The sequence below is a fragment of the Carettochelys insculpta genome, chromosome 5 (assembly GCF_033958435.1).
Source record: "Carettochelys insculpta isolate YL-2023 chromosome 5, ASM3395843v1, whole genome shotgun sequence".
NCBI lineage: Eukaryota > Metazoa > Chordata > Testudines > Carettochelyidae > Carettochelys > Carettochelys insculpta.
The window spans coordinates 128,466,518-128,533,128 of record NC_134141.1 but is presented as its reverse complement, the minus strand read 5'-3'; the positions used below and the strand labels follow the sequence as shown (position 1 = coordinate 128,533,128).

At 54.5% G+C, this 66,611-nt stretch overlaps 2 protein-coding genes across 2 annotated transcripts; one reads left to right on the top strand and one right to left on the bottom strand.

Annotated features, from left to right (window-relative positions):
* Positions 1-15,331: 15,331 nt before the first annotated feature.
* LOC142013279 (carbonic anhydrase 9-like) lies at positions 15,332-61,187 on the bottom strand. The gene is made up of 9 exons (XM_074994450.1): positions 60,896-61,187; positions 24,889-24,918; positions 24,127-24,297; positions 20,946-21,088; positions 19,714-19,806; positions 18,447-18,513; positions 16,642-16,799; positions 16,221-16,362; positions 15,332-15,690 (listed from the first exon to the last, which is right to left on the bottom strand). The coding sequence occupies exons 1-8, from the start codon at positions 60,996-60,998 to the stop codon at positions 16,237-16,239; spliced, it is 891 nt and encodes a 296-aa protein (XP_074850551.1). The 5' UTR covers positions 60,999-61,187; the 3' UTR covers positions 15,332-15,690; positions 16,221-16,236.
* On the top strand, positions 42,488-42,898 carry LOC142013278 (histone H3-like). The gene has a single exon (XM_074994449.1). The coding sequence runs from the start codon at positions 42,488-42,490 to the stop codon at positions 42,896-42,898; it is 411 nt and encodes a 136-aa protein (XP_074850550.1).
* Positions 61,188-66,611: the final 5,424 nt, after the last annotated feature.

Genomic DNA, 66,611 nt, shown 5'->3' with positions numbered 1-66,611 from the left:
GGCCCTGCAGCGCTGGGCAAGGGGCCCTGCAGTGCTGTGCTAGGGGCCCTGCAGCACCAGGTGAGGGTCCCTGCAGAGTTGTGTGAGGGTCCCTGCAGCGCCGAATGAGGGGCCCTGCAGCGCCGGGTGAGGGCCCTGCAGCGCTGGGTGAAGGTCATTGCAGCGCCGGGTGAGGGGCCCTGCAGCGCTGGGTGAAGGTCATTGCAGCGCCGGGTGAGGGGCCCTGCAGCGTCGGGTGAGGGGCCCTGCAGCGCTGACGCACCTGGCTCACCACGCACACCCGTAGGGAAGTCCCTGCCCTGCTGGGAGGCTGATTTCCCCAGGAGATCTGTTTGTCCCGAGCCAGTGCCACGAGCCGGCCCAGGAGCCCGGAGCAGGCGTGGGGCAGAGCGAACGCAGGCCCGGCTCGTCGGGTGCCTGACTCACAGCAGGGAGAACGCGGGCGTCCAGCTGAGAGCACCAGGCACCGTTCCAGGTGCCGCCCAGACGCAGTGGGAGCAGGGAGGTGGCACAGCAAGCGCACGCTGGCCACCACGACAGTAGGACTCCCTCTGCAAGCACAGCCCCAGCTGCTCTGTGCCGGGCTGGTCTGTTCCCAGCACCCCCCGCAGCTCCCACCTTCCTGGGGCCCCGGGGCTGTGTGAGCCCTGGCCCTTGCCCCATCCCTAGCCTGCCTGAGTGCAGATGGCTCTGGGGAACACAGGCTTCCGAGAGACGGTCTCCCCGCCCCCGGCTGGCTGGTTCTGCGCCAGCCTCGGCTGGCAGGGCTGCCCGGCGCTCGGAGCGGCTGGGAGAAGCCGACGTCACAGCGAGCTGCGCTGGCGCTTAGTGACTCCGAACGAGATCTGCCAGATGGGGAGAAGCAGCAAAAGGCAGGGCCTGTGCTGGCTCTGAGCACCGGCCCAGCCCTGCCCCCAGCCCCCCGCCCCCACTCAGCTCTGCAGCATCCCAGAGGGAGAGACCCCATTGGCTGGCCTCTGTGGTGGCTCCCAGGCTCCCACCTGGACGGAGCAGGCTCGTTGTGGCCATGGGCAACCTCAGCAACCTCCCCAGAAGTGACATGGCCACATACCTCCCCCTGCCCCTCGCGAGGGGCTGAGTCGCTGCTCTGCACCCCCGGGCTGGGTGGTGCTGGGTTAACCCTCTGGGCCTGCCTACGAGGGGTGAGGACACAGCCAGGAGCACTGGGGTGGCTGGTCGCAATCCCCAGCTTGCCCCACATGGTGGCTGGGACCACGGGGGGATGCGAGGTGCAGTCCGGCGAGTGGGCGAGAAGTTAGACCCGCCCGGCTCCCCAGCTCTGTCCCGTCACTGCTGCTGGGAGGCTCTTTGGAGCAGAGGCCTCAGCGTACGCCATGGACAAGCCCAGGGCTGGTCCCAGGGCCATAACACTGCCCACCCGCAACCCTGCGCCCATGTTCCCGCCCGTCACACAGGTGAGAGGTTCTGCAAACCAGTCACACCGAATCCATGTCTCACACCTTCCCGTCCCGAAGGAGCAGCTGCATGCCCGGGTCAACGTGCACTCGGATCCCATCAGCCCAAGGCACGCGCTGGGCCAGGCCTGGAGCAGACCCCCAGTCTCGGCTCTCAGTCGCCCTCTTCTAAGCTGTGCCTAAGAAACCGCCGAAATGACAGCGGCCTGGCTGGGAACTGGCTGGGCGGCTCAGCCCCTAGCGGGGCCCCCAGGGCACCTGGCTCTGCTGCTGGGCTCCTGGTAGGACCGAGAGATCGGCCAAGAGGCTTTTCGAGCGCTGACTTGGAGCTGCTCGGACCACGGTGCAGGCAGTGCCCTGGGTGACTCTGGCCGCTGGGCCCTGGGACAGTGACGCCAGCTTGCCACAGGGCACACAGCACCATGAAGCCCGGAGGGGGGGTTTGGCCTTGCTGGCCTGGGACACAGTGTAATGCGAGTCAGGGTCTCCAGGCCCTGCCCCCGTCTGCAGGCAGGCGTGACTCTCACTCAGGTGGAAAGGGAGTTTTTAGGTGACAGAGGCACTCTTGTACGCCTCCTTCCTTCCACTGGGTTAATTCAGTCGCTCCTAGAAGCCCATCCGTGGGTGCAGTGCATCCCACCACTGCCACCACCTGCAGTGGGGCTCGGGGTCCCCCAGCACTGCACCCCGTCCACAGGCAGGCGTGACTCTCACTCAGGTGGAAAGGGAGTTTTTAGGTGACAGAGGCACTCTTGTACGCCTCCTTCCTTCCACTGGGTTAATTCAGTCGCTCCTAGAAGCCCATCCGTGGGTGCAGTGCATCCCACCACTGCCACCACCTGCAGTGGGGCTCGGGGTCCCCCAGCACTGCACCCCGTGCACAGGCAGGCATGACTCTAACTCAGCAGGTAGAACAGGGGGGTTTATGAGGTGACAGAGACACAGCACAGTGCGAAGTTGTCAGTGCAGCAGCCAGAGACAGTCCTAGGGAGAGGGACCCGAGGGGGGTCCCTTCTAGCGACTAGCCCCCGTCTTTATCCCTCTGTCCTCAGCACAGGTTGGCTGCCTTCCAGCTCTCCCCTGCACTTCTAACTGCCCCCTCTCATTCAAACCCAGCTGAGCTCCTCCCCACTCTGTGCTCAGGGCAGAGGCGTCACCTGCCAGCTCAGGTTCCAGCCCCAGGGGTCATCCCCAGCCGGTGTGAGCTTCTCGGCCTGTCACTCACACACCTCCAACCCACACTACATCACAGGTAGAGCCTGGGTGGCCAGTGCCCAGCGCTGTGCCAGAGCTGCCAGGAGATGCCCTCGGCCAACCACCTCTGCTGCCCACGTGGCCCACGGGCAGGAGGCAGCTGCCGGGGAGGGGACGTGGCCCGTGGATGCGGAGAGGCACCTGCTGGGCGACGAGGAGATACACGCTGTGACCTGCTCTGCCCACCCCACTTTACTGCAGCTGGTCCCTGCAGCGGCCCTGGGACGCCTGGGAAAGATTCACCCTCCAGGGACCGGTGCCACCCGCGGGCAAAGCCGGGGGATACCCGGGCCTGGGGCACTGTGATAGGATGTGGTTTCTGGGCTCAGCTAGAGAAATCAGTCCAGGGCACCTTTGCTTAAAATCCAGGCCCCTCACAGCCCCCGGCTGGGATTTCCTCCTCACTAAGGCAAATCCAACCAGCCACCACAGCACCTCTGCCAGCCCCACTGGCCAGCCAGAGCCACACGAGCAAACCCACAGACTGCCCAGCTGCTGCACCAGCCCAGAGCAACAAACCCCAACTTAGGTGAGAGGTTCTTAAGCTTGTTTCACCCAACACTGCACAAACTCATCTGGGCCCCAAAGGCTCCAGCCCCAGACCCCAGTCAATATATACTTGGATCTTACCCAGATCACCACGGTCACCAACCCTGTAGCTCTAAATGTCTAAATATTTCTTATACGAAAGAAAGACCAGGGTTAGAGAGCAGAAGTGTTAAAGCAACACTTTACATCAGGGCTTCCCACCCTGTGGGTGGAGAGATTTGCTAAGGGTGGCCACCAGCTCAGAGCTGCTTGTGACTCTTAAATGAGCTATTTGTGGCTCCTCAATGCTGCCACATCCAGCAGCTCTCTCTACCAGTAGAGAAGCAATTAACCATTACAAAGACAGCTTCTCCGCCTTTGAAATGCACAGCCATCTCAGGCAAGCCACCTGATAGACTCTTCCAGTGAGTAATTCCCCCGCAACCCCCGGCCCCGGGCCTAGAATCATAGAACAATAGAGCTGGAAGAGACCTAAAAAAGCCATTGAGTCCAGCCCCCTGCTCTAAGCAGGACCAAACCCATCAGATCAGCCCTGCCAGGGCTTTGTCGAGGCGAGACTTAAACACCTCCAGGGATGGAGACTCCACTACTCCCCTGGGTAGCCCATTCCAATGCTTCACCACCCTCCTAGTGAAAAAGTTTTTCCTAATGTTCAACCTGGACCTTCCCAACCGCAACTTGAGACCGTTGTTCCGCGTTCTGCCATCCGTGACCACTGTGAACAGCCTCTCTCCAGCCTCCGTTCAGTAAGTTGAAGGCTGTTATCAAGTTCCCCCTCAGTCTTCTCTTCTGCAGACTAAAGAGTCCCAATTCCTTCAACCTTTCTTCATAGGTCATATGCTCCAGCCCCCTAATTATTTTGGTTGTCCTCCGCTGGACCCTCTCCAGTGTATCCACATCCTTCCTATAACTGGGGGCCCAGAACTGGACACAGTACTCCAGATGCGGCCTCACCAAAGCCGAATAAAGAGGAACAATCACTTCTCTGGCTCTACTGGAAACGCTCCTCTTGATGCAACCTGATATGCCATTAGCCTTCTTGGCTGCAAAGGACACTGTTGACTCACATCCAGCTCCTCCCTTCTCCCCCTTGTGCCCCCTCCTGATCTGTCAGTTTTCATTTTTTTGTTCATGTGACCCTCTCCTGCCCTCAGCTCTGAGAGTGACTCTCTTCAGCCCCTCCAGTTTCTGAGTGTGGGGTTTAAGCTGGGGGAGCCGGGGTGGGGAACAGCTCAGATCAACTACAATAATAAAATAGTATCAAACTATAATAAACAAATTATTGTTATGATTATGATTATTATTATTACTATTAATAACAACAACACGAGGGGGCACAATTGTATATTCTTGCCTCAGGTGCAAAAGCAGTTGTTAGAGCACTGCTCCCACACACCGCATTTTGAATTTTTTGGGTCACCAAGTCTTCCTGAACTGCCAGAATGGGTCCCCGCCTGGAAAAGGTTGGGAACTGCTGCTTTACATGCACCAGTCATAACTACTCACGCAGCCAGCGATGTTATTTGCTGGTTCTTAAAAGTTTCTGAAAGTTCATTTCAGGTTACGCATGACCCCCTAACAATATTTTGGGCCAATAGCCACACTGGGCATTAAAATGGGCACCAGGCCCAATTCAGCAAACCCTTGAGATACATCCAATCAAGCTGTGCGTGTCTTGGGTTAACGTGACTGCCACCCTGCCAGGAGCAGTTTCCCAGTCTCCAGAGTGGTGGGGAGCTGGGAATCAGGTGGCAGCCTGGCTCCCGGCTCGCCTCCACTTGCAGAGCCAGGAAACTGAGCAAGGCAACAGCCCTGGTCAGTTTGCTGGCTCCAAGGAGCAGAGGGGAGCCGGGAAACAGGCTGCTCCTGCTTCCTGGCTCTCCTTCACTGGCTGGAGCCAGGAAACTGAACAAGGCTGCTGCCAGCTTCCCAGCTTCCACCCACTTGTGGGACCTAGGAAACCTGGGAACACCCCAGCTTCTTACTGCCTTGGGTCCCAGTGGGGCTGCCACCCACCAGGGTTATCCTGGAGCCCCCAGGAATTAAACATTCATCATGGGCTGTACCCATCCTATAACAAAAAACCTTCGAAACCAGACTCCAAAGAGAAACTGAAGAGCTGCAGTTCATTTGCAAATTTGACACCATCAACCAAGGACTGAACAGAGGCTGGGAGTGGCCGACCGATTACAACAGCAGTTTCTCCTCTCCTGGTGCTCACATCTCTGCATTAGCTCGTGATACTGGGCCACACCCTCTGTGACTGAACTGACCTGGCCAACTCTGGCCCTCCCCTTTACTGGGATTCCCCACTTTTCATGAGCCCATATATTTAAACCTCCCTCTGGAACCCCCACTCATGTAGCTGATGAAGCGGGTCTTTGCCCACGAAAGCGCATGCTCCAAAATATCTCAGTCTGTAAGAAAACAAAAAAGCAGACAAGTAGCACTTTAAAGATTAACAAAATAATTTATTAGGTGATGAGCTTTCGTGGGACAGACCCACTTCCTCAGCCCATAGCCAGACGAGAACAGACTCAATATTTAAGGCACAGGGAACCAAAAATAGTAACCAAAGTTGACAAATCAGAAAAAAATTATCAAGGTGAGCAAATCAGAGAGCAGAGGGGCGGGGAGAAGTCAGGAATTAGATTAGGCCAAGTATGCCAAAGAGCCCCTATAATGTCCCAGAAAATTTGAATCCTGGTTCAAACCACGTGTTAATGTGTCGAATTTGAATATGAAAGAGCGTGCAACTTAGTCTATAAGGTGCCACAGGACTTCTTGTCATTCCCTGCAGTAGCCGCTAGGTGGTGGTTGTGTATTACAAAAGTGGTGCTGGGTTGAGCTGGGGTTCTGGTGGCAATTGATTTGATCCTGAATGTTTGTTTGCACAAGGCTCCTGGGCCTTGCCTGGAACCACAGAGTCACTCTTCTAGGACTTGCATCCCACCCTGTTTTCACAGCCCTGAGTCACATCAGAGTGGGGTGAGGCTAGAATGGGTCGTCATGATCCTGCACTCTGATCCTTGCCCAGTGTCCCCTGTGTGAACCTCAGAACATCTGTTCCAGGTCTGCCATCTGTAGGGCGGGGCCCTGCTTCCTGGGCGCTGCTGGGCTGGCTCCCTGAGTGGAGGGAGCTGTGAAGCAGGTCAGCTCTACAGCTTCTCCTGTCGTTCTTCCCCTGACTCAAGCAGGTCGGATCCAAGGCTCTCAAAGCATTCACGAGCGCTGTTGAACTCAGCCCTTTGGCCCTTCAGAGCAGGATGGAATAAACGGCCCATGTTAGGAGGTGGGGAAGGAGGCAAGAAGTGTGGTGGACCTCCAGCTGCTACCAAAACCCAGGTCTGACTCCCATTCCTGGGCTGGAGAGCAGCCTGGCTCCTGTGTAATCTGAACATTGCATCGCACAGCCCCTGGGACCTCATTGGCGCTTCCAGTCAGTGCAGCTCTCCTGGAGTTTGTCTGGAGCCCTGAGAGTCCAGGCGACCCATCAGGCAGGTTGACATTGATGCACCAAGGTGTCCCTGCTTCAGAGACAACCCTCCCCCACTCCTGGGGATTAGTGCTCCCTTACACATCTTATCACTTATACATGGAGCTACTCCTCTCATACAGCTGGAAGGGACCTTCGGAGGCCATAGGGTGCAGGCCCCCGCCCTCGCGGCAGGGCCAAGCACCATCCCTGACAGATATTTTTGTTAATCTGTTTGCCCCAGACCCCTAAATGGCTCCTCAAGGATTGAGCTCACAGCGCTGGGCTGAGCAGGCCAGTGCTCAAACCGAGCTATCCCTAACCTCCTCACAGGTGCATGCAGCCTGCTCTGACCCCTGCCCAACCACCAGCATAGCCCTGATCTGGGTGAAGTCTGAGCCCTGCCCTCAGGGCATCATCTATCCCCCATCAACCTTCAGGGCACTGGAGGGCACCAGGGACTGCTGCCCCCTGCTGGGCAAAGGGTGCCTCTGAGATCACAAACCCTCGTGCGTGACACGAATGGGGCCATTGTGCAGTGTGCTGCACAGCTCTATGCAAGAAACAGTCCCTGCCCCCAGGAGGAGATGGTCTGAACAGACAAAGGGCAGCCCATATGTTGGTGCCAGCTGTACCACAGCAGGGAGGGGCTCCAGCCACAGGAGCACTCCCGAAAGTGGACTCCCCTGTGCTCTGGCACAGCAGAGGCCAAAGGGGCCAATAGAAAACCTGAACCATTGGAAAAGGGTAGACTATAATACACACCTAGTGCAGGGCTGCTATTCAGCCCAGGGCACGGCTGTGCCTCGGAACCTGCATGCAGATCTGGGGGCCCAGTTCCGCAGGGGTGCAGTGGAACTGGGTAAGTTCCACAGCAGGGCAACAAAGAGGATCCAGGGTGTGGAACAGCTTTCATACAGGCAAAGATTTAAAATCCTGGTTGTGATCAGCTTAAAAAAGAGGGGAGACCGTGAGAGCACTTGGCCAGAGCACAGCGAGCGTGGAGAACAGGACGAGGGAAGCGCTCTTTACCTCAGAAGTATCATCAGAGCCAGAGTCGCCCAGGGAAGGGGATGGGCAGCAGGTTCTCAGCTGGTGAAAGGCAGTATTTCTTGAAAGAGCGCACAGTCACCCTGTGGAACTCCTCGCTGCAGGATGGTGTGAAGCTGAACATGAATTGGAAAAGCCCCTGGAGGGCAGGTTCACGACTGACTGTTGGCCAAGAGGGTCAGGGATGCCCCCTAGGAGTCGCACTACACCTGTGGCTGCCAGAAGCTGTGAGGGAGAGATGGGGGATGTGTCGCTCCAGAATTTCCCTGTTCTGCACATTCCCTTGCAGTACAAGGGAATGCAGTCTGGTACAGTCAGAGCCAGGACACTGGCCTGGATGGACTTTGGATCTGATCCAGTACTGCGGTGCCTATGGCAGACACCAGCCAATGCCAGTGCTGGGAACAGAGCCCAGGTGCTAGGCTAGACTGGGATTCCAGTCTCAACTCTTCCAGCTCCTTTCCCCCACCCAGCCGCCATGTCCGTCCTGCAGCTGTCCTAGCCGCTACCCCCTCCTCACTGGGGAAGGCTGGAATGGCGGGGGCAGGGCCATGGCACTGGAATGGTTCTGGGGGGTGGGGGTGCTGAGCTGCACCCTCCCCCCCTTCGTCCTGTCTGCTCCTCCCCCTGCTCCTTAGAGCTGGGGCTGGGGGCCAAATGGAATGCTGCGCAGGCAGCTGGTCCCAGGGACCGCAGCCTGGAGCCCTGCATGTGGGGCGGGTGGCTGTGCCCCTGAGGCCAGCTGTGGAGCCCCCAGGCAGATGTGGATCCAGAGGCTTCTAAGAGCCCAGTAAACCATGACGGTGTTGGTAATGCTGCTAGACAATACTGACCGCCTATGGTTCGGCAAATTCTCTCAGCCAGCACCAGGCAGGTTCCAAGGGTGCTGGATGAGAGAGGTTCAACCTGTAGACGAGGCTCAACTTAAATGTACACACCGAATTAAAAACCAGAGAACCAAAAAGTGCCTCCAGAGCTAAGTAACAAAGTGAAAGAAGGAGCGAGAGGCAAAAAGGCATTTATTAGAAAGTAGAAGTTAACTCGTACTGAGGAAAATAGAAAGGGGCATAAACTCTGCAAGAGAAGTGTAAAAATATAATCAGGAAGGGCAAAAAGAGAATTTGAAGAACAGCTAGTCAACGGCTCACAAGTGAACAGCAAAAACTGTAAGCACATCACACTCAGGAAGCCTGCTAAACAACCAGTGGGGCCACTGAGTGACTGAGATACAAAAATCAGAGGGGTAGCCGTGTTAGTCTGGATCTGTAGAGCAATGAAGGGTCCTGTGGCACCTTATAGACTAACAGAAAAGTTTAGAGCATGAGCTTTCGTGAGTTAACTCTGCATCTGAAGAAGTGAGTTAACTCACGAAAGCTCATGCTCTAAACTTTTCTGTTAGTCTATAAGGTGCCACAGGACCCTTCATTGCTCTGAGATACAAAAAGTTTCTCCACATTGTGGAAAAACTGAATAAATTCTTTGCATCCATCTTCACAGCTGAGGATGTGAGAGAGATCCTGAACCTGAGCCATTCTTTTTAGGTGACAAACTGGAGGAACTCTCATGGATTGTGGTGTCATTATAGGAGGTTTTAGGAAACAAATGATAAACTAAATAATAGTAAGTCACCAAGACCAGATGGTATTACCCAACAATTCTGAAGGGACACAAATCTGAAACTGCAGAACTATTAACTGCAATTTTTAGCCTATTCTTTAAATGACCTGCGTACAAATGACTTGAAGAGAGCTAGGACGATGCCTATTTTTAAAAAAGACTCTAGAGGTAATCCTGGTAATTACTGGCTAGTAATAGCTGCCCACTGACCCTACTCAAGCTCATAACATGCTTTTAAGAAAACATGAAAGCAGCAATGCAATGGGCTGGAACTACTTTGGAACTGTTTGCAATGACCAGTGGAGTCAAACAAGGGTGTGTTCTTGCCCCTGCCCTCTTCAGCATATTCTTATCAGTTCTACTAACCTGTGCATTTAAGAACTCACTCAGCGATGTATTTCTCCACACAAGATTAGATGGCTCCCTCTACACACTGGCGAGACTCAAGGTCAAAACTAAGGTAAAAAAAGTCCTCCTCAGGGAACTCCTCTTTGCAGATGATCATAGAATCACAGAACACTAGGACTGGAAGGGACCCGAGAGGCCATTGAGTCCAGCCCCCTCTCCCAATGGCAGGACCAAGTACTGTCTACACCATCCCTGATAGACATCTGTCTAACCTGTTCTTAAATATCTCCAGGGATGGAGATTCCACAACCTTCCCTGGCAATTTATTCCACCATTTGACCACCCTGACAGTTAGGAACTTTTTCCTAATATCCAACTTAAACCTCCCTTGCTGCAATGTACGCACATTGTCTCTTGTCCTGTCCCCAGAGGCCAAAAAGAACAAGTTTTCTCCCTCCTCCTTATGACACCCTTTTAGATACCTAAAAACGACTATCATGTTGCCCCTCAGTCTTCTCTTTTCCAAACTAAACCAGCTCAATTCTTTCAGCCTTTCCTCATAGGTCATGTTCTCTAGACCTTTAATCATTCTTGTTGCTCTTTTCTGGACTCTCTCTAATTTCTCCACATCCTTCCTGAACTGCGGTGCCCAGAACTGGACACAATACTCCAGCTGACCAGCTAACCAGCGCAGAGTAGAGCGGAAGAATGACTCCTCGTGTCTTGTTCACAACACACCTGTTAATGCATCCCAGAATCATGTTTGCGTTTTTTGCAACAGCTTCACACTGTTGACTCATATTTAGCTTGTGGTCCACTATAATCCCTAGATCCCTTTCTGCTGTAATCATTCCTAGACAGTTTCTCCCCATTCTGTATGTGTGACACTGATTGTTCCTTCCTAAGTGGAGCACTTTGCATTTGTCCTTATTAAACTTCATCCTGTTTACCTCAGCCCATTTCTCCAGTTTATCCAGATCCTTTTGAATTATGACCCTATCCTCCAAAGCAGTTGCAACCCCTCCCAGCTTGGTATCATCTGCAAACTTAATAAGCGTACTGTCTATGCCAATATCTAAATAGTTGATGAAGATATTGAACAGAACCGGTCCTAACACAGACCCCTGCGGAACCCCACTTGTTATACTTTTCCAGCAGGATTGAGAACCATTAATAACTACTCTCTGGGTATGGTTATCCAGCCAGTTATGCACCCACCTTATAGTAGCCTCATCTAAATTGTATTTGCCTAGTTTTTTATAAGAATATCATGAGACCGTATCAAATGCTTTACTAAAGTCTAGGTATACCACATCTACCACTTCTCCCCTATCCACAAGGCTCGTTATCCTATCAAAGAAAGCTGTCAGATTAGTTTGACATGATTTCTTCTTTACAAATCCATGCTGGCTGTTCCCTATCCCCTTACCACCTTCCAAGTGCTTGCAGATGATTTCTTTAATTACCTGCTCCATTATCTTTCCTGGCACAGAAGTTAAGCTGACTGGCCTGTAGTTTCCTGGGTTATTCTTATTCCCCTTTTTATAGATGGACACTATATTTGCCCTTTTCCAGTCTTCTGGAATCTCTCCTGTCTCCCATGATTTTCCAAAGATGATAGCTAAAGGCTCAGATATCTCCTCTATCAGCTCCTTGAGTATTCTAGGATGCATTTCATCAGGCCCTGGTGACTTGCAGACATCTAATATTTCTAAGTGATTTTTAACTTGTTCTTTTTTTATTTCAACTTCTAACCCTACCCCTTTCCCACTAGCATTCACTATGTTGGGCATTCCTTCATCAGACTTCTCAGTGAAGACCAAAACAAAGAAGTCATTCAGCATCTCTGCCATTTCCAAGTTCCCTGTTACTGTTTCTCCCTCCTCACTGAGCAATGGCCCTACCCTGTCCCTGGTCTTCCTCTTGTTTGTAATATATTTATAAAAAGCCTTCTTGTTTCCCTTTATGCCTGTAGCTAGTTTGAGCTCATTTTGTGCCTTTGCCTTTCTAATCTTGCTCCTGCATTCTTGATGCAGCTCTCATCGCTCATAATGAAGACACACTACAGTCACTGATGGATTCTCCGTCCAGAGCCTGCAAGTTGTTTTCCCTTGACATAAGCGTGAAGAAAAGTGTTGTATTCACTCAAGATATACCTCAGCAGCCCAATGTCATTCTGGATAACAGCCCATTAGATGCGGTTCAGCAATTCTGTTACCTTGGATTTACTGCCACCACAAACCTGTCCGTGGACCAAGAACTGAACATCAGAATCAGGAAGGCAGCTACAATTTTTGGCAGAGTTATTAAAGGAGCATGGAACAATCCTGAACTGACAGTAAAAATGAAGATACTAATCTACCGGGCACATGTATTGAGTATCCTGCTATATGGATCTGAGGCATAGACCACCTACTCGAACCAGGAGAAATAATTGAATAGCTTCCATCTTCGCTGCCTCCACAGAATCATGAATATTAACTGGCAAGATAAAGATTCAAATACAGATGTCCAGTCAAGATCTGGCATACCCAGCCTCACAGCAATCCTCAACAGCAGAAAACTACGATGACTTTGTCATGTGAGAAGAATGGATGACGAATGTCTTCCCAAAGAAATCCTCTTTGGTGAACTGTCATGTGGGCTGAGAAGAAGAGGCAGACCAAAGCTAAGATAAGGATACATGCAAAAATGCCATGAAAAAATTCAACATCGATCTCAACTCCTGGGAATGTACATCATCAGATTGAAATACCTGGCAATGATAGCTAGGACAGGGCAAGTCGTCCTTTGATAGTAGATGTGCCAGCCACGCAAAAGAGCTTCATCTTACAAGGAAAAACTCTCAGACTCCAGAATTCGGAGACAGACTGACATGCGGTTACTGCAGTCGCCGAGCAAATCCAGTATTGGACGGATAAGCCGTGAGAGAAGCTGCAGGCTCAGACACTGCCCGTAGATCCTCACTGCTGCTAACCACCGTCTCTGGAGACGAGAAGGGGCCATAGATCATGGAACCCTGAACTGAGTATTGGGCGTGTTGCCTGAGCCTGTGTTAATGAACACACTTGTCAGGCAACACAGATGTACGTGATTTGCTGGGGAAGAGACACAACGGTTTTGTGAAGAGAAGCCAGTCTGGGCCCATCTGCTTGGGCTCTCTGAAGGGCTCCAGAGACGGGTGCACAAGGGCTATCCAGTGGGTCCAGTGCCCCATCCCTGCACCCGTCTCACTGCCTTCCCCCTACATCCTCCTCACTGCCGCCTCAGTGCCCATCTCCCCACTGCCCCACCACTCCTGCATCACTGCCCACTGCCTCCCCACTGACCTCCATCACAGACTCACAGATCTCCGCCCAGGCCCCAGAGAAGCAGCAGGCCTAGCAACCAGCCCCGCTCCTTCCCCACTGCACCCCGGCGACCCCTCCCCACAACGGGCAGCTGTCGATCTGCTGCCTGACCTAGAGGGCTGCACCTGAACCATCTCCCCAACCGTCTGCTCCCCCAGCTCCTGCCATGTCTCCCCTGACACTGCTACTCACCCTTTTCTCACCCACTTTGCTCCCCATCACTGCCACCTCCTCAGTGCTCCCACCGCCCCTCCACCCTCGCCACCCTTGGACACCCTGCTCACGCCGCAGCCTGTCCCCTCACAGCACTGCTCCCCAGCTGGCCAGCCAGCCCCACACAGCAGCGCCCTACCCCGCACCTCAGAGACAGCCAGTTCTTCTCACCCTCTGGGTGTCCTGCCCTGACTGCCCAGGGATCTGGCTGGTGGGAAGCCTCGCCATCCTGGCTGTGACTGCCTCTGTGTTCCTCCCCACAGCCTTCATGACCATGGTGGTGATTTTCCTGCACACCTTCTGGGGAATCCTCTTCTTCCACGGCTGTGAGACCCAGCGCTGGTGGGAGATGGTGGCTATTGTCCTTATGCACCTCATTGTGTCAGGAGCAGTGAGTGTGGCCGCAGCTGAGCAGCCTGCTCCCACACCGCCATGTCACTGGGGGAGGGCTGAGCAGGCGGTGTGGGTGGGCCATGAGCTGGGCACTGTCGGGCTGTATGCTGCACACGCAGGGAGACGTAGACCTACACTACCAAGGAACACTTGTTCACCCCCAGAAATCGACACATCAAAACTCACCAGAGGGTGTTCACGCTCATTGCCGCTGTCGAGGGATCACGTCCCCCCCATTCAGAGTGAGCAATGTCCTGATGTGTGGAGTGTCGTGGGAGCCTGACCTGATCCCTGTGTATTGTGGGATTCCCTCGGCGTTCTCCCTCAGCCGCTGGAGCAGCATCATGAGTAGCTGTGAGAGCTTAGGAGGGGGCGGACGGTATCTGCACTTGCCCCTGTTGTGCAGCCACGGCTGGGGGGGGATGGAGCAGCCGCATGAGTGTTCATCAAGACGTGGCGCAGTGGCAGTGTCCCCGTGTTGGGACTGGGCCTGGATGTCTGGGGAAAGCCCTGCTAGTTCTTCACTCACCACAAGGCCTGGGCCCTTCCTGCAGGGAGGACACATCCCCTGCTGACTGGCACAGAGCCCTCGTTGCTAGAGTCCTGCATTTATCAGAACATGCTGCACAAGCTAAAAGGGAGGCAAGCCTGGCTCTGCTGTTTGTTTTTAATATGACCGTGATTTTGACTCCAACTACATCTGACTACTATAACTAAATGCTTCTTATAGACTAACAGGTATTTTGGAGCATAAGCTTTCATGGGCAAAGACCTGCTTCATCAGATGCATGAGTCATACACCTCATGAAGTGGGTCTCTGCCCACAAAAGCTTCTGCTCCAAAATATCTGCTAGTCTATAAGGTGCCACAGGACTTCTTGTTGTTCTCGAAGATACGGACTCACACGGCCGCCTCTCTGATAAATTCTGCTTGTATCATTCAGACATGCACCTCAGTGTGTCTAGAGAACCAGCTCTGGTGGGTAGAATGCCTCTGAAGTTTAGGGCATCTAGGAAAGATTTAAGGTCAGAATATATTTGAAATCAATGACAATGCTGTCTCCGAATATGTTAGAATCCCTCCTGTCTTTCTTTGTCATAAATATTCTGTCACTTCACCTATAGGCAGATCTGCACTGGGGGTACTTTTACACCACTCATTTAGTTACTATAGCTCTACTGTTTATCTCAAATGCATTAACTTGAGCTCAGCTGGCAAAATAGTCTAATAAAACATATATAAAAATCCCTCCCACTCCAGGGGTCCGTGGCTGCTCCAACAGACCCATCTGCTCTGGGCAGCTGGTCCTGCCCAGCTGTGCCTCCTGGCCCTGGCCTGGTGCTGCTGTGTGGGTGAGCCCTGCAATGGAGGCTGTACTGTCACTGCAGAGGCTGAGGGGCTCAGGGGTGGGGTGCCAGGCTGTAGCAGTGCACTGCTGGGCTTACCCAGGCTCAGAAGCAGGAACCCCAGAATAGCAGTGGAGGGTGTGCTCTGGAGTCTCAAAGAGCCTTGTGCTCCAGCAGCACCGGCCTGGCTTTGGCTAGCAGGGCTGGGGAGACGCAGAGAAGCACCCGAACGCCTGGGTCCTGAAGCGGATGGTGGAACAAAGTCTGGGAGCCGTGTGTGAAGCAAGCAGGAAGGTTTATTACACGCAGTGCTGGTGGAGCGTCACGTAGCTTGTTAGGCTCAGTGAGCACTGCCAGAAAGCAGGTTACAGCTGATGATATAGGGCGCTGATGGGCGGGGGGAACAACAACAACAGGGGCGTTTGCCAAGTTCTAGCAGCAAGACAAAATGAGCAGAATAAGCCAATAATCTGAACCGGTTACAGAGTGCCCCTGCCTGAGACACACAGAGCTCCTTATCTCCAGTACGGGTGGGTTTCCTTAACAAGTTACTTAAACAAAACAGACACTTAATGACAACGACGTGTCCAGTTGGATTCAGGATGCGTCTGCAGGAGTCATGATGGTGCCTTCACACGGGCGTAATCCAGGGTGCTTGTCTAGAAGATTAAAGCAAAGGCAGTAATAGCGTAGAGCACTTGCACATTTGGTTTGAGTACCAGCCTGGGATAGCAAAGGGGATGGTGCTGTGTCCTGGTTCTCACCTGCATGGCCCGTCCTTGGAATGTGGTTGCCAGGGCAACTACCCCTCCCTCCAAACTCCACGGCCTTGTCTGAGCTGGGACGACCGTCCCTGGGCTTGTGAGCTGGGGGGGCTGAGCGGGGGCGACCTTCCACTCGTGCTAGCTGGGCTTCTGAACTGTAGGAGTATAGGCCCACTGCAGACTTTAGGATTCGAGTAGGGGGCCTTAGCAGAATGCCATAACCTGCCTCAGCAACTTCCACCCGGCAGGGTCGGGAGACCACTGCATCCTAGCTGTGACTCTCCGTTCAGGCACACTCCTTTCCTGAGTGCCAGCTGCGAGGCCACCACAGAGTGGGCCATGGAGCCTGCCCTGCACTGCCTGGCGTGTTTGTGTCACAGTGGCATGCACGACAGAGCAGCCCAGCCCTATCCCAGGCTCCTTACCGGGTAGGGGAGCCTGTCAGGCACCGATGGCCGGCTGGAAACTTGCCAGGACTTTCCTTCCGTGCAGGCTCTGGGTCTGTCGGAAGTTGTTCTGCAGAGCCTCATCGTCGTCTCCCTGCAGCGCGTTCTGGAGCAGCGAGATCTGGAGAGGGACGGTTGAGACGAGTCACTAAGCCACACTGGAAGCCTCGTGAACACAGCCAGGACTCCACACTTATTGCCCTCGTGCAAGGAGGCTGGATTTGGGGTGGTTCTGGTTGCCAGTGGGCCTCTACCCATTGCTAGTGCTGACACATGGCTCCCAGAGTGACGGGCTGGCAGAGCCACCTGCAGACAGCTCATTCACCCACAAGAGGGGAACAAGGCAGCAGCCCCCGCCCCCAGATTCCACCCCCCCACCCTCTCCCCACCCCCAACAGACCTGCTTCTGGGACAGCAGCACCGTCTGGTTGAAGACAGTCCAGTTCACAGTCTGGGAGCACGGAGGAGTGGTCAGAGAGCCGCTGTAGCGGTAGTAGCGGCTTATGTTGGAGGGCAGCAGCCGTTTAATATTGAATCCAGCCACAGTCGTTTCCTTGCCTGCAAAGAAAAAATACTGCCTGTGCCCCAAGGCAGCATGTCTGCAGGGTACGGAACAGAGCTCCAGCACGCTCGGGAGCAGCTCACCCCCACGGGCTAGAGCTGCTCCAGCATCACGTAGGGCAGGACAGTTCAACAGCCCAAAGCAGAGCGGCACGCTCGGGAGCAGCTCACCCCCCACAGGCTAGAGCTGCTCCAGCATCACGTAGGGCAGGACAGTTCAACAGCCCACAGCAGAGCGGCACGCTCGGGAGCAGCTCACCCCCACGGGCTAGAGCTGCTCCAGCATCACGTAGGGCAGGACAGTTCAACAGCCCAAAGCAGAGCGGCACTCGGGAGCAGCTCACCCCCCACAGGCTAGAGCTGCTCCAGCATCACGTAGGGCAGGACAGTTCAACAGCCCACAGCAGAGCGGCACTCGGGAGCAGCTCACCCCCACGGGCTAGAGCTGCTCCATCATCACGTAGGGCAGGACAGTTCAACAGCCCACAGCAGAGCGGCACGCTCGGGAGCAGCTCACCCCCACGGGCTAGAGCTGCTCCAGCATCACGTAGGGCAGGACAGTTCAACAGCCCACAGCAGAGCGGCACGCTCGGGAGCAGCTCACCCCCACAGGCTAGAGCTGCTCCAGCATCACGTAGGGCAGGACAGTTCAACAGCCCAAAGCAGAGCGGCACGCTCGGGAGCAGCTCACCCCCACGGGCTAGAGCTGCTCCAGCATCACGTAGGGCAGGACAGTTCAACAGCCCACAGCAGAGCGGCACGCTCGGGAGCAGCTCACCCCCACGGGCTAGAGCTGCTCCAGCATCACGTAGGGCAGGACAGTTCAACAGCCCACAGCAGAGCGGCACTCGGGAGCAGCTCACCCCCACGGGCTAGAGCTGCTCCAGCATCACGTAGGGCAGGACAGTTCAACAGCCCACAGCAGAGCGGCACGCTCGGGAGCAGCTCACCCCCACGGGCTAGAGCTGCTCCAGCATCACGTAGGGCAGGACAGTTCAACAGCCCACAGCAGAGCGGCACTCGGGAGCAGCTCACCCCCACGGGCTAGAGCTGCTCCAGCATCACGTAGGGCAGGACAGTTCAACAGCCCACAGCAGAGCGGCACGCTCGGGAGCAGCTCACCCCCACGGGCTAGAGCACAACAACAGCACAACCAAGAGCAGCATCGTCCCTGGGGAGCCGCATCTGGACAGCAGCACTGACATGAGCACAGGCAGCACATCCCTGCGAGCCAACACCCGAACTGCCATCGCACAGCCACGTGGGACCTGACCCCGCCTGGCCTGCAGAAGCACAATGCCCTCCCCAGGCCCATCCCGTGTGTGCACGCCCTGACCGGACAAGGGGCAGATGCAAGGGAAGCCATGTCAATGGACTGGGGCAGATGCAAGGGAAGCCATGTCAATGGACCAGGTGCACAGTGGGAGCCCAGGAGGCCTGAGAGGGAGCAGACAGGCCATTCTAGAGCTGAACAGGGAGTCCCTGCAAGGCTGGCACTGAGCTGGCCACTCCGTGCCTGTCTGTCTCAGAGGGGCTGCCTGCCACTGTCTGTCTGTCTCTCTGGCATGCACAGGTCTCTCCACACCATACAGCAGCAGCTGCTTCCTGCCCCCAGGAGGAGCATCCGGCACACAGGGAATTTACCTTCCTCCCGGACCTCAGGCAGCTGTTCAAGCAGAGGCTGATAGTGCACATTGTCCTCTGGCCCAGCCTGCAACACACAGATGACCCCGAGTGAGAGCACAGACACCGGACGGGCAAGTCTCCTGCCTGCTGAGCCCAGGCAGCTGGTCACTGCCAGGAGGGTCACTCTGCACACAGACCAATAGCACTCTCACAGGCAGAGCAACCCCCACCCTCCCTGACTGTCTTGGCTAGGGCCAGGGCATCCCCCTGCATTACCCCATCCATGGCCTGACCAGCAGTCACCAGGGATTAGGACACCCCTGCCCTTACTGGAGCAGTGCACAAGGAATTCCCTGTCTCTGCACTAGCACAGACTGGTGAGCAGGGCATTTCCCCTCTCTGTACTGCCATGGCATGGAGAGCAGGTCATTTCCCAGCTCCTTGCTGGCACAGCCTGGCGACCAGGGCGTTCCCTGTGTCTGCACCAGGCTGGTACTGTGAGCAGGGCATTCCCTGTGTCTGCACCAGCATGGCATGGATAACTTGGTATTCTCTGTTTCTGCACCAGCACAGTACGGCGAACATGGCATTCTCTTTCTCTGCACCAGCGTGGTATGGTGAGCAGGATATTCCCTGGCTCCTCACTGGCATGGCATGGTGAGCAGGGCATTCCCTGGCCCCGCACCGGCACAGTGAACTGGCCATTCTCTGGCTCCTCACTGGCACGACCCGGTGAGCTGGGCATTCCCTGGCTCTTTACTGGCACACCACGGTGAGCAGGGCATTCCCTGGCTCCTCACTGGCACGACCCGGTGAGCTGGGCATTCCCTGGCTCTTTACTGGCACACCATGGTGAGCAGGGCATTCTCTGGCTCCGCCCTGGCACGACCCGGTGAACTGGACATTCCCTGGCTCCTCACTGGCACGACCCGGTGAGCTGGGCATTCCCTGGCTCCTTACTGGCACACCATGGTGAGCAGGGCATTTCCTGGCTCCTCACTGGCATGACCCGGTGAGCTGGGCATTCCCTGGCTCCTTACTGGCACACCATGGTGAGCAGGGCATTTCCTGGCTCCTCACTGGCATGACCCGGTGAACTGGACATTCCCTGGCTCCTCACTGGCACGACCTGGCAATCAGGGCATTCCCTGGTGGGAAGTCCCCCCCCACCGCACACCCATGGGCCCCGTTCCGCTCCACACAAGCACTGCCTGTGCTCTCTCCATTCTTGCCCCCCGCCACACCCGGCCACAGCCAGCCCAGTGACTGCCCCCACTGGTATCACCTGTAGGAAAGCCGCCAGCACTGCTAGGCCCCCGGGCTGCCGCATTGCCTCTTCAAAGCTCCTGTAGCTGGGGTTGTAGTAAACCATATGGAGCTAGAATCAAAGCACAGAACTCTCTGAGGCGCCTTGGTGCCTTGGGTGAGTGCTGGACCAGACCTGCCCCGGACCCAGTGCGCCACAGCCAGGTCTGGCCAGCCCCTGCGCTGGGGCTCCTCCATTAGCAGCACGTGGAGGTCTGTCACCTGGCCAGAGCCCCCCACTTGTCACCAGGTGAACTCCCCAAACCATTTTATGGTGGCCTGAGTGTGCTGCAGCTGCTGGGCACTGCTGCCCCACAAGCCTGCACCCGCTCCCCTGAAGGCCTGGCAGGCACTCAAGTGAGGCCACACTGCCACCAGCCTCAGCCCATTTTCTGAACATGGGTCTGAGCTCAAGGTCATCTCCCTGGTGCCCATCTAGCTGGGACGGGGCATGCGGGCAGCCTGGCCCAACTCCTGCCCTCCCTGATGCACTAGGCCCTGGCGGCCCTGCCTGAACAGCAACAGTAAAGTCAGTTAGGACCAGACCCAGGCAACAAACGCCTCCGTGTATGACACAACCAGCCCCAGTCACGCGTGGGTCCCTGGGCAAGCTTGTGGGCACCCCAGGCTGCTCACGGGGACGGTCTGATGGGCCCTGCACCTAGGTGCGGGTGGGAGCTCTCTGTCTCTGGTCAGTTTCAGGACAGTCTGGCTACAGAGCAGTACAAGGGTTTAATTCTGTACACAGCGCGTGTCTGCACACGTCCCCCACGCTATGTCCTGGGTGCCCGGCCCCAGGCCATTCCCATCCCACCCCCCGCCTGCTGGTTCAAGGTCCCTTCCAGAGGGTGGGAATGACCTCACTCGCTCCTCTGCCTACATGTTTCAGGCTGTGACACAGATGCTTTTATTTCAGGTGCTCAGAGCTGAGCACACATTTCCTCGGGGCTCCGGAGCACAAAGCACTTGAACTGTGATCACCACGGCCGAGCCAAGACCAGAGACCATGGTTGGAGCACTCTGCTGAGAGCAAAGGCAACTTCACAATGCCATGGGGTTGCAGTGTGGGCAAAGGGCAGCCAGTGAACCTGGGGAGTGCCCCATCACAGATGAAGATAGCAGAGGTGGGTGAGATGCACTGAGCACAGACAATAATGGAGACACTTCTGGGAGGCAACATGCAAATGGGGAAGGTCCATGATGGAGCTTTACCTCCCCATCGTAGCGGCGTCCATCCACGGTGTGTTCCGAGCCAGGCCCCTCCGGAGAGCCCCAGTGCAGGTGCAGCTGCTTAGCTCTGTACTCTTGGGAGTAACCGCTGGCAATAGTCAGAGACCCTGGTAATTTCAGGACAACTGCCAAGTGAGGGAGTGAATGGGGAGAGAAGTTAGCGCAAGGTGGGCTCTGATCCAGAGCCTTGGCACCAGGTGGAGATGTGTGTGATGGGAATTCTGATCCAACGCACCCACTTCAGTCTTGGATGCAGTTAGCAGTCTGGGCGACACAGGGACCAGCCCAGCAGTAACATCTGAGCATGCAGTGCAGTCCAACACTGTCAGTTACACACAGCCCTTTAACAGGTTGAACCCCTTTAGCCTGGCACTCTCTGGTCTGGCAACATCTGTGACCCGGCATGATTGTGGATAGCTGGATGTCCAATCCTCATGAGTGTGGCCAAGTTTCCCATGGTTTTGCTTCCAGCTGCCGTTACTGGCTCTGGGTGTTCTGTGCTGTTATTTAGCTCTAATTTAACCATAAATGTCTTCTAAGAACCCAATAAGCTGTGGATGTGTTAGTCATGATACTAGGCAATACCGACCTCCTGTGGTTCAGCATGTCAGCTCCCGAGGGTGCCAGGCTAAAGAGGTTCAGCTTGTAGTAGCAATAGCCTAGAGTTTCTCAACCTTTCTCTTTCTGAGGCCTCCCCAACACACTGTAAAAAACTCCACACCCCCGTCTGTGCCAACCCTGTTTTCAGCATATACTACAGTCGGTGGCTGTATATAAATAGGGGCATAAATAAGGACAAGTGCAGAGTCCTGCACTTGGGCTGGAAGAATCCCAAGCATTGTTACAGGCTGGGGTCTGACTGGCTCAGTAGTAGTTTGCAGAAAAGGACCTGGGAGTTGTAGTGGATGAGAAGCTGGACATGAGTCAACAGTGTGCCATTCTAGCCAAGAAGGCTAATGGCATATTAGGTTGCATCAAGAGGAGCGTTGCCAGTAGATCCAAATAAGTGATTGTTCCTCTTTATTCGGCTTTGGTGAGGCCGCATCTGGAGTACTGTGTCCAGTTCTGGGCCCCCATTTATAGGAAGGTTGTGGACACACTGGAGAGGGTCCAGCGGAGGGCAACCAAAATAATTAGGGGGCTGGAGCATATGACCTATGAAGAAAGGTTGAGGAAATTGTGACTGTTTAGTCCACAGAAGAGAAGACTGAAGGGGGGGCTTGATAACAGCCTTCAACTTACTGAAGGGAGGCTGCAAAGAGGCTGGAGAGAGGCTGTTCACAGTGGTCACGGATGACAGAACATGGAACAAAGGTCTCAAGTTGCGGTTGGGAAGGTCCAGGTTGAACATTAGGGAAACTTTTTCACAAGGAGGGTGGTGAAGCATTGGAATGTTCTACCCAGGGAAGTGGTGGAGTCTCCATCCCTGGAGGTGTTTAAGTCTTGGCTCGACAAACCCCTAGCTGGGCTGATCTGGTGGGTTTGGTCCTGCTTAGAGCAGGGGGCTGGACTCAATCGCTTCTTTAGATCTCTTCTATCTCTATTGTTCTGTGATTCTATGATTCGATGGTAAAAAAGGAGCAGGTGCTTTTACCCCTGTATGCGCCATTGGTGAGACTAATACTGACTCCTGCATCCAGTTCTGGGTTTCATGGTAAACTAAATGGTGAAAAATTAGGGAGGGTTAGAAAAGGATCTACAAAAGCAACCTGAGTGGTACAGAAATTGTCTCCTTGTGGGAGACCTGCGTCTGTTTCATCAGAGAGTTGGAAAGGTGACTTGATTTGAAACATGGACATACAAATACCTCATAGAGCCAGAAGGGACCTTGAGAGGTCAAGGAATCCAGTCCCCTGCCCTCCCAGCAGGACCAATCACCACACCTCACAGATTTTTTTTTTTTTTAGTAAAAATCTAACCTGCTCCAGGCCCTTGAAAGCTCCCCTCAAGGGCTGAGCTTACAGCCCTGGTCTGAGAAGGTCAATGCTCTAATCATCGAACCATCACCCCTTCTTTTGATTACCACCGAGGGTTTCTCTACAGCACATGAACACACGGGCAACTCAATGCAAACTAATATTTAAAATGGATTAGTTAAATTGCATTAAACTCCTGCGTGGACATGCTGAATCAGAATTAAAGCGACATGAGTTAAAGGAAATTACCCAAAACTGAATGAAGGCCACTCTAATTCTGAACAGGAGAATCCATGCAGGAGTTCCATGCAGTTTAACGAATCCACTTTAAATACATACCTTGGTCTAATTTGATTAATTTTCCCGAGTGTCCCAGGTTAAATAAACCCTTATTTACCTAAGTAATTTAGCCCAAGTTTATAAACTCCGGATTCCAATTGTCTACTCCACTCTGCAAATCTGAAGAAGTAGGTCTTACCCATGGAACCTCATCACCTAATGAATAAACGTGTTAGCCTTTAAGGTGCTACCGGACTGCTTGTCTTCGTGATGCTCCAGACTAACATAGCTACTCATCTGAGACGATTTACTAGGTGGGACGGGACAGAACCAAACGGGGTGGCCAGAGTTTACCAAGGATGGCCCTGTTAGTGAGGCCTGCTGGGGGAGACTGCAGCTGTAAAAGCAGGAGCTCCCTCAGAGCCTGCACTCCCCGTTGCACCCTACTGTACCCTCTGTGGGGAAAGGATGGGGCTGGAGTACCCAAAAGCCACCTCCCCGCAACCATGTTTCCTGCCCTGCCCCCCATTGCACCCCTGTTAGGAGAGGCCAAGGCTGGAGTTGCTGAGAGCTCTCCGCCAGCTAGCATCCTGCCCTCTGTAAGGCCAATGGACCCGGATTGTCAGCAGGAGGAAAGAAACCTGCAAACTGAGGGGCTAACACCCTGTGCTCTACCACGTGAGCTAACGGCCACCTGGCTCCCACAAAGCGTGTAGAGCTGAGACGTCCCCCTCCCTCGGCAGTGCTCTCAGTGCCTCTGGGATCACACCTGCTCTGCACAGCACCCCTGCTGGGAGCTGGAGCAGCTGCAAAGTCCCCTCAAAAGCACAGTGCTCCAACCCAGCTCCTGCCTGCAGAGTGTCCCCTGCCGGGAGAGGCCAGGGCTAATCTTCGAGAAACGCCTCCTCGGTACCTGCTGTGAAGGAAGCACCACGCCCCAGGAGCCCAGCGCACCCCCCAGCACTGACCTGTGTGTCCGTTGTTCCTCAGGCTGAGCCGCTCACTAGGGTCCAGGTTGTAACCAGCCAGCACAATGGGCTGCAGCTCATGCCCGAAGACTGTGGAATTGGTGTCAATGTCGATGGGAGACTGCCTCTGCCCCCCACAGTCTGGGAACGAGGACTGCCACTGGGCCTTGTCTGTGTGGGGAACAGAGAGAGGAGTTGGAGAGCCCATGGCTTGAGGGAGCTGCCAGGGAGACAGAGTGAACATGAATGGGTACGTCTCAGGATCAGAATCCTGACTTTTGCACTGGGCCACAGGACTGAATGTGACCATGGTGAGTCAACACCCCATATGAGAGGAGGGGGTTCCAAGCCAGAAGTCAATGTTCCAGCATCGGGAACAACCCCAGCTCTGTGTGAGCATAGAAGCCGGCTCTCCCGGTGACCCCAAGGGTCGGTGAGGTCCAGCTCAGTGAGTGAATGAATCTCTAAGCCTGTGGGAACATGGAAAAGGTGGGCAAGGAGCCGACCAAGAATGACTTCTGACAGAGCACCCCGCTGTTACCTGAATCTGATCAGCTCCCACCTACTCATGGGCCTGGCAGGCCCCAGAACCCTTGCGAGCAATTTGCAGGTTGGTACCAGACCCCACCCCCGCTGCTGAACACGAGTGGGTCATGGCAGAGAATGGGAGTGAACAAGACAGCCCTGTAATAATTAACTCTGGCTGGCACAGGCCCATGCCTGCTGTGATATGAAAGGTGAGAGTAACCACAGGGTATTTACCTGCATAGCTCCAGTGACTGTGGCCTGGACCTTGAAAAGAGAGAGAGAGAGAGAGAGAGAGAGGGAGAGAGAGAGGAAGCCATGAGCTGGAAGCAAACAAACCAGTTCCAGGCAGCGCTCCCTCCAATCCCCACCCAGGCTCAGCTGGAGCACCCCACACCCCTCCTGGTTTCTCACCCTTCCCTGCTCTGCTTGCACAGGTTGGAGACGGCAGAGTCCCCATGGTGTCAGGGCCAGCTCCTCTCTCAGACGCACTCGGAGAAAGGCCCCTTTGGAGGGCCCCCTCCTGCTCACTCAGCCCAACAGGAGGCATCTGGAACACTGGGAATCTGGGCCATTTGTAAAGGGTTGGCGCCTGATGAAGTGACGGTGCACCAAGAGCTAGTTCAAATGCTCTGCGATTCGCCCAGCTAGCGCCAAAGCAGCTCCTTCTCTGCGCTCAGCCTCTTCTGGGCCCTTGCTCTCAAAGAGCAGGTGTAACCCACACCTGTAGCACACTGGGTGGCACCCGGACCGCGTGCAGAGAGAAGGTGGGTTCCCTGCCTGTGTAGTCGCTCTTCTGGCTCATCACTGGTCCCACTGCACTTTATCAACTTCCTTCTTGAACTGTGGCCATCAGGACTGAGGCAGCATTACAGCCACCCACCAGCAGACTCAGACCTGGGACCTCTGTGCAGGAGCCTCTACCGTTTGAGCTAAAGCTGGCTGGCTCTCCGCTAAGGCTGACAGGGAGACTCATTCTTTCACCGTGTAAGTGGAGCCTAGTGAAGGGGGAGGGGGGCGGGTACCAGCCATCAGCATCACTCCACAGAAATACCCACACCTGCATTCCCAGCTCTGAGCATGCAACACCTCCAAGCACAGGGCACAATCTTGTCCCCACCCACAGTGCTACAACAGCCTGGTGTCCAACCCACCCAACTTAAACAGCACTCACCATGGTGGACAGCAGAGGACCATGTTTAGCCAGGACACAAATGATTCTTTCCCTGAGAGGTTCTTCCCAGCTGACAGGCCCTGCTTCCCACACTGACCCTTTGACTGTCACAGCATCCCCTGGCAAGGAGTTCCACAGGTTGGCCATGCCACTGAACGACAAACCACTTCCTTCGATTTGTTTTAAACCTGCTCCTTGCTGATTTCATTGGGTGACTTCTGGTTCTTGTGATATACAAAGAGGTAATTGCAAACTATACTGCTGTATAGGAAAGCTAGAAAGTATGGTAAAAGACCATGATGGCTTAGCTAGGAGATTTTGCATGATCTCAGAATCAAAAAGGAGTTGTATAAAAAATGGAAAGTAGGAGAAATTACAAACGATGAATATAAGCAACAATGCATGTAGGCAGGGGCAAGATTAGAAAGGCCAAGGCAAAGAATGAGCTCATGTTAGCTAGAGATGTAAAGGGTAACAAGATGCCATTCTGTAAATATACCAGGAGCAAGTGGAATACGAAGGACAGGATAGGCCCACTACTCAGTGAGGAGGCGGAAATAGTACCAGGAAATTTGAAAATGGCAGAGGTGCTTAATGACATCTTTGTTTCAGTCTTCAGCAAGAAGGCCAATGCAGAAGTGCCTGACACAATGCAGGCTAGTGGGAAGGGGGGAGGTTTAGAGGATAAAATACATAAAGAACAAGTTAAAAATTACTTAGAAAAATTAGCAGCAACGAAGGGTCCTGTGGCACCTTATAGACTAACAGAAAAGTTTAGAGCATGAGCTTTCGTGAGCACAGACTCACTTCTTCAGATGCAGGGGAAGTAGGAAAAGCAGAGCCTGCCCACTGGCGGCGGGGGGGCTGGAAGGCCTGTGGGTTGGAACCAGTCCTCTGCAGTAAAGAAGCTGAAACGGGAGTCAGCCCCAGGAAGCTGGCCGTGAAGCAAGAGCAAGACAAAGGCCGGGGGAGGACTGTTATTTGAAGAAGAGAGAAAACAGCGACTAAAATGTGGAAACGGCAGAGGTGCTTAATGACTTCTTTGGTGACAAGTATCAGAGGGGGAGCCGAGCGAGTCTGAATCTTCAAAACCAACAAGCAGTCCTGGAGCACCTAAGAGACTAACAGATAATTTGGAGCACAAGCTTTTGTGGGCAAAGACCCGCTGCGTCAGATGCATGAGTGGTGGAGGGGGGTCAGAGGAGGATTTAAGGAGGGAGTCTCAGTCACGGGGAGGGCCAGAGTTGATGAGGTCTGGAGGATGTGGCCCTTTATCAGCAGTTAATGAGCAGTTGTGAACATCTTGCATCTGATGAAGTGGGGCTTTGCTCACAAAAGCTTGTGCTCCAAAATATGTTAGTCTCTAAGGTGCCACAAGACTTCTGGCTGATTTTAAGGGCTTCATTGTTTGTTTTCGCCATGCAGGTTGGGGGCAATTGCACTTCTTGGTCCAGATCTTTTTTATCTCAGATCTGCTTAAGCTTCATTGACGAAGTGTAAGTGTCAGGACTGAGCTCTTCAGTCCCAACCCGGATTCCCTCTGAATATGAACCCTTTGGACGAACTCTGAAAGAACTCTGTGCAACAACAAAGCTCACCATCTCTCCTCTGAGTCACATCTCAGACTTGTGCTCAGGCCTGTGGCTATACAGATCTTCTAACCAGGACGCTCTCCCTTTTCTCCTTCAATCAGCTGTAGGTTGGTTACTAAGAACTGGCTGTCAGCATGTTTTGGGTAAGATCTAAAATGCTGATTAACATGGGAGGTACTGAGTCTGATGCTTTGGGACTGATAGAACTGTCTTAGATGATGAATAAGATTGTCAGTGATCCACCCCAGATTTGGCTTAGGTGGGACCTCAGCTGAGGTGCTTTGAAGGAACTGGGTACCCAGTCAGATATCATGGAGGCTGTTCCGTGCTGGCTTAGTAAAGCTGCATATTGGAATATACACCAACTCTGGTCATCGTGTGCCCCATTCTTTGCTGTTCACCCTAACGGGGTGACCTCACCTGGCACCCCAGGGACCCAGCCACTCAGATCTCTGGCTTCTGTGTTTCCCGTCCTTGCCCTCACCTCTCCTCACCACATGGAGGCCAATAGGGGATTTTAGGTTTGTAAACAGGAGCTCAAAATGTGATTAAACTGGGTACAATTCAGTACCTGTGTTGTGACCTTAGAAACCTGTGAAGAGCATCAAAGGAGGAAAGTACACCTGGTTTGGGGCACGATCCCATCTAGTGCAGCCCCAGCTGCACTCAGCTTTCAGGAGCCAAACTCTACCGGGTCAGGCAGGAGAAAACTCCAGAGGGTGCAGGATACGGCAGCCCCCTGGTTCAGCAGACCAGTCCTGTTCTGAGTGCCCCACTTCCTGCACTGGCATCCAGGTCTGTGGCCCGACATTCAAAGTCCTTGCAAACTACGGGCTGACTTCTTGAGAAACCCTGGCCCTGCACAACGAGCTACACCCCACTGGCATCATAAATCCCTCATCGCGTGGGAAAGGCTCGTGCGTGTGGAAACAGAGCTGTTACAGAGAGTGGGCCTAGGCCAGGGAGCTGTTAGCCACAAGCGAGGAGACACCCTGAGCCACGGAAGAGAAAGAGGTTGTAATTTCTGTTCAATGAACCCTACAGATGCCCTGTGGCTCCTGCCGTCTCTGTGTCAGAATTGCCGTTGCTGTATACACTGCTCCAATGGCCAGAGGCCCCAGGTCAGGGAGGGTCTCTGCACACACACCCTGCCCCAATGACCTTCCCAGCAGATTTACAAGGACACAGCCTGAAGCCCCTCCTGATACTGTCCACTGCTGCACCCACACCACCCAGACCCCCAGGCCTGCCCCTCTAGCACCAGTGAGCAGGGCCTGTCTCACCATCGCATCCACCAACCACACCGATCCAGTGCATCTCTGGGCATGGTTGGAGGAAATGATGCAACCCACGGAGAGCAACCACTCCCCAGAACACTGCCAGTGCAGCTCCCTCGCATCCCAGCGCAACCGCATAATGTTAACCACATTCCACCGTTCCCCTGACTCCCCCCAGCCCCTGATGCAAGCAGCCCTTCCAGCCAGCAGCATGTGCTAGGAGGCAGGAGGCAGGATGCAGAGCCCCAGGGGTGTTCACAGCACAGCACAAAGTATCTAGCAAAGTGACGGAGGGCAGTGTGGGGAGCAGATGGAGGTAAAGAGGGTGTGATGGAGTTTGTTTGGGGAGCTGGTTTGGGGTGAGGGCGACAAAGGGGTGAGGAAGGAGAATGATACTGTGGTGAGACAGTAACAAGGATAACAAAGGGAGTGACAGCTTCTGACTGCACAGCACTGTGTAGCATCCTGCCTGCAACCCCTGCTCTGAGCCCATTGCTCAGTCTGCCTAGGCCTCGGGTGGGCAACTTACAGCCCAAGGGGTTCTAGGTGTGGCCAGCAAGACATTTTGCTTACTGTTGCCAGAACACATATGTGGCGGGTTGGATCACAGAAGGTCCCTGAGGGTTATCTCCCCGCGTGCTGATCAGGCCACTGACACCCAAGTCCTGCCCCCTGGGGCTCCCCGCCACCCTGTCCTGCTGAGCCAGCTCCTCCGGTCTCCCCAGGCCAGGCACACAGCCAGGGTTACTGCCCCTTTCAGAGCAATGCAGCTGCTGACAAGTTCAGCCCTGGGAAGATGCCATTCTCAGGGCTCAGCACCCCGGAAACCAGCCCCCAGAAGGGACTCAAACAAATCCAGCTGAGCCCGTGTAAAAGTTTCGCACACAAGAAGCTCATCAAGTCCTCTTACTTTGCCAGTGAAAGAGAGAGAGCGCACAGTGGTTGCCCCACCCCCTCAGGTAATGATGATTTACGCTGGCCTGAATAAAACACAAAAGTGTTTTCATTAAGTACAAAAAGTAGAATTAAGTGGTTGCAAATGAAAACAGCCACATCAAAGTTACTAATTTAAAATGAACAAAAAACACCTCGCTAGTTCTAATTCACTAGGAAACTAGTTACATGCAAATTATCAGGGGCAGGCATGTGAGTCTGTAGCTGCAAAACGACAAGAAGTCCTGTGGCACCTTATAAACTGACAGATTTGTTGCAGCACAGGCTTTCGTGGCTGCATCTGATGAAGCCGCTCTTTGCCCACAAAAGCTTATGTTCCAAAATAATTAGAACTTTGTGACTTCAAGTCGTCTGCTGAGCAACTACCTGCAAAGCTTCTTTGTGCTGGCAGATAGGTCATTTGCATGCACACACATGGCTTGGCTTGCTTTTAGATTTAAAACTGTCAGTAGGGTTTGGGTTTTTTTTTTTTTTTCACAGTTTGTCCTGAATTTCTGCAAGAGTTGCTTAAAAGGAGTTTCTTCTTTTACATAATACAATTTTTTCCTGTTCCCCTCTCTTCTAGGGGTTACAGCACCCTCCCTTACCCTGGACTCCTTCTTCCTGAGCTGTTATTAAGAGTAGACCCAGCCCACAATGGTTACAAAGTATCCCTCAGTGTAGAAACCTCCCAGAGTATTACAAAGTATCCCAGCACACAATGCTATGAACCAATGTCCCCAACGGCGCAGTGCTGCCATTCAGAAATATGACTGGAGACACTAAGCTCCGTCCTTATGGGAGGTCTCCACAGCCAGGGGTTTCTCATACTGATTACTGGACCCCTCATGGCCTGGGCAGGGATCCTACACCTCCCCAGTGCTCAGGACTCTACAGCTGAGGTTACAGATACCTAAAAACAACGTCTTCACCAGTTTGTCTCAGCGCCCTCACCCCACGAGGGGGAAGCAAGGACTCTAGTCCTGCCCCAGCCCGGGAATCCTACAGCCGGGGATGCGCACACCTGGCTGATCGACCACTGACCGACCAGCGCTGCAGTGCAAGGTTTGCAATACTCTGTTCCCAAGCGTCTAGCTCAAGGGTTTGAATGCTCTGTTTCAAGAGTTTATCGTCACTTTCCCACATTTCTGAACGTTTATGCTTCATTACCCAGTAAACACTTGTGGTACCTTCCCCCTTTCACGATTCTCCACCAAAACGTTGTACTGAAAAGTCCTGAGCAGGATCTTTTCAGGGGAAAGGCAAGACACCGCATTAATCGGTAATACGCATATGGCAATCAACACAACATATGCATATGATATCACACACACACACACACAAGCACACTCCTGTCTTGTTTCTGTTATGAATAGTTGCTCCCCTAACTGCGCTGGGCAGGTGAGTTGGGGGGGGGGGTGGAGCCGGGCTCCTGCCGATCCGGATCGGTGCTCCAGTGCTGACAAGACAAACCCGGGGTCCCTGTGCAAAATGCTTCCACTGATAGCATCCTCTCTCGCGTGCAGGTTGACACCGGTTAGCCGGCTCATTCATACTCACAATCTGCAAGAGCAATCGTATGAATATGCATTGAGCACCTTCTCCTGGGCGGTGCTTCCGAAGGCGGCACTTGCTGGTGACTCCCAAGGTGTCCATGTGTCCAGTCTTCTTTCAATGGGCCCACTTCACAGGCTCCATTGTTCATAGAATCATAGAACAATAGAGCTGGAAGAGACCTAAAAAAGCCATCGAGTCCAGCCCCCTGCCCTAGGCAGGACCAAACCCATCAGATCAGTCCAGCCAGGGCTTTGTTGAGGCAAGACTTAAACACCTCCAGGGATGGAGACTCCTCCACTCCCCTGGGTAGCCCATTCCAATGCTTCACCACCCTTCTAGTGAAAAAGTTTTTCCTAATGTTCAACATGGACCTTCCCAATCACAACTTGAGACCATTGTTCCATGTTCTGCCATCCATGACCACTGTGAACAGCCTCTCTCCAGCCTCTTTGCAGCCTCCCTTCAGTAAGTTGAAGGCTGTTATCAAGTCCTCGCCCCCAGTCTTCACTTCTGCAGACTAAACAGTCTCAATTACCTCAACCTTTCTTCATAGGTCGTATGCTCCAGCCCCCTAATTATTTTGGTCGCCTTCCACTGGACCCTCTCCAGTATATCCACATCCTTCCTATAACTGGGGGCCCAGAACTGGACGCAGTACTCCAGATGCGGCCTCACCAAAGCCAAATAAAGAGGAATAATCACTTCTCTGGATCTACTGGCAACGCTCCTCTTGATGCAACCTAATATTCCATTAGCTTTCTTGGCTACAACGGCACACTGTTAACTCATGTCCAGCTTCTCATCCACTACAACTCCCAGGTCCTTTTCTGCAAAACTACTACCAAGCCAGTCAGACCCCAGCCTGTAACAATGCTTGGGATTCTTCCGGCCCAAGTGCAGGACTCTGCGCTTGTCCTTATTGAACCTCATCAGACTTCTTGCAGCCCAGTCTTCCAGTTTGTCTAAGTCAGTCTGGACCCTGTCCCTACCCTCCAGCATATCTACCTCTCCCCCAGCTTAGTGTCATCTGCATGTTCTTCTCATTGGTCTTGGATCTACCTTCTCCAACCCTTGCAAGAATAAATGGACACAGAGCAGACATCAAGAAACTCAATACACATAAGCCGGTCAGTGAACACTTCAATGGAGTGGGCCATTCTGCTAAAGACCTCAGAATCTATGTCCTGCATCACAGAGAATTTAACAACAAATTGGAGCAAGAGGCTTCTCAGTCAGAATACATATTTAAATTCGACACACTAATGCATGGTATGAACAGAGACATCAACTACCGCACACATTACAAGGACTGCCTCCCTTTCTTTGATGCTCGTAATTATCTCAGATAGGACAATTAACATTCCCCGACCTTTCACTCCCTTCCTTCTATCCTATTTGATTTGTCAGTTTTTATCGCAATTTTTTTCTTTTTGGTCCTCTGTACTTATAAATGTCTGTCTGTATTTGAAATGAAATTGATCTGATGAATAGTAACAGAGAGGAAGCCGTGCTAGTCTATACACTATCAGAACAAAAAGCAGTCAAGTAGCACTTTAAAGACTAGCAAAATAGTTTATTGGGTGAGCTTTCGTGGGACAGACCCACTTCTTGAGACTTGTCTGAAGAAGTGGGTCTGTCCCACGACAGCTCACCCAATAAACTATTTTGCTAGTCTTTAAAGTGTTACTTGACTGCTTTTTGTTTTGATCTGATGAAGTGCGTCTGTCCCACGACAGCTCATCACTGCATCAATCTCTTTGTTAGTCTTTAAAGTGCTACATTTCTGCTGGTTTGTTTTGTTGGAGCGCCGACTAACACGGCCACCTCTCTGTTACCTTCGAGAACAACAAGAAGTCCTGTGGCACCTTATAGACTAACATATTTTGGAGCATGAGATTTCGTGGGCAAAGATCCACTTAATCAGATGCATGAGTAGGGGGTGGGGGGTTTCTGAGGAGTATTTAAAGAGGGGGTACCAGTAAAAGGGAGGGCCAGAGCTGACAAGGTCTATTCAGTCAGGTATCAGAGGGGTAGCCGTGTTAGTCTGGATCAGTAACAGCAATGAAGGGTCCTGTGGCACCTTATAGACTAACAGAAAAGTGTTGAGCGTGAGCTTTCGTGAGCACAGACTCACTTCATCAGATGCTGGTCTTGGAAATCTGCAGGGCCAGTTATAAATAAGCCAGAGCAAGGGTGGAGATAACAAGGTTAGCTCGGTCAGCAAGGGTGAGGCTTACTACCAGCAGTTGATCTGGAGGTTTGAACACCAAGGGAGGGGAAGCTGCTTCTGTATTTAGCCAGCCATTTGCAGCCCCTCCCTTGGTGTTCACACCTCCAGATCAACTGCTGGTAGTAAGCCTCACCCTTCCTGACTGAGCTAACCTTGTTATCTCCACCCTTGCTCTGGCTTATTTATACCTAGTAGTAGTAGTAGGCATCCTTCAGTCTGCATAGACTATGGATCGCGCCCTTTAAAGTTTCAATTGAGGACTTCATTTACAGCATCTATTGTGACTATGAAGACCCACACAAGAGTGACAGTCCTTGCTGCATCTCTTGCAGATGTGGTGGGTGTCTGGCAAGTCCTTAGTGTGCTTTCTGTGCGCTCGCTTCTCCTCTGCTAGCTGTCTGATCCTCATCTCGCCCTTCTGAAGGCCCTTGTGTAACCCCTGCCTCCATCTGCTGTGGTCGTCTGCTAGTTCTTCCCAGTCGTCCAGCTCGATGTCTACCTCTCCGAGGTCTCTCTTGCAGATATCTTTGTCGCGCAACTGGGGACGTCCGGGAGGTCTTTTGCCAGAGGCTAGCTCACCATACAGGATGTCTTTTGGAATCCTTCCATCATTCATCCTGTGGATGTGGCCAAGCCAGTGGAGTCGACGCTGCCTGAGGAGGGTGTGCATGGTTGGGATTCCAGCTTGCTCGAGGACGGCGGTGTTGGTCACTCTGTCCTTCCATGATATTCCAAGGATGCGCCTGAGGCAGCGCAAGTGGAAGACGTTCAGCCTCTTTTCCTGGCGGGCATACAGGGTCCAAGTCTCGCTGCCATAAAGGAGGGTGCTGAGGATGCAGGCTCTGTAGACTTGCATTTTGGTGTGAGTGTAGTCTACAGAGCCTATTTATACCTGGCCCTGCCGATTTCCAAGACCAGCATCTGATGAAGTGAATCTGTGCTCATGAAAGCTCATGATCAAAACTTTTCTGTTAGTCTATAACAGAAGGTGCCACAGGACCCTTCCTTGCTATTCAGTCAGGGTGGAAATGGCCCCTTGTCAGTAGCATACTTCAAGAGAGGAGAAAAAAAACAGTCAGAACAGTTGGGGGGATGTGGCCCATTGTCACATTCTAATGTGGAGGTGTGAACTTCCAGAGCAGAGAAATTGCTTTTGTAAATTGCTACTGATAATGGGCCATTTCCACCCTGACTGAATAGACTTAATCAGCTGTGGCCCTCCCTTTTACTGGCACCCCCTTCTTTAAATAGTCCTCTGAACCCTTCCCCCCGCCCCACTCATGCATCTGATGAAGCAGGTCTTTGCCCAGGAAAGCTTATGCTCCAAAATATCTGTTAGTCTACAAGGTGCCACAGGTCTTCTGGTTGTCCTCAAAGATACAGACTAACACAGCTACCCCTGTGATACATCTCTGTTACCTTGTAAGTATGTGGCGGTGCTGGTCTCCCTCACCATCCCATTCACCCCTCATTCACTCCACTGCAATCAATGCAGTAATTGGAAAATAAAGGGCACAGAGAGGTTTTTCTTTACCTTCCCTACTTCTAGGAACTGTTCTACAAAATAGAACTGAATTTCCATAGAATGGGGCTGAATACAATCATACTGAAAATGACTTGACGCATTATTTAAAAACTCCAATGAGAAAATAGTTAGAACAAAGATATATCTACATGCAGAGCCCTGGACGGCAGCACCAGCCATGGAACCCCTGGCTGGGGGAGTGGTGGGATCCTCTGCAGCCATGTGGCCTGGAGCCAGCTGGGGTGTGGAGCACTGGCTGGCTCTCACCAACTTGTCCCTAGGCTTAAACCCCTCCTAGCCCCCGCACTTACCTCACATGGGAGTTCCATGCTGCCGCCACTGACCCCTGCTTCCCCTTTGCTGGGCCACGGCCTACTTCTCTGCATGGCTTCTCCCAGCCCTCCTACTCCCTTCCCCCAGTTGCAGCGGGGAAGTTCCCTGCCCTGCTGAGCTGAAATGGGACACAATTTAATTGTTTTAAAGGCTGGATCCCTCCTGCTGGCTGTTAGATGAATTAAATTTAGTTCCATTTCAGCACGGCAGGACAGGGACTGGGAGCTGGAGCAGGAGTCAAGAGGCAGTGTCAGGAGCCACAAATGGCTCCTTTAAGAGCCACATGTGGCTCAGAACTGCCCAGCCAGCAACCTTTATAAAATGTAATCATGACCCATGTTTGGGTCGTGGCCCATAGGTTGGGAATCGCTCCTGTAGACGTTTGCATGAGGAAGAGAGCTGTCTGGCTGTGCATAAAGGTACAGTGCTGTGAATGAGGGTTCTGTCTACCTCAGAAGTCTCTAGGGGGCAGCCACATTAGTCTGCAGCTTCACAAATAACAAGCAGTTTTGTAGCACCTAAAAGACTAATACATTTATTAGGTCATGAGCTTTCATGGGTAAGACCCTCTTAGCCCAATAATACCAATAATAATAATAATCTGAAGAAACCTTCCATCTCATACCCACCAATGAATCCCTGGGCATGGATGGGCTGGCTGTAGAGTTCTGCCGTGTTTTCTCCGACATCCTTGGCTTGGGCCTTGCCAGTGTCTGGTCTGAGTCATTAACGAGCAGGGTCCTCCCTTTGTCATGACGGCAAGTGGTGATTGCCTCACTACCCCAAAACAGGAACTACTGCAGTCTTTTGAGCTGGCATCCCACCTCACTCCTCAGCGTGAACTGTAAAATTGTCATGAAGGCCATCCTGCTGTGGCTGCAGTTTGTACTGGTAGATGTGGTCCATCCAGACCCAGCCTATGCTATCCCAGCCCATAGCATCTTTGACAATCTGTATTTGGTTTGGGGTGCCTTGGAACTCGGGAGTAGGAATGGTCACAGAATCACAGAATCATAGGGCTGGAAGGGACCTCAGGAGGTCATCTAGTCCAGCCACCTGCTTCAAGCAGGATCAACTCCCACTAAGTCATCCCAGCCAGGACCTTGTCCAGCCAGGACTTAAAAACCTCAAGGGATGGAGAATCCACCACCTCGCTAGGCAACGCATTCCAATGCTTCACCACCTGCCTGGTGAAGTAGTTTTTTCTAATATCTAACCTACACCTTTCCCTCCTCAATTTCTGACCATTACTCCTTGTTCTGCCATCTGACACCACTGAGCACAGTTTCTCACCCTCCTTTTCAGAGCTCCCCTTCAGGAAGTTGAAGGCTGCTATTAAATCACCTCTACGTCTTCTCTTCTGTAAACTAAACTAGCCCAAATCCCTCAGCCTCTCCTCATAGGTCTTGTGCTCCAGACCCTTAATCATTTTTGTTGCCCTTCGCTGAACCTGCTTGAGCAAATCCACATCCTTTTTATACTGGGGGGCCCAAAACTGGACACAATATTCCAGATGTGGCCTCACCAGTGCCGAATAAAGAGGAATAACTACTTCCCTAGATCTGCTTGAAATGCTCTTCCTAATACCCCAGTATGCCGTTAGCTTTCTTGGCTACAAGGGCACACTGTTGACTCATATCCAGCCTTCCATCCACCATAACCCCTAGGCCCCTTTCCATCTTACTGCTGCTGAGCCAATCGGTCCCCAGCCTGTAACAATGTTTGGGATTCTTCTGCCCCAGCTGCAGGACTCTACACTTCTCCTTACTGAACCGCATCAGATTTCTTTTGGCCCAGTCCTCCAATTTATCCAGGTCACTCTGGATTCTCTCTCTACCCTCCAATGTATCTAACTCTCCCCCTAGTTTTGTGTCATCCGCGAACTTGCTGAGGGTGCAAACCAGTCCCTCATTTAGGTCATTAATAAAGATGTGGAATAACACTGGCCCCAGAACCGAGCCTGGCGGCACTCCGCTTGAAACAGACCGCCATCCAGATATTGAGCCATTGACCACTACCCGTTGGGCCCGACCATCTTCCTACCCATCTTATAGTCCAAGGATCCAATCCATATTTGGTCTATCATTTGTCTTCCTCTCCCTGGCCCAAGAATAAGCATTTGACTGGGTGGACCACGGCTATCTCCTGGGCACTCTGCAGACGTTTGGCTTTGAGCCCCAGTTTGTGGGTGTTCTCCAAGTGCTGCACACTGTCACAGACAGTCTGGTCGGTCTCAACTGATCCCTGACCACATCTGCCAGCTTCGAGTGGGGAGTACGTCAAGGCTGTCTGCGGCAGGGTCAGCTGTATACTCAGAACCTTTCCTCTGTCTCTTCGAAGCGGCTGATGTGGGTTGGTGCTCCATGAGCCAGAGCTGTGGCTGGTCTGATTGGCATATGCTAACGGTGTCCTCCTTGTGGTCCAGGACCCAAGTGACCTGGTGTGGGTGGAGGCCTGTCAAGCCATTTACCTGGCGGTCTCCTCCACCCAGGTCAACTAGGTTAAGAGCTCAGGCCTGGTGATTGGATGGGGCTGGGTGGCAGGTGAGCTCACTCCCACCGGCATTTCAGGCCACCTGGTGGAGCGTGAGTCTGCTTCTGTAGCTTGGTGCCTTTCTTTCCACTGTGCAGCCGTCCCCACTGGAGAGCTGGCAAGACTTAGAGGCCAAGGTGGCAGAGCAGTTGAAGAGGTTGACATGACTGCGCTGGTGCCGCTCACTGCATGGGAGGACACTAGTGCTCAACCAGCTCATCCTGTCCATGTTCTGCCACCATCTCAACACCCTGGTCCTGAGCCCAGGACTCCTGGCCGACCTTGAGAAGCCAGCACTGTGACGTTATTGGATTCTGAGATGAACATACCAACAATTGCTGCAGTCATTGTTATATGTTAGCATCGTGTACAAAGTGGGCTAAGCAAGATGCCTGTAAAGAGCTGATGGTCCCTGTTCCGTTTAAATTGCTCATATGCCAGGATCACTTTTGTACTGGAAGTTGCGCATATGGGCTCTGCACCTGGATTTCAAATGTTTGCTTCTGGGAGACATCAAGAGGTGTCTTGGTTGATCTGCTGCGAAAGAGTACCAGCGGAGGAGCCGTGTCAGGCTGGATCTACAACTACAAGAGGTCCTGTGGCACCTTACAGACCAACCAATTTATTGGAGCATTTCTGTCCCAGTTTCCCTCCTTGCTGGGGTGTCTCGGCCACGTTGACAAACTTCACGTGTTTACTGCCTGACTTTGAATTAGCCTGGTTAGAGACCTGGTGTAATCTGCAGCAACTCTGGGAAGCAGCACTTTCATGAGTTACTCGCTGCTCATTCCCCTCCTGCCACGTAGCAAGGGACGTCTCTTCCTCAAACGATCAGAGGAATTGCAGTGACAGCATCTTGTGGGCTCCCTTCTCTGTGCAGGAGATCTGGGACAAGTCACAGGGGAGGGAAGTTGGGGAGGAAATGCCCACCCTCCTTCCCAGGGGCAAAGCAGACACCTGGCCTCCCCCCAGACTTAAACCCCCTCTGCTTGAGATTTCCCCCTTCTCGGTGTTTGTGACTGCTCAGGCTGATCAGCAAAAGTGGCGAGAACTTCCAGAAAGTCCACCATTTTGTCCCACAAACGCTGCTTTCCATCATCCTTAGCTGTGCCCAGGAATAGTTTCTGAACAACCAGAGCACACATGCACTCAAAGCACGTCATTTCTTTCCCTCTCACCCTCCTCTCTAGCACATCCGTCATTGGGTTCCCACAGGCCACATTACTTCGCCCAGCCCTTTTCTGCAGGGATCTAAGTTTCACCCTGTAAGTGTCAGATGGTATCGGAATCTGTTTTCCAGCCAAATCCTCAAATTTACCATACTCTGAAGTATGAGCCATAAGCATCTTACAGGAAATGACCAAAGCTTTCCCCTTCAGTTTTGCAGCCAGGGTGGTGATTTTCTGATCCTCAGGAATGGACTGGATGGTGCGCAGTCCTTCAAAAGGTGCATGAAGAAATACTTGGTGATGTCTGTAGAGTCATCACATGGTGGGCACAGGAAATCCCACTCAGGGATTTTTGGAGAAGTGAATTCTGCTGCACTGGGGCACTGACCCTTACAGACCAGTCCAGTCCAGTCCAAGCATTTCCTGGTGTCTCTGTCTCTCTTTCTCCTCTATAGCAGGCTTTTGTACATGCTGTTTCAGTACCAGGGCTCTCCCCAGGGCAGCTTTTTGGGCTCCTAATTCTTTCTCCTTCAGTTCTAGGGCTAGGACCAGGGTTAGGGTTAGGGTTAGGGTGTCCATGGCTCTCTTGTGGACAGCCTCTTCTCTGGCAGCTTGGGCTTCCATCTTCAGCCTCCTTAATTCCATTTGTTCATTAAGTTCTTCCACCTTCTCAGCCACTGGGGCCCTGTCAAGTTCCAGTTTCTTTTGCACCTCGCTGTCACTCACTTTGCTGATTTTCCTGCTTCTATCTCCCTCACCCAAAATGAGCAAACAAAAAGTAACAAACCAGGAACCACTTTGACCGTTCTCCAGCCACCGCACTTAGAACACACTGAAAAATCACAACGAGAGCCCAGAGCAGACAGACGTGCACTTTACCCTGCTCTCTGCGCTGCTGCAATGGGTTGGATCACAGAAGGCCCCTGAGGGTTATCCCCCCATGTGCTGATCAAGCCACTGACACCCAATTCCTGCCCCCTGAGGCTGCCCACCACCCTGTCCTGCTGGGCCAGCTCCTCTGGTCTCCCCAGACAAGATACCCAGCTGGGGTTACTGCTCCTTTCAGAGCAACACAGAACCTGAACCAGTTCAGCTGTGGGAAGACTCAGTTCTAAGGGCTCAGCTCCCTGGAAACCATCCCCCAGAAGGGACCAAAACTCCAAACAAATCCATGTGACCCTGGGTAAAAATGTCACATAGAGAAAGCTCGTAAAGTCCTCTCACTTTGTCAGTGAAAGAGAGATATGCAGAGTAGATGCTTCTCCTGCCCCCCAACCCATAACAATTATTTACACTGGGCTTGATCATAAACAAAAGTGTTTCCATTAAGTACAAAAAGTAGAATTAGTGGTTGCAAGCGAAAGCAGTCAGCTCAAAGTAAGTTACTAATTTAAAATGAACTAAAATGCCCAGCTAGTTCTAATTCACTGGGAAACGTGTTACTTGCAAATTCTCACTCTAAACAGCCGTTCTTATCTCAAGTAGAAAAGTTTCAAACCGGAGCTGGTCTTTACTCTGATTTGGGTCCACAGTTTCTTCAAAAGTTCTTTGTACAGTGAACCCTCAAATTACATGGACGTCGCATTTCTGCAACCCCCATGTAACTGGAATTTTCACACAAGTCGAGGGGAGACAGGTATCAAGCTGCAGCCTGGTTCCCAATTCCCCTGGACTTGCAGGAACTGGGAAACTGTCCAGCCCACCAGGGCTGATGAGTTTCTTCACTCCCAGAGTGGCAGGGAGCTGGGAAACAGGAGGCAGCCTAGTTCCTGTCTCCCCACCACTTGCTGCTTGTCAGACCCAGGAAACTGACCCACTGCCAGAAAACATGCAAGGCAAACACAGAATCTAGTGAGATGGCAAAAAATGACCCTATGCTATGGAACCCCCTGCTCTGGAACAGGGATGGCCAGACACAACAAATGGATTCAGGAGATTACTCAAACCTGGGCAAACTGTATCCCCTCCTCTATCAGAGGCAGGAGTGAGATGTTTTCTTCTTGCACTTCACACTAGCCAGTGATGATAGCTAAGTGGAGGGGAAGGGTAGCTCAGCGGCTTGCGCATTGGCTTGCTAACGCCATGGCTGTGAGCTCTCTCCTATGGTAGGCCATTTAGGGGCCTGTGGCAAGTAGATTTAAAAAAACACACGCACCCTATCAGGCCTGATGCTTGGCCCTGCCAAGAGCACAGGGAACTAGACTCAATGAGCTCCGAACGTACCTTCCAGCTATGTACCTCCATATTATTATTCAAAAACAAGAAAAAGTCCTGAGGCACCTTACAGACTAACAGCTATTGTGGAGCATCAGCTTTCGCATGGACAGGTCTTTGCCCACAAAAGCTGATGCTCCAAAATATCGGTTAGTCTATAAGGTGCCACAGGACTTCTTGCTGGTTTTGAAGACGCAGACTAACTCGGCTACCTCTCTGATGCATATTATTGTTAAGTCCAACTGAAGTGTGTGACAACTCCTGAAAGCTGCCTGCACTGAGACATAGCCACGGCCTCTCCAAGGTACCACAGCCCCAGGCTTTGTACTATGATGTGGTCGAATTTGGTTCTCCACCAACACGGAGCACGAGCAATGCTGTTTGGAAAAAAGCATCACTGCACTTTTCTCTCCCACTCTCCAGGTGTCTAACTGATTTCTCAGGGGGTTGAGGTGGGTCCTGTGACAGCCCAGCACTGCACTGAGGGGCCTTAGAGGTGTGTGTGAAATGGCACAGCAGTGCATATGAGCAATCTCACAGCTGAGAGAGCAGCGCTACAGACCAGAGCTACCAGGAACCAGCTCAGCACTGGAATACCCATACAGCTGTTTTAAGTCCATCCCCCTAGGCCTCCCCTCCCCTCCCCCCACCAACACCTTATTGCATATCTGGCTGTGCCACAAATCTTGACAGAATTGCTGGCCAGGCTGATGTCTGAGCTCCTGACTGTACCAGTCACATGCATCACTTTCCCCTGGAACTGCCTCGTTGACATTAATCCCTTTGATCTGATGGAAAAAGGCACTAGAGTGTGCAGGGAGGTGTGGGGCCCAGGGAGGAGAAGTGGGGAGTGTGATGAGGTTCAGGGGTCCCCATGCACTGCACCCCGTCTGCAGGCAGGAGTGACTCTCACTCAGCAGGTAGAAAAGGAAATTCATTAGGTGACAGAGCCCAGCTCAGCACAGAGGGGTCAGTACAGCCGGCAGAGACAGTCACTCTGACCCACCCTGGGGAGAGGAGCCCAAGGGGTGCCCCTCTGGGGTGTAGCTTCCCCCCTCCTCAGGCTGACTCCTTCCAGCTCCCTCTCCCCCCAGCTTCCAACTGCCACTTCTGATTCAAACCCAGCTTGGTTCCTCCCTGCTCTGTGTTCAGGGCAGAGGTGTTACCTGCCAGCCTAGGGTACAGCCCAGGGGTCATCCTTAGCCCTGGGAGCTGCTCTGCCTGTCACACACATCCAGCCTGACTCTCACACGCACCCCCTGCCCTCGCTCCATCAGAGGAGTAGTGTCTTACTGCGAAGATGGCTCGTACCAAGCAGACAGCTCGTAAGTCTATTGGTGGCAAAGTGCCCTGTAAGCAGCTCGCTACTAAAGCTGACTGGAAAAGCGCCCCTGCTACTGGTGGGGTGACGAAGCCTCATCACTATCGCCCTGGCACTGTAGCCTTGCGGGAAATTCGCTGCTACCAGAAGTCTACAGAGCTGCTGATCCGTAAGCTGCCCTTCCAGCGCCTGGTGCGGGAGGTCGCCCAGGACTTCAGGGTGGATCTGCACTTCCAGAATTTGGCTGTCATGGCCCTCCAGGAAGCGAGCGAGGCCTACCTCATGGGTCTCTTCGAGGACACCAGCCTGCGCGCTATCCACGCCAAGCGCGTCACTATCATGCCTACGGATATCCAGCTGGCTCACCGCATCCGTGGGGAGAGGGCTTAGGTCGCTCCCTAGCTCCCAACAACCACCCCCCAAAAAAATCACACGGAGTGTGGTAGATGGCTCAGCAGTTGTATGCAGGGGGCAGGCAAAGAGAACAGGAGACGTGAGGAGTGTGTGCAGGGTGGGAGAAAACGGATTAAGCGCTATGCAAGAGGTCAGTCTACATGACTATTGTGATCAGCTGTGGCCTTAAGATCTGCCTGTAAGTCTATGCCCATGAAGAGGGGACTCAGGTGAGTGGAAGGGTCACAAGATTGATATGCGGTGCGGGAGCCCAGCAGGGTCAGTAAAAGGGGTCATATGATCTATATGTGGTGCAGCTCCATGCAGGGTGAGCTGAATGGAGCACAGAACCTCTCTGTGGTGGGACGCCCTGGGGGTGAGCTAAAGGGGGAACAGGCTCTGCACATGGTGGGGGCCTGTGCAGGTGAGCCGAAGGAGCGGGAGAAGGTCTCTGGAGCTGTGTACACAAATGCTTCTTTAATTGGCAGACAGGGCAGAGTGCCTGCTGGGGAGGTGTTGCTGTGGTTATATCTGACCAGCCTATTCCAGTTTGTAGCTGTGCTGGGTTCACCAGGCTCAACACAGCTGCCAATCTTCCCTGCAGCATGGTGCCATTTGTGGGTCGTGTCCTCTCTTGTCAAGGTGAAGCTGAGAGAAATTCCCTCCCCACAGACAGCCATCTGGTGGGGGTCCCCAGGCTTCGCTGCTCCTGCAGGGGGGTTCCTGACTATGTGCACTGGGTCAGCAGGTGCTGAGAGACAGGAAGTGGATCTGGGATTTGGGTTGGGGGCAGGAACCAAATCACTGTCTGTGCGGGGTCATTCCTCCACACAGAGTTCTCACCAGCCGCAGGAGTGCGATTTCCAAGGAAGGTGAGCAGGATGGTGAATGGCTCCTGGGAAGATCCAGAGAGCAGAATTAGAGTGAGACTGCTTTACCCAACAGCCTAGTGGACATTTGCCCCATGACGCAAACAGGACGCGCTTCATTCAGCGCTCCCAGGATGCGGTAGAGCAGGGGGGAGCAAACCTTTTACATGGGACCTCACTTTTCATCCCTGCAATTAGCAGGGCCCCGCAGCCTGACCGAGGCAATCGAAACCCACAGATATTTCAGTTATGTCCATAGACACAAACACACCTTCTAGCACCTGTCAGAAAAGAAGTCTGTAGCAGGTACAAACTATATAAATCAGTATTTAACTGCGAATACACGTGTGCGCAATCACCAGGACCAGATGGCGCTCACCCAAGGTTTCTGAAGGAACTCAAATGGGAAATTGCGGAATAATTAACTGTGATTTGCAACCTACCCTTTAAATCGCCCGCGGTACCTGAGGACTGGAAGACAGCCAACATAACACCAATATTTAAAAAGGGCTCTAGAGTCGACCCCTGGGCAATTGCAGACCAGTAAGTCGAATGTCAGTACCATGCAAATTAGTCGAAACAATGGTAATGAATAAAATTGTCAGACATGTAAAAGAACATATTTGTTGGGCAAAAGTCAACCTGGTTTCTGTAAAAGGATATCATGTCTTACTAATCTATTAGAATTCTTTGAAGGGGTTAACAAACATGCAGACAAGGGGGATCCAGTAGATATAACAACAAGAAGTCCTGTGACACCTTATAGATTAAGAGATATTTTGCAACATAAACTTTCGTGGGCAAAGATCTGCTTTGTCAGATGTATCTGTCAGTCTATAAGGTGCCACAGGACTTCTTTTGTTTCTGAAGATACAGACTAACACAGCTACTGGACCCACGGGAAGGAGGCTCTGGAGGAATTCCACCGGGACTTCAAGAACTTTCACCCCAACATCAACCTCAGCCTGGAACAGTCCACACAGGAGATTCGCTTCCTGGACACCACGGTACTAATACACGACGGACACATCAATACCACCCTGTACTGTAAACCTACAGACTGCTATGCCTACCTTCATGCCTCCAGCTTCCATCCCAGACACACCACACGATCCATTGTCTACAGCCAAGCACTAAGATATAACCGCATTTGCTCCAACCCCTCCGACAGAGACAAACACCTACAGGATCTCTACCAAGCATTCTTGAAACTGCAATACCCACCTGAGGAAGTGAAAAAACAGATCAACAGAGCCAGACGTGTGCCACAAAGCCTCTTACTACAGGACAAGCCCAAGAGAGAAACCAACAGAACACCACTAGCCATCACCTACAGTCCTCAGCTAAAACCTCTACAGCGCATCATCAGGGATTTACAACCCATCCCGGACAATGATCACCCACTTTCACAGGCCTTGGGAGGCAGACCAGTCCTTGCCCACAGACAACCTGCCAACCTGAAGCAAATCCTAACCAGCAACTATACACTGGACCACAGTCACTCTAACTTAGGAACCCATCCATGCAACAAACCTCGTTGCCAGCTCTGCCCACATATCTACACCAGCAACACCATTACAGGACCTAACCAGATCAGCCACACCATCATGGGTTCACTCAGCTGCACATCTACCAATATAATTTATGCCAGCATGTGCCAGCAATGCCCCTCTGCTATATACATCGGACAAACCGGACAGTCTGTACGTAAAAGAATAAATGCACACAAATCAGATATCAGAAATGGCAATATACAAAAACCCGTAGGAGAGCACTTCAATCTCCCAGGCCACACAGTAGCAGACTTAAAAGTAGCCATCCTACAGCAAAGAAATTTCAGGACCAGACTCCAAAGAGAAATTTCTGAGCTACAATTCATCTGCAAATTCGACGCACTCAGCTCTGGCTTAAACAAAGACTGAGAATGGCTGGCTAAATACAGAAGCAGCTTCCCCTGCCTTGGTGTTCACACCTCCAGATCAACTGCTGGTAGTAAGCCTCACCCTTGCTGACTGAGCTAACCTTGTTATCCCCACCTTTGCCCTGGCTTATTTATACCTGGCCCTGTAGATTTCCAAGACCAGCATCTGAAGAAGTGAGTCTGTGCTCACGAAAGCTCATGCTCAAAACTTTTCTGTTAGTCTATAAGGTGCCACAGGACCCTTCGTTGCTATTACAGCTACCTCTCTGATACTTGTTACCAGTATATATACTTGTGATGGGGTTCAGGGTCCCCCAGGCTCTGCACCCCATCCGCAGGCAGGAGTGACTCTCACTTGGCAGGAGAACAGCGGATTTATTAGCTGGCAGGACATAGCATTGTACAGAAGGGTCAGTGCAGACGGCAGAGACAGCCAGTCCAATCCATGTTGGAGAGAGGAGGCCCTGAGGGGCCCCCAGAGCTGGGGCCTTGCCCCCTCCTTTGTGTCGCTCTCTCCCAGCCCAGACTAACTGCTTTCCAATTCCCAGTTCCAATTCAAACCCCTCAGGCTCCACCTCTTCCTTTGTCTCCAGTATAAAGGTGTTACCTGGTCGTCAAGGTTACCCTCAGCAGGAGACCCACACCCTCTGTGAGCCACTCACACACACACAGGTATCCCCCACTCCATCACATCTCTCCCCCCTTCCAGACCGAACTGAGCGGGGTCACTCAGCCGGTGACCTGGGGAAGTTCAGGGTCTTCCCCACGGGATAGAGCATCGGCTGTACCCTCAGTACTCCCCTCGATGTTACCACCTTCATGTCATAATCCTGCTAGGGGACGCTCCAAGTCAGGAGCTTGGTCTTGGCCCTTTTCATGTGATGCAGCCAGGCAAGTCCCTTTAGTTCCCTCGGGTTGGTTGGTCTCCCTGCTTTGGTCTCTGGTCCATCAGCCACGTTCTCAAGTCGGGCAGGCAGAGCCCATACAGATGCTGCAGCCAACGTTTGGAATTCAGTTACAGTCCAGCAAAGGAAGGTACAAATACTTTCACCTTTGGCATTTAGCCAGACCACCAAAATGGTTGTGTGCCTCAGTTTCCCCTTCCATGCCACACAATAGGTTTGGAATGTTCCTCCTCATGTGAGAGGTTGCAAGACTAGTTACAGGGAACAACGGTGACATTTCAGAATTACAAACTCCTTCAACATACAACTCATGCTTCTACATCCATGTCATCATGTCACATGGCTCTTTCCAAACCTTCAGTACATGGTGCAATTCTACAGCTTTTGGTAGCAGCACCCCTTGGTTAAAGCCGTCAGTGTGAGTTACAGAACAAACCCATTGCAATTGTACATTCACATTGCTCTTTGGTAGACCACAACCTTTGTGTAACCTCCTTGAAAATCTGGTATTTTGGGGATAAATGGCTGAGGCCTTTCTTAGCACCATCAAGTTCTATACTTCTCTCTTGCCCCCTGGGGTGGAAATCTGATCTCTCTGGCTGTGCCCTCCCTTCTAACAAGAGCTGGGCCATTGATGATCTCAGGGAGACGGCCCCCTCCCAGCCAGTCTGGAAATTTGCAAACCAAACTGGTTTCTAAAAGTTGTTCTGTGAGTCCCAGATGCAGAATCCACATGGAGGAATCCCTGTTTATCCCTTACTGGCCCACCAGGCCCAAAGCTCCTCTGTCCTTCCACCTCCAACTTCTGCCTCCCCATGGAATCAGAAGTGGAGTCCATTAAGAGAATATAAGTGTTTCCACCACCTGGAGATGGGGAATTGCTGGCACTCTCCTGCATCCTACAGAGACTGACTGTGCAGCCATTTCACTTGTACCTCACAGGGCTGCTCACATTCCCTGATAGTTTTCACTTTACTTGGACCAACTTCAAATTCCCGAGAGACTTTTACACTGCCTGCTTTGGACCCTTGCAGAGCACAGCCAGTGGTTTCATACTCAGGCAGGTTCTGGCCATCAAGAGCTGAAAAAAACTTTTCCACGGGCAAAGGGCTGCTCTGGCTCTTACAGACATGCACCTTTCCTGTTCACTCTCCTTCACCTCACTCCCATTTTCTGCAGTCCCCACAGATGGGTCAGGAAAAGTTTCAGGGAAATTCTCTTCCGCAAGAGCTCCCCCAAACAACAACTCACCCCTGTCTGGCTCCACAGGGGCACTGCTACCTTGAGCCACAACCAGCTCCTGGGGTTCACCTACACCCAGGATCACTTCTGGCCCATCAGGCAGATTCCCACGTAATCCCCCTCCAGGCAGACAGCTGATACCACCAGACAGAAGGTTCGGATCCCTTTCCTCCTTTCTGCTACCAGCTCCTTTATCTTCATCAGCAGCGTAACTCCATTGCCAGTCTGCTCTTCCTGGCTGTGTCTACACGTGCCCCAAACTTCGAAATGGCCATGCAAATGGCCATTTCGAAGTTTACTAATGAAGCGCTGACATGCATATTCAGCGCTTCATTAGCATGCGGGCGGCAGCGGCGCTTCGAAATTGACGAGCCTTGCCGCCGCGCGGCGCGCCCAGACGGGGCTCCTTTTCAAAAGGACGCCACCTTCTTCGAAGTCCCCTTATTCCCATAAGCTCACGGGAATAAGGGGACTTCGAAGTAGGTGGCGTGCTTTTGAAAAGGAGCCCCGTCTGGACGCGCCGCGCGGCTGCAAGGCTCGTCAATTTCGAAGCGCCGCTGCCGCCCGCATGCTAATGAAGCGCTGAATATGCATATCAGCGCTTCATTAGTAAACTTCGAAATGGCCATTTGCATGGCCATTTCGAAGGTTGGGGCACGTGTAGACGTAGCCCCTGTGTCCTGGCTGGAGGATGACTCTGGTCAGACAGAGTCCTCTCACCCCTCCCAGTAACACTTCCGCATCAGGCAAAGAACAAGTACCAGAATGGTCTGGTCTCTGGGATTCCCCGATGATACTGATTGGATCAGACCGAGTTAAAGCATCATCCCCCCTGAGAGACACAGAGGCAGGCCCACTTCCCATCTGGGCTTCAGCTGCCCTCAGATCCAGCTCTGGGATCTTGGCCCCATCTCGAGCCCCCACAGGCTCAGACAAAGGAGTCACTTCCCGAGAAGCAGAAGCACCTTTCTTGCACTTGCGTCCTTATCAGGGATACCACTGCCCCTCCCAGAGACATTAGAACATAAGAACATAAGAATGGCCATACTGGGTCAGACCAAAGGTCCATCCAGCCCAGTATCCCATCTGCCGACAGTGGCCAATGCCAAGTGCCCCAGAGAAGAAGAACAAAAGACAATGATCAAGTGATTTATCTCCTGCCATCCATCTCCTGCCCTTGTACTGAAGGCTAGGGCACCATACTTTACCCCTGGGTAATAGCCATTTAGGACCTAACCTGCAAAAATGTATCGAGTTCTTTTTTAAACCTTAATAGAGTCCTGGCCTTCACAGCCTCCTCCGGCAAGGAGTTCCACAGGTTGACTGTGCGCTGTGTGAAGAGAAATTTCCTTTTATTAGTTTTGAACCTACTACCCATCAATTTCATTTGGTGTCCCCTAGTTCTTGTATTATGGGAAAAGGTAAATAATTTTTCTATATTCACTTTCTCCACACCATTCATGATTTTATATACCTCTATCATATCGCCTCACAATCGCCTCTTTTCCAGACTGAAATGTCCCAGTCTCTCTAGCGTCTCCCCATATGGGACCCGTTCCAAACCCCTAATCATCTTAGTTGCCCTTTTCTGAACCTTTTCTAATGCCAATATATCTTTTTTGAGGTGAGGAGACCACATCTGCACACAGTACTCAAGATGTGGGCGTAGTGTGATGGGGTTCTGGGGTCCCCCAAGCTCTGCACCCTGTCCGCAGGCAGGAGAGTCTCTCACTCAGCAGGAAAACAGCAGGTTTATTAGCCGACAGGACACAGCATCGTACAGAGGAGTCAGTACAGCAGGCAGAGACAGCCAGTCCCATCCATGTTGGGGAGGGGAGGCCCCTCGGGGCCCCCAGAGCCGGGGCCTTGCCCCCTCCTTTGTCTCTCTCTCCCTCAGCCCAGACTAACTGCTTCCAACTCCCAGTTCCAATTCAAACCCCTTAGGCTCCACCTCCTCCTTTGTTTGCAGTACAAAGGTGTTAGCTGGTCATTAAGGTTACCCTTAGCAGGAGCCCCACACCCTCTGTGAGTCACTCACATACACACAGGTATCCCCCACTCCATCACATCTCTCCCCCCTTCCAGACCGAACTGAGCGGGGTCACTCAACTGGTGACCTGGGGAAGTTCGGGGCTCTCCCCTTGTGACAGGGCATTGGCTGTACCCTCTGTTCTCCCCTCGATGTGCACCACCTCCACGTCATAGTCCTGCTGGGGGAGGCTCCAAGTCAGGAGCTTGGTCTTGGCCCTTTTTATGTGATGCAGCTGGGCAAGTCCCTTTAGTTCCCTTGGGTTGGCTGGTCTCGCTGCTTCGGCCCCAGTCCGTCAGCCACGTTCTGAAGTTGGGCGGGCAGAGCCCATACAGATGCTGCAGCACCAACAGATCAAACAGGTCTTTTGTGGTCTGGGTCCTGCCCCATCTGACCACCAGTCCATACAGCTGCTCCAGCCAATGTTTGGAATTCAGTTACAGTTCAGTAAAGGAAGGTACAAATGGTTTCCACCCTTGGCGTTTAGCCAGACCACCAAAATGGCTGTGTGCCTCAGTTTTCCCTTTCATGCCACACAATAGGTTTGGAATGTTCCTTCTCATGTGAGAGGTTGCAAGACTAGTTACAGGGAACAATGGTGACATTTCAGAGTTAGACTCCTTTAACATACAATTTATGCTTCTACATCAATGTCATTATGTTACATGGCTCTTTCCAAACATTTAGTGCATGGTACAATTCTACAGCTTTTGGGAGCAGCACCCCTTGGTTACAGCAGTTAGCGTGAGTAACAGAACAAACCCATTGCAACTGCACATTTACGTTGCTCTTTGGTAGACCACAACTTTTGTGTAACCTCCTTGAGAATCTGGTATTTTGGGGATAAATGGCTGAGTCCTTTCTTAGCACCATTAAGTTTTAATCTTCTTCCTTGCCCCCTGGGGTGGAAATCTGATCTCTCTGGCTGTGCCCTCCCTTTTAACAAGAGCTGCGCCATTGATGATCTCAGGGAGACGGCCCCCTTCCAGCCAGTTTAGAAATTTGCAAACCAAACTGCTTTTTGAGAGTTGTTTTGTGAGTCCCAGACGCAGAATCCACATGAAGGAATCCCTGTTTATCCCTTACTGGCCCACCAGGCCCACAGCTCCTTCGTCCTTCCACCTCCAACTACTGCCTCCCCATGGAATCAGAAGTGGAGTCCAGTGTGAGAATATAAGTGTTTCTAGCATCTGGAGATGGGGAATTGCTGGCCCTCTCCTGCATCCTACAGAGATTGACTGTGCAGCCGTTTCACTTGGTTCTCACAGGGCTGCTCACATTCCCTGATAGTTTTCACTTTACTTGCACCAACTTCCAGTTCCTGAGAAACTTTTACACTGCCTGCTTTGGACCCTTCCAGAGCACAGCCAGTGGTTTCATACTCAGGCAGGTCCTGGCCATCAGGAGCTGAAACAAACTTCTCCCCAGGCAAAGGGCTGCTCTGGCTCTTACAGACAAGCACCTTTCCTGTTCACTCTCCTCCACCTCACTCCCATTTTCTGCAGTCCCCACAGACGGGTCAGGAAAAGTTTCAGGGAAATTCTCGTCCTTAAGAGCTTCCCCAAACAATAACTCACCCCTGTCTGCCTCCACGGGGGCACTGTTCCCTTGAGCCACAACCAGCTTCTGGGTTTCAACTATACCCAGGATCACTTCTGGCCCATTAGGCAGATTCCCACGTAATCCCCCTCCAGGCAGACAGCCAGTACCACCCGACAGAAGGTCAGGGTCCCTTTCCTCCCTTCTGCTACCAGCTCCTTTATCTTTATCAGTCAGCGTAACTCCATTGCCCATCTGTTCTTGTGTCCTGGCGAGAGGATGACTCTGGTAGGACAGAGTCCTCTCACCCCCTCCCAATAACACCTCAGCATCAGGCAAAGAACAAGTACCAGAATCGTCTGGTCTCTGGGATTCCCTGATGATTCTAACTGGATTAGACCAAGTTAAAGCATCATCCCCCCTGAGAGACACAGAGGCAGGCCCACTTCCCATCTGGGCTTCAGCTGCCCTCAGATCCAGCTCTGGGATCTTGGCTCCATCTTGAGCCCCCACAGGCTCAGGCAAAGGATTCACTTCCCCAGCAGCAGAAGCACTTTTCTTGCACCAAGGACCAGTGTTCTTAGCAGGGATATCACTGCCCCATCCCGGAGCCATTCCCTCTGCTCCAGCCCCCATGGCTGGATTCAGAGACACACCTGGAATGCTCTTTTCTGGTGGATCCTTCTCCAGCCACCCTAGGCTGGTGAATCTTCCTCAGACAATGGGCTAGTTTCCTCATTGGCACCTTTTCCAAACGCAGGCTCTGCTCTCTCCCCAGGCTGCTGCTGCTGTTCAACAGACAGACAATGGGAGACACTCTCTCCTTTGTCCCAGCTCCCCGGCTGGTCTCCACACACACACAGAAGGTGAAGCAGCTTCTCTCACAGACAACTTGCCATTCCCAGTGGATTAGCTGCTTTCCTGCACAGACACACAGGCACCTTCCTCGGCCCAGGCCTGGAAAACTCTTCGCAGGTCTGTCTTGGCCACTAGTAGATGATGGGTTGGAATTGCTCGTGTGATGGGGTTCAGGGGTCCCCCTGCACTGCACCCCGCCCGCTGGCAGGAGAGACTCTCACTCAGCAGGTACAACAGCAGGTTTATTAGGCAACAAATGTCCAGTTTCTCACAGAAGCAACAGCATAGCCGCCAGAGACAGTCCTTCCAACCTGTCCTGGGGAGAGGACCCCAAGGGGTGCCCCTCTGGGGTGTAGCTTTCCCCCTCCTCAGCCTGGCTGCCTTCCAGCTCTCCCTTCTCCTCGCCTCTAACTGCCGCCCCCGATTCAAAACCCAGCTCAGCTCCTCCCTGCTCTTTGTTCAGGCAGAGGTGTTATCTGCCAGTTGTAGCCCCAGGGTCATCCTTAGCCACTGGGAGCTGCTGCTTGCCTCAGACATCCAGCCTGACTCACACATGCACCCCCCCCACTCCATCACATCTCTCCCCCCTTCCAGACCGCACTGAGCGGGGTCACTTAGCCAGTGACCTGGGGAAGTTCGGGGCCCTCCCTGCGTGACAGGGCATCGGCTATGGTGTTGTTGTTCCCCTTCACGTGGACCACCTCCATGTCGTAGTCCTGCAGGAGCAGACTCCACCGCAGGAGCTTGGCGTTGGCCCCTTTCATGTGATGCAGCCAGGTCAGGGGTGAGTGATCGGTGTACACGGTGAAACGCCGTCCAAACAGGTACGGCTGCAGCTTCCCCAGCGCCCACACCATGGCCAGACATTCCTTCTCTATGGCCGCGTAGCTCTGCTCCCGGGGCAGCAGCTTCTTACTCAGGTACACGATGGGGTGTTTCTCCCCTTTGTCAGTCACCTGCATTAGCACCGCCCCCAGCCCCACGTCCGAGGCATCGGTGAACACCAGGAAGGGCTTGTTGAAGTCGGGATTTGCCAGCACTGGGGCCCTGACCAGAGCCTCCTTCAGCGCGCAGAGGGCCTCTTGGCACTGCTCGGTCCAGACCACCTTGTCAGGCTTTCCCTTTTTACACAGCTCCGTGAGGGGGGCTGCGATGGAGCTAAAGTGGGGCACAAACCTCCGGTAGTACCCCGCCATCCCAATGAAGGCCTGGACCTGCTTCTTAGTCTGGGGTGTTGGCCAATCTCTGACAGCCTCCACTTTAGCTGGCTCTGGCTTTAAGCAGCCGCTGCCCACCTTGTGGCCCAGGTAGGTCACCTCAGCCATTCCCACCTTGCACTTCCCTGCCTTGATAGTCAGCCCGGCCTTCTGGAGTCGGTCCAGCACCTGCTTGAGCTGGGACACATGGTCCTCCCACGTCTGGCTGAAGATGCAAATGTCGTCCATGTAAGCCAGGGCAAAGCTCTCCATCCCTTTCAGTAGCTGGTCCACCAGACGCTGGAAGGTAGCGGGTGCCCCCTTGAGGCCGAAGGGCAGGACCAGGAACTCGTAGAGCCCCACAGGAGTGATGAAAGCCGACTTCAGCCGGGCATCTTGGTCTAATGGCACTTGCCAGTACCCCTTGGTGAGGTCTATGGTGGTGAGATAACGGGCTCCCCCCAGCTTGTCTAAAAGGTCATCAGGCCTGGGCATGGGGTAGGCGTCCGAGACAGTGATGGCGTTAAGCTTGCGATAGTCCACACAAAACCGAACAGACCCATCTTTTTTAGGGACTAACACCACGGGAGAGGCCCAGGGGCTGGACGAGGGTTGGATCACCCCCAGAGCCAGCATGTCTTCAACCTCCCGCTCTATGTCCTGAGCCGTCCTCCCTGTGGCTCTGAATGGCACACACTTGACAGGGGCGTGGGTGCCTGTCTCTATTCGGTGGACAGCCAGGTCAGTGCGTCCGGGTCTGTCAGAGAACAGCTGTTGGTGCGAATGCAGCACCTCCTTGATCTCCGTCTGCTGGGCAGGGGTCAGCTGGTCTGAGAGGGGAATAGACTCCAGCAAGGAGCCGGCTCCAGTCCTTGTGAGTAAATCCACCAAGGGATCATCCCCCTGCCCCTCCCAGTGTCTGCACACGGCCAGCACCAAATTCTGCCTGTCCCAGTAAGGTTTCATCATGTTCACATGATAGACCCGGTGGCTGTGGGCCCGGTTCGACAGTTCCACCACATAATTCACGTCATTTAGCTGTTTGACGACCTTGAAGGGCCCATCCCAGGCCGCTTGCAGCTTGTTCCGCCGCACAGGTATAAGGACCATCACTTGATCCCCGGTGGCATAGGCTCGGGCCCTGGCGTTACGGTCATACCAGACCTTTTGCTTCCTTTGGGCCATGGAGAGGTTCTCCCTGGCCAGGCCCATGAGCTCGGTGAGTTTTTCCCGGAAGGTCAGTACATACTGTACCACTGACTCCCCTTCAGGAGAGGCCGTCCCCTCCCACTCTTCTCTGAGCAAGTCCAGGGGTCCCCGTACCCTCCTTCCATACAGCAGCTCAAACGGGGAGAACCCCGTGGATTCCTGGGGCACCTCCCTGTATGCAAACAGCAGGTGGGGTAAGTACTTGTCCCAGTCATGGGGGTATTGATTCATGAAGGTTCTCAGCATCTGCTTCAGAGTCCCATTGAACCTCTCCACCAGCCCATTGGTCTGCGGGTGGTAGGCTGTGGCCCAGGTGTGCCGGACCCCACACTTGTCCCACAAGCTTTGCAGTAGGGCCGACATGAAGTTGGACCCCTGATCTGTGAGGACCTCCTTGGGGAACCCCACTCTGCTGAAAATGGACAGCAGTGCATCTGCCACGGTGTCAGCGTCGATAGAGGTCAAGGCCACTGCTTCTGGGTATCGCGTGGCAAAATCTACCACTACCAAAATATATTTCTTCCCCGAACGCGTTGCCTTGCTGAAGGGGCCCACTATGTCTATAGCCACTTTCTGGAAAGGCTCCTCTATGATGGGCAGTGGCCTCAAGGCAGCTTTCCCCTTGTCCCGGCTCTTCCCCACCCTCTGGCAGGGATCGCAGGACAGGCAATACAGACGGACAGCTGCAAAGATCCCTGGCCAGAAAAAGTTCTGTAACAACCTTCTCCTGGTGCGGTGGATCCCCTGGTGTCCTGCGAGCGGGACATCATGGGCTAGGTACAGCAGCCTGCGCCGGTACTTTTGGGGAACCACCAGTTGCCTCTGGACCTTCCATGGCTCCGCTTTGCGTCTGGGAGCCCATTCCCGGTACAGGAATCCCTTTTCCCACAGGAATCTCTCCCTGCAGCCCTCCCCCAGCTGTGGAGCTGGGCTGAGACTGGCCAGTTCCCTCAGCTTCTGCAAGGAGGGGTCTCTCTGCTGCTCTGCCTGGAATTCTTCCGCTCGGGCAGGGGCGGATGCTACTTCCCCATCTCTGCCTGGCTCCAGCACCCCTGGCCTGTGAGATCTGGTTTTTGGGGGCCTCCTTTCTCTCAGGGTTGGCCCCTGTGGCTTTGGCTGGGCCTGTACCCCTGAATCTGGGGAGCGCACCCCTCGTTTTCTTTGGCTACGGGTCAGGACCAGGGCACGAGGGCGTTCACCTTGCCAGTTCTCCAGGTCAGCCCCCATCAGTACATCTGCCAGCAAATGGCTGTGCACGCCCACTTCCTTGGGGCCTTCCTTCTTCCCCCATTTCAGGTGCACCCTCGCCATGGGCACCTTGAAAGGGGTCCCATCAATTCCTGTTATCGTCAGGTGGGAATCGGGTATCATGCAGCCCGGTGCCACCACCCCGGGTCGGGCCAGCGTCACGTCAGCGCCTGTGTCCCAGAACCCCGTGACCTTTTTCCCGTCTACCTCGAGGGGTTTGAGACACTTGCTCCACAGAGGCATTGCCGCCCCCACTCTGTAAACTGGCCTCTGAGCATTTGGTCCCCCTGAGGAGCTGGTCTGTGGGGCGGATTCGGCCCAATCCAAGTGCCCATTGTCAGCACCACCCACCTTGGCCGCCAGCCCCTCTGACTTCTGGGACCCCACCCAGTTGACTCCATGACTCCCCGGCCTGCTCAACCTGTCTGGGAGCCTGGGGCACTGGGCTGCTCTATGCCCCTTTCGCCCACAGCGGTAACAGCCTGGGTCTTGTTGTGTCCCTCGGGCCGGCTGCTCTGTCCGGGCTCTGTTTGGCTCTCTGGGGGGTGGGTGGCTGGCCCCTCTTTCCTGGGCTTGCCCAAGAGGTGGTCCCCTCTGTCGTACAGTTAGGGACCGGTCTCTCTGAGATTCTCGGTTTCTCCAGGACTCCCTCTCCCTCCGGGACTCCCTCTCTCTCCGAGACTCCCTCTCTTTGTGGGGCTCACTTTCAAACCTGGCCCGGCTGTTTGTGAAGTCATCTGCCAGTTTCCCTGCATCATGTGAGTCCCCTGGCTTCCGGTCCACGAGCCACACCCTCAGGTCAGGTGCGCACATCTCGTAGAATCGCTCCACGACCGCCAGCTCGATCAGGTCCTCTACGGACTGGACTCCCATTCCGAATGCCCACTTCTGGTAGTATTGCTTCAGGCGGGCGGTTGTATCTACGTGGGTTTCCTCTGGCCTCTTCTGCGCCTCCTGGAACTTCTTCTTGTACATCTCCGGAGTCAGCCCGAACTTATGCAGCAGGGCCTGTTTGAACCGTTCATAGTCCCCAGGCTGCAGCCCCACCAGCTGGCTGAGCACCGCTGCGCCCTTCCGGCCCAGCAAGGGGGTGAGGTGCCGGAGCCGCTCATCTGGGGGAACCTCATGCAACTCACAGGCTCGCTCGAAGGCGGTGAGGAACTCATCCATGTCCCCTGTGTCCTGACACTGGGCCAGCACACGCGTCTCCAAGTGACTGGCCACCCCGAGCCGTCTGGCCCTCTCCCCGCTTACCGCAGCTGGGGCCTCTTGGCGTCTCGTCTCTGCCATGGTTCGCTCATGCTCCCGCTCTCGCTCTCTCTCCTCACGCTCTCGTTCTTTCTCCTTCCGTTCTCGTTCTTTCTCCTCCCGCTGTGTCTCTTGTAGCTGGCGCTCGTGCTCACGCTCTCTTTCCCGTTCCTGGCGCTCACGCTCTCTTTCCCGTTCCTGGTGCTCCAGTTCCTTTAATCTCACCTCGAGCTCCAGCCGTCGCAGCTCTGCGGCGGGGGACTCTGCCCGCGATGGACCACTGCTAGCTGAGCGCGACCTGGTGGGCACCGCGTCTGTCTGACGGCGTCGAGCCCCTGCTCCTGTCGGAGAATCCGAAATGCTTCCCGAGGCTGACTGGCCACTTTCTGCTGGGACAGGCTCTGCCCCCCCGGATCGGTCATTCTCTTCCAGCTGTGCAATCAGCTGGGCCTTGGTCGCCTTCCCCACGGTCAGGCCCCTCTCTCTGCACAGCCCTGCTAGCTCTGCCTTCAGGAGTCGGGTATAATCCATCTCCCCGCTATCTCCCGGGGTATCCACTCACCAGCAGCAGCTGCAGGAATGGCTCTGTTCCCCCTCTGACTCCTGTGAGACTCCTTCCTTCTCTGGTGCTCAGTCAGCCACTGCTGGGAGCTCATCCGTGGGTGCAGTGCATCCCACTTCTGACACCAGTGTGATGGGGTTCAGGGGTCCCCCTGCACTGCACCCCGCCCGCTGGCAGGAGAGACTCTCACTCAGCAGGTACAACAGCAGGTTTATTAGGCAACAAATGTCCAGTTTCTCACAGAAGCAACAGCATAGCAGCCAGAGACAGTCCTTCCAACCTGTCCTGGGGAGAGGACCCCAAGGGGTGCCCCTCTGGGGTGTAGCTTTCCCCCTCCTCAGCCTGGCTGCCTTCCAGCTCTCCCTTCTCCTCGCCTCTAACTGCCGCCCCCGATTCAAAACCCAGCTCAGCTCCTCCCTGCTCTTTGTTCAGGCAGAGGTGTTATCTGCCAGTTGTAGCCCCAGGGTCATCCTTAGCCACTGGGAGCTGCTGCTTGCCTCAGACATCCAGCCTGACTCACACATGCACCCCCCCCACTCCATCACAGCTCCTTTCCTCCTTGAGCTGTGGCAGGCCACTTGGTTCAGAGCTCCAGGCAGTCCAGGGTTCCCTGCCCCGATCCGGGCTCACCTCTGCAGGATTCTCCTTAACCCTCAGCTCTGCCACTGCACATCCACGCTGCCTTGTCCAGCTCCTTTAATCTCGATTCGGTTTCCAGGTGCTGCCACTTCACAGCGGAGTTGCTCAGTGTGGTTGCAGGCTCTCAGGCTGATGCCCTCTGCACCCCACGATTCCTGGAAGAATCCCTTCAGTGTGCCAGGCTCCTTGCGGGTCACAAGCTGCCCAGGGTTAGGCCGTAGGCCCCTCCGCCCTCTGGGACCGACTCCAACAGACTCCCAGCGGAACCCCTTCTTCAGTGTGACACCCGCTCTCAGGGACCATGAGCACCCTCTCTTGGGACGAACTCATTCAGCGTCAGCCTCCTCAGGGGTCACTTGTTCCTGGGGGTTGGGCTCTTGGCCCCTCCACCTTCTGGGACCGACTCCAACAGATTCCCAGGAGTAACCCCTGCTCGTGTGTGACACCCCCTCTCTATGACCACGACCGCAGTTGCTTGGGTTCGGCCGCAGGCCCCTCCGCCCTGGGGACCTGCACCTCACTGCCCGTCAGCACACCTGGGTCTCGCAGGCCCCCTTCTTCCTCCTGGGCCCCCAGTCACTTACTGCTGGATGCTCCATCCTCGGGGTGCAGGACATCCCACTTCTGACACCAGTGTGATGGGGTTCTGGGGTCCCCCAAGCTCTGCACCCCATCTGCAGGCAGGAGTGACTCTCACTCAGCAGGAGAACAGCAGGTTTATTAGCCAGCAGGACACAGCATTGTACAGAGGAGTCAGTACAGCAGGCGGAGACAGCCAGTTCAATCCATGCTGGGGAGAGGAGGCCCCGAGGGGCCCCCCTGGAGCTGGGGCCTGGCCCCCTCCTTGGTCTCGCTCTCTCCCAGCCCAGACTAACTGCTTCCCAACTCCCAATTCCAGTTCAAACCCCTCAGGCTCCACCTCCTCCTTTGTCTCCAGTACAAAGCTGTTACCTGGTCGTCAAGGTTACCCTCAGCAGGAGACGCACACCCCCTGTGAGCCACACACACACACACAGGTATCCCCCACTCCATCACAATACTATACTTAGATTTCCAGAAAGCCTTTGACACAGTCCCTCAGCAAAGGCTCTTGTGTAAATTAGGTTGGCATGAGGTAAGAGGGAAGATGCTTTCATGGACTGAGAACTGGTTAAAAGACAGAAAGCAGAGGGTAGGGATAAATGGTAAATTTTCTGAGTGGAGAATGGCAACGAGTGGAGTTCCCAAAGAGTCAGTCCTTGGACCAATCCTACTCAAGTGATTCATAAATGATCTCGAGAAAGGGATAAGTAGTGAGGTGGTAACGTTTGCAGACGATACTAAACTGTTCAAAATCGTCCAGACAAAAGCAGACTGTGAAGAACTTCGGAAAGATCTCACCAAACTGAGTGATTGAGCAACAAAACGGCAAATGAAATGTAATGTGGATAAGTGTAAAGTAATGCACATCGGAAAAATAACCCCAAGTATATGTACAATGAGATCGGGGCTAATTTAGCTACGACTAATCAGGAAAGAGATCTTGGGGTTAGCCTGGATAGTTCTCTGAAAACATCCACACAGTGCGCAGCGGCAGTCAAAAAAGCAAACAGGATGTTAGGAATTATTTTAAAAGGGATAGAAAATAAGACACAGAATATTTTACTGCCCCTTTATAAAACGATGGTACGGCCACATCTTGAGTACTGTGTGCAGATGTGGTCTCCTCACCTCACACAAGATATTTTGGCATTAGAAAAGGTTCCGAAAAGGGCAACTAAAACGATTCGGGGTTTGGAACGGGTCCCATGTCAGGAGAGGTTAAAGAGGCTGGGACTTTTCAGTTTAGAAAAGACGAGACGGAGGGGATAGGATGGAGGTGAATGAAATCCTGAGCCGTGTGGAGAGGGTGGGCAAAGAGAAGTTATTTACTTGTTCCCATAACTGGAGGACGCCCAGTGCAATTAATGGGCAGCAGGATTAAAACTAATAACAGAAAGTTCTTTCTCACGCAGCGCACACTCAGCCTGTGGAACTGCTCGCCAGAGGAGGCTGTTGAAGGCCAGGACTGTAAGAGAGTTGGAAGAAGAGCTGGATACATTCATGGTCCATCACTGGCTGTTAGCCAGGGGTAGGAATGGTGTCCCTGGCCTCTGATTGTCAGAGGCAGGAGATGGACGGCAGGAGACAAGTCACTTGATCATTGTCTTTGGGCCACCCCCTCTGGGCACCTGGCACCGGCCACTGTCGGCAGACGGATGCTGGGCTGGATGGACCTTTGGTCTGACCCAGTGATGGCCGTTCTTATGTTCTTATGATATTTCAGCAGTTTCAATGAGCTGGATGAACCTGAGACCCAGCAGCTGCCTCCTGCGCCCCTCCCCCCTTACAGAATGTCACGCTCCCCAAGGGGGCTCACCCCTGTTCAGAGAGCCACCAAGCAGCCCTGTGGGGAGCAGGAGCTGCGCCAAATGCCCCGCAACTGCTCTCCCGGCAGACTAGAGCTGTGCTGGCCGAGGGCACCAGAGCGGGGGTCGGAAAGCTCCTCACCTTCCCTCTTGGGGTGAGCAGAGTCCTCTGAGCCACGCTCGTCCTGAGCCCAGCCCAGTGCAGCCAGCAGCAGGAGCGAGAGCCCCAGCCTGGCGCAGCTCATCCTCCGAGAAGTGCTGGGGCGGCGGGACGGCTCCACGTCCCCTCTGCAGAGCCTCCTCCGGCTGCCAGGGCAGCTGTGAGCGCGCCGGGCAGCGAGCTGAGCGGTGTCTGCTGAGAGCGGGCAGGCGCGGGAGGGGCAGTGACTCACCCAGGGCCTGGCACCTCCTCCAGGGGCTGCAGGCAAAGTCTGCTGGGCAGCTGCAGGGGGAGAACCGGGCTGCACTGCGAGTGTGCAAAGGGGCCGGACCTTCTGGGAGCCCCACAACCACAGCTTCTCCCCCCAGCAATGGGGCCTGATGCTCTGGCAGCCCCACAACCACAGCTCCTCCCCCCAGTAATGGGGCCTGACCCTCTGGGAGCTCCACAACCACAGCTCCTCCCCCCAGCAGTGGGGCTTGATCCTCTGGCAGCCCCACAACCACAGCTCCTCCCCCCAGTAATGGGGCCTGACCCTCTGGGAGCTCCACAACCACAGCTTCTCCCCCCAGCAATGGGGCCTGACCCTCTGGGAGCCCCACAACCACAGCTTCTCCCCCCAGCAATGGGGCCTGACCCTCTGGGAGCCCCACAACCACAGCTCCTCCCCCCAGCAATGGGGCCTGACCCTCTGGGAGCCCCACAACCACAGCTCCTCTCCCCAGCAATGGGGCATGACCCTCTGGGAGCCCCACAACCACAGCTTCTCCCCCCAGCAATGGGGCCTGACCCTCTGGGAGCCCCACAACCACAGCTTCTCCCCCCAGCAATGGGGCCTGACCCTCTGGCAGCCCCACAACCACAGCTTCTCCCCCCAGCAATGGGGCCTGACCCTCTGGGAGCCCCACAACCACAGCTTTTCCCCCCAGCAATGGGGCCTGACCCTCTGGCAGCCCCACAACCACAGCTCCTCCCCCCAGCAATGGGGCCTGACCCTCTGGGAGCCCCACAACCACAGCTCCTCCCCCCAGCAATGGGGCCTGACCCTCTGGGAGCCCCACAACCACAGCTCCTCTCCCCAGCAATGGGGCCTGACCCTCTGGGAGCCCCACAACCACAGCTCCCCCACCCAGCAATGGGGCCTGACCCTCTGGGAGCCCCACAACCACAGCTCCTCTCCCCAGCAATGGGGCCTGACCCTCTGGGAGCCCCACAACCACAGCTCCTCCCCCCAGCAATGGGGCCTGACCGTCTGGGAGCCCCACAACCACAGCTCCTCCCCCCAGCAATGGGGCCTGACCGTCTGGGAGCCCCACAACCACAGCTCCCCCCCCCAGCAATGGGGCCTGACCCTCTGGGAGCCCCACAACCACAGCTCCCCCCCCCAGCAATGGGGCCTGACCCTCTGGGAGCTCCACAACCACAGCTCCTCCCTCCAGCAATGGGGCCTGACCCTCTGGGAGCCCCACAACCACAGCTCCTCCCCCCAGCAATGGGGCCTGACCCTCTGGGAGCCCCACAACCACAGCTCCTCCCCCCAGCAATGGGGCCTGACCCTCTGGGAGCTCCACAACCACAGCTCCTCCCCCCAGCAATGGGGCCTGACCCTCTGGCAGCCCCACAACCACAGCTCCCCCCCCCAGCAATGGGGCCTGACCCTCTGGGAGCTCCACAACCACAGCTCCTCCCCCCCAGCAATGGGGCCTGACCCTCTGGCAGCCCCACAACCACAGCTCCTCCCCCCAGCAATGGGGCCTGACCCTCTGGGAGCCCCACAACCACAGCTCCTCCCCCCAGCAATGGGGCCTGACCCTCTGGGAGCCCCACAACCACAGCTTCTCCCCCCAGCAATGGGGCCTGATCCTCTGGCAGCCCCACAACCACAGCTCCTCCCCCCAGTAATGGGGCCTGACCCTCTGGGAGCTCCACAACCACAGCTCCTCCCCCCAGCAGTGGGGCCTGATCCTCTGGCAGCCCCACAACCACAGCTCCTCTCCCCAGCAATGGGGCCTGACCCTCTGGGAGCCCCACAACCACAGCTTCTCCCCCCAGCAATGGGGCCTGACCCTCTGGGAGCCCCACAACCACAGCTTCTCCCCCCAGCAATGGGGCCTGACCCTCTGGGAGCCCCACAACCACAGCTCCTCCCCCCAGCAATGGGGCCTGACCCTCTGGGAGCCCCACAACCACAGCTCCTCTCCCCAGCAATGGGGCCTGACCCTCTGGGAGCCCCACAACCACAGCTTCTCCCCCCAGCAATGGGGCCTGACCCTCTGGGAGCCCCACAACCACAGCTTCTCCCCCCAGCAATGGGGCCTGACCCTCTGGCAGCCCCACAAACACAGCTCCCCCCCCCCAGCAATGGGGCCTGACCCTCTGGGAGCCCCACAACCACAGCTTCTCCCCCCAGCAATGGGGCCTGATCCTCTGGCAGCCCCACAACCACAGCTCCTCCCCCCAGCAATGGGGCCTGACCCTCTGGGAGCTCCACAACCACAGCTCCTCTCCCCAGCAATGGGACCTGACCCTCTGGGAGCCCCACAACCACAGCTCCTCTCCCCAGCAATGGGTCCTGACCCTCTGGGAGCCCCACAACCACAGCTCCCCCCCCCAGCAATGGGGCCTGACCCTCTGGGAGCCCCACAACCACAGCTCCTCTCCCCAGCAATGGGGCCTGACCCTCTGGGAGCCCCACAACCACAGCTCCTCCCCCCAGCAATGGGGCCTGACCGTCTGGGAGCCCCACAACCACAGCTCCTCCCCCCAGCAATGGGGCCTGACCCTCTGGCAGCCCCACAACCACAGCTCCTCCCCCCAGCAATGGGGCCTGACCCTCTGGGAGCTCCACAACCACAGCTCCTCCCCACAACAATGGAGCTGGGGCCTGACCCTCTGGGAGCCCCACAACCACAGCTCCTCCCCCCAGCAATGGGGCCTGACCCTCTGGCAGCCCCACAACCACAGCTCCTCCCCCCAGCAATGGGGCCTGACCCTCTGGGAGCTCCACAGCCACAGCTCTTCCCCACAACAATGGAGCTGGGGCCTGACCCTCTGGGAGCCCCACAACCACAGCTCCTCCCCCCAGCAATGGGGCCTGACCCTCTGGCAGCCCCACAACCACAGCTCCTCCCCCCAGCAATGGGGCCTGACCCTCTGGCAGCCCCACAACCACAGCTCCTCCCCCCAGCAATGGGGCCTGACCCTCTGGTAGCCCCACAACCACAGCTCCTCCCCCCAGCAATGGGGCCTGACCCTCTGGGAGCTCCACAATCACAGCTCTTCCCCACAACAATGGAGCTGGGGCCTGACCCTCTGGCAGCCCCACAACCACAGCTCCTCCCCCCAGCAATGGGGCCTGACCCTCTGGTAGCCCCACAACCACAGCTCCTCCCCCCAGCAATGGGACCTGACCCTCTGGGAGCCTCACAACCACAGCTTCTCCCCCCAGCAATGGGGCCTGATCCTCTGGCAACCCCACAACCACAGCTCCTCTCCCCAGCAATGGGGCCTGACCCTCTGGGAGCCCCACAACCACAGCTCCCCCCCCCAGCAATGGGGCCTGACCCTCTGGCAGCCCCACAACCACAGCTCCTCCCCCCAGCAATGGGGCCTGACCCTCTGGCAGCCCCACAACCACAGCTCCTCCCCCCAGCAATGGGACCTGACCCTCTGGGAGCCTCACAACCACAGCTTCTCCCCCCAGCAATGGGGCCTGATCCTCTGGCAACCCCACAACCACAGCTCCTCTCCCCAGCAATGGGGCCTGACCCTCTGGGAGCCCCACAACCACAGCTCCCCCCCCCAGCAATGGGGCCTGACCCTCTGGGAGCCCCACAACCACAGCTCCCCCCCCCAGCAATGGGGCCTGACCCTCTGGGAGCTCCACAACCACAGCTCCTCCCTCCAGCAATGGGGCCTGACCCTCTGGGAGCCCCACAACCACAGCTCCTCCCCCCAGCAATGGGGCCTGACCCTCTGGGAGCCCCACAACCACAGCTCCCCCCCCCAGCAATGGGGCCTGACCCTCTGGGAGCTCCACAACCACAGCTCCTCCCCCCAGCAATGGGGCCTGACCCTCTGGCAGCCCCACAACCACAGCTCCCCCCCCCAGCAATGGGGCCTGACCCTCTGGGAGCTCCACAACCACAGCTCCTCCCCCCCAGCAATGGGGCCTGACCCTCTGGCAGCCCCACAACCACAGCTCCTCCCCCCAGCAATGGGGCCTGACCCTCTGGGAGCCCCACAACCACAGCTCCTCCCCCCAGCAATGGGGCCTGACCCTCTGGGAGCCCCACAACCACAGCTCCCCCCCCCAGCAATGGGGCCTGACCCTCTGGGAGCCCCACAACCACAGCTTCTCCCCCCAGCAATGGGGCCTGATCCTCTGGCAGCCCCACAACCACAGCTCCTCCCCCCAGTAATGGGGCCTGACCCTCTGGGAGCTCCACAACCACAGCTCCTCCCCCCAGCAGTGGGGCCTGATCCTCTGGCAGCCCCACAACCACAGCTCCTCTCCTCAGCAATGGGGCCTGACCCTTTGGGAGCCGCACAACCACAGCTTCTCCCCCCAGCAATGGGGCCTGACCCTCTGGGAGCCCCACAACCACAGCTTCTCCCCCCAGCAATGGGGCCTGACCCTCTGGGAGCCCCACAACCACAGCTCCTCCCCCCAGCAATGGGGCCTGACCCTCTGGGAGCCCCACAACCACAGCTCCTCTCCCCAGCAATGGGGCCTGACCCTCTGGGAGCCCCACAACCACAGCTTCTCCCCCCAGCAATGGGGCCTGACCCTCTGGGAGCCCCACAACCACAGCTTCTCCCCCCAGCAATGGGGCCTGACCCTCTGGCAGCCCCACAACCACAGCTCCTCCCCACAACAATGGAGCTGGGGACAGACCCTCAATGAGCCCCACAACCACAGCTTCTCCCCCCAGCAATGGGGCCTGACCCTCTGGCAGCCCCACAACCACAGCTCCTACCCCAGCAATGGGGCCTGACCCTCTGGCAGCCCCACAACCACAGCTCATCCCCCCAGCAATGGGGCCTGACCCTCTGAGAGCCCCACAACCACAGCTCATCCCCCCAGCAATGGGGCCTTACCCTCTGGCAGCCCCACAGCCGCAGCTCCTCTCCCCAGCAATGGGGCCTGACCCTCTGGGAGCCCCACAACCACAGCTTCTCCCCCCAGCAATGGGGCCTGATCCTCTGGCAGCCCCACAACCACAGCTCCTCCCCCCAGTAATGGGGCCTGACCCTCTGGGAGCTCCACAACCACAGCTCCTCCCCCCAGCAGTGGGGCCTGATCCTCTGGCAGCCCCACAACCACAGCTCCTCTCCTCAGCAATGGGGCCTGACCCTCTGGGAGCCGCACAACCACAGCTTCTCCCCCCAGCAATGGGGCCTGACCCTCTGGGAGCCCCACAACCACAGCTTCTCCCCCCAGCAATGGGGCCTGACCCTCTGGGAGCCCCACAACCACAGCTCCTCCCCCCAGCAATGGGGCCTGACCCTCTGGGAGCCCCACAACCACAGCTCCTCTCCCCAGCAATGGGGCCTGACCCTCTGGGAGCCCCACAACCACAGCTTCTCCCCCCAGCAATGGGGCCTGACCCTCTGGGAGCCCCACAACCACAGCTTCTCCCCCCAGCAATGGGGCCTGACCCTCTGGCAGCCCCACAACCACAGCTCCTCCCCACAA

What these genes read in the sequence shown, in the direction of transcription:
- LOC142013278 (XM_074994449.1), top strand. Translation starts at nt 42,488, where the DNA reads ATGGCTCGTACCAAGCAGACAGCTCGTAAGTCTATTGGTGGCAAAGTG.
- LOC142013279 (XM_074994450.1), bottom strand. Translation starts at nt 60,998, where the DNA reads ATGAGCTGCGCCAGGCTGGGGCTCTCGCTCCTGCTGCTGGCTGCACTG. An exon ending in CAGTCACTGGAGCTATGCAG is followed by an intron (nt 24,298 to 24,888) that starts GTAAATACCCTG and finishes TTCCCCACACAG; the next exon opens with ACAAGGCCCAGTGGCAGTCC. An exon ending in TGCTGCTGTCCCAGAAGCAG is followed by an intron (nt 16,363 to 16,641) that starts GTCTGTTGGGGG and finishes GTCCCTCTCCAG; the next exon opens with ATCTCGCTGCTCCAGAACGC.